The following is a 72,089-nucleotide window of genomic DNA, read 5'->3' as shown; positions in this document are numbered from 1 at the left end:
TGGGCAGGGCAATGTTGCCCCCATGCCGAGTGGTTCACTTCCTGAATGAGGGTTGATTGGGTGCCTGGTGCATCCTTTGCTCACCCACCTTCAGGTGCAATTTTCTTCCTGGTGAGTTGGCTTTCTGGTTCTCCCCATTCTGCCACTAGCCCAGGTATGCCACTGCTTCATGGTGGTCCCCACCATGCTTGTATGAGGCTTGTAGATCCTCCAGTTCCCCATAGGCACATTCTAAGCTCACAGATGCTCTGGCAGGTCATGCGGAGTCAGTGGGGCTCTGCTGGGGTTTTCCTTCATCTGGTGATTGCAGCGCCTACTGGGCTGCTCTCTCCCAGTCTCACCTGACCTGCGGGTTTCTGTGTTTGCTAGTGGGTCCTACAATGACTAAAAGGCTTCCTGGATATCTTAACTTTGTTGTTTAAAACCTCCAAATCAATTGTATTTAAGTTCCCTAGACCTGTTCCAGCAGCACCCAAGCTGACATCCATCAAATCTCTCTTTTTCTTTGATTTTGACATGAAGACTGAATCTTTAAGTCATCTGTTCCGACCAACTTGTAGCAGTGGGTAAAATCATGACCTTTAGGTTCCTGCACTATTATAAATTCCATTTCATAGTATCATAGTAGCTAGGGTCAGAAGGGAACTAAACAGATCATCAAATCATATGACCCCAGCCAGATGTCCATCCAGCCTCCTCTTAAAGACCCCCAAGGTAGGAGCGAGCACCACTTTCCTTGGAAGTTGGTTCCAGGTCCTAGCCACTGTAACCGTAAAGTAATTCCTCCTGATGTGTAGCGTGAACCTGCTCTCTATCAACTTGTGGCCATTATTCCTAGTTACCCCATGTGGTGCCTGGGGGAACAGGGCATCTCCTATTCCCTGCTGATCCCCCCTGGTAAATTTGTAGATGCCCACCAGATCCCCCTCAGCCTTCTCTTGTGGAGGCTGAGTAGGTTCAGGCCCTCTAGTCTCTCTTTGTAAGGCCTGCCCCACCGCCCCCTGATCATGCAAGTGGCCCTCCTCTGGACCCTCTCAATGCTATCCACATCTCTCTTGAAGTGCGGCACCCAAAACTGGATGCAGTACTCCAACTGTGGCCTGACCAATGCTGCATAGAGAGGGAGGATCACCTCCCTCGACCTGCTTGTGATGCATCTGTGGGTGCATGACAAGGTGCAGTTAGCCTTACTGACAGCTTCCTCACATTGGCAGCTCATGTTCAACCTGGAGTCAACAATGACTCCAAGGTCCCTTTCCGTCTCTGTGCTGATGAGGAGGGTGTTCCCCAGCCTATAGGTATGCTGCTGGTTCCTTCTCCCTAGATGCAGCACCTTGCACTTGTCTGCATTGAATTCCAACCTATTCTCATCTTCCCATCTCTGTAACCTGTCCAGATCTAGCTGGATTCTGTCCCTCCCTTCTGGCGTGTCCACCTTGCCCCACATCTTGGTGTCAAGTGAACTTGGACAACGTACTTTCCACCCCCTTGTCCAAGTCACTGATAAAAATGTTGAACAGTACGGGCCCTAGGACTGAGCCCTGGGGAACCCCACTGCCCACATCCCTCCAGGTCAAAAACAACCAGTCCACCACTGTGTGTGCGACCATCCAGCCAATTAGCCACCCATTTGACTGTGTAGGCATCAATGCTGCAGTCACCTAGTTTTTTTATGAGAATGGGGTGAGACAGTGTCAAAGGCCGCCTTAAAGTCCAAGAAGATGACATCCACCCCCATGCCTTCGTCCAAGGACTTTGTGACCTGATTGTAAAAGGAAATAAGGTTTGTCTGACAGGATCTTCCCTTAATGAACCCATGTTAGTTCCCCCTGAGCATGATTTCCCCTGCTGGTCCCTTGCAGATGTGCTCCTTGATAATTTTCTCAGAGATCTTCCCCAGGACCGAGGTAAGATTAACGGGCCTATAGTTACCTGGGTCCTCCTTTCTAGTAAATGGGGACAACATTGGCCTTTTCCCAGTCATCCAGCACCTGACCAGAGCTCCACGAGCAGTCATATAACCATGCCAGGGGCCCTGCAATGACCCCCACCAATTCCCTCAGCACCCTTGGATGAAGAGCATCTGGGCCTGCTGATCTGATGTTACCAAATTTGCCCATTACTTTGGGGTGTGCTCATTTATTAGGGATAGTTTCTAGGGTCTTGGTGATTCTGTCAATGTGCTGCTTGTGTTACTATACGGAGCTGTATTTCTCCCTTCTGCAAGCCCTCACCCCCAGTGGAGCTATCTTGCAGGACTCAGTCTCAATGGGACTGGGTTCCTCCAGTCACCAAATCAGTCATACACACAAACACACACAAATTAATTTGACACGCCTGACCTGGCCGGGCTGATCAGCATGGACAGGATGACACCCTCATATGCCAAGAATCAGTTCATAAGAGCAACAATAAAATGCAGTCAAACACAAGCACACAGGTAAACAGAATCCCTCTGAATCCGGCTGGGTGTCCAGCTGACACCCTCATGGGCCAGCATTCAGTTCATAAGGGCACATCTGAGTCAAACTGGGTCAATCAGCCTGTACAAGCTGATCCCCTTATGTGTTTCAAACTCAGCACGTCCCAATCTTTGGCCTCTTTATGAGCAGACCCCACAATAATTTAGGCTTCACAGGGATCTTTAGCATAGGTAAAAGAAGCGGTGCTGCAGAGCACAGGAGGAAAGAGAAGCAGAGAAGGAAAAATATACCCAATTACTACCAGTTTGACTATAAAAGTTATTTATTGCTAAGCATATGAAATATATAATAGTACTAGTAGTAATAGACATGCAAAAGAAAAACAAACACAAACAATGACAATACTACCCTGGTTTCACTAAGTATTTGGGGAAACTTAGCTCAAGCTTAACTAATACAGTTCAGGTTCAGAAGTTTATGCCTAGACAGAAGAGAGAGAACGATGGGAATCTCACCTAGTCCACGGTACTCAGGCTGCAAAGCTGACAGGCACAGTCCGTAGCACAATAGAGAGATGATCTGTTCTTCTAGTGTCCCAAGAATGACAGGGGATGGTGTCAGTACAGGAGTTTTCTTCTTCTTTTCTTTTCCTCTTCTTTCCTCCTGCTTCTTCTTTCTTTCTTTTTTTTTTTAAGCATACACACTTACATATTTTTATACCCTCAGTTCAGCTGCTTTGAAGCACCCTCAGTAGTGTAAATCATTGTCTTTTCTATTGACAAGGGGTTATCTGGTTTGGACCATCTCAGGAAACTGATTGATAATCAGGAAACACAAGATTAGGGAGTAACCCAAATACTTGGGAGCCAGCTTGAGATTCCTATGGATGGCAGATATACTGATGGGATATCTCATGGTTTCTTCAGGGACAATAGATAGCTTGCAGCATCAGGATTTTGGATTTGTACTTGTTGTGCACAAGCCTCAGCTTAGCATGACTTTTCCAGATTTAAAGCAATTATTGGGGTGCTCATAACCTTTTGTGGAGAGGACTTCCACCAGTCGTCTCGGGAAAGATACGACAACACCTGGGATTAGGGCTCCAGCAGGCTGGATGCTGTGATGAACCCTTAACCATTGTTCAAATGTTGCCCATACCCCCTCTGACTCGGTCTCTTGCCTCAGCATTCCCTAACCCGGCAACCAAGTTTTAGTCAATCAAGTTTAAATAGGCTTCCCATAGTGGGACCGGGGAATGTACGGCCCGAGATGCCTATTAAACTTAGAGCTGTGTGTGTGTGTCTGGGGGGGAGAAAAGTCCTTAGCAAATCCAGATTAGAACTGGTCTGATAAATGCTGAGCTGGGTGTGTGTGAACATGGGTTGATTAACACTGGAAGCACAGATTCCCCATCATGCAGCGCTCTCCTGCTTCTCTGGTCCCAGAATTCACTGCAGTCTCTGCTTCAGGCTTTCTGTTTTCCATCTCTCATGTAAATGAATGGTCATCTGGTTCCATCTCGGATGTAAATGAGACCTAGGGCAGTTGTTTCACTCTTATCACCCTTATCTGGAGAGTTTTAGGTGCGTCTCTCACTGCATCTTAATCAGTTTCATTTAGGTAGAGGAGGGGAGGGAGGGGGGGGGTGAGTCCTTTGTGAGTCAGACAGACTGCATCCTGTGCCAGGGTTGCCCAAGAATACAGAGCTGAGGCGTAACACTGAACACATCCAGCCCCTCCAGAAGTTTCCTAACTACGTCATCCCTAACCTTGGGCCTGGCAGTGCCTCCCCTCCGTCCTTCTGTACTTCCGGTGGGGGAGATGTCCCAGTCCCTGCTCAGAAAAATGGATGCAAAGAATTTGTTAAAGAGGTCTGCTTTTTTGTTTGCTGCAATCACCAGATTGCCAAGTGCGTCCTGCAGGGGCCCTATGTTACCCAGTGCCTTCTTCTTGCTCCCTATGTATTTGAAAAAGGACTTTTTGTTATCCTTGATCCTGGTTGCCAGCCCCAGTTCCATCTCAGCCTTGGCCTTCCTAACAGCCATGCTACAGCCTCGAGAAATGGAGGTGTGATCCTCTTTGGTAATAGTCCCTTGCTTCCATCAGATGTATGCCTCCTTTTTAGCTCTCAGGCATTCCTGAATGCCCCTGCTGAGCCATGGGGGCTTTTTAGCACTCTTACCCACCTTGGTATGCATTGGGACTGACTCCCTTTGTTCTCGGAGGATCGTCTCCTTGAGGAACAACCACCCATCTTGGACTCCCACATCCCCAAAACTTTGGGATCCCAAAGCCTCTCGTACTAGTCTTCTTAACTCACTGAAGTTGGCCCTCCTGAAGTCAAGGACGTCTGCCTTACTGCTAGCCCATGACACCCTGTGTTGGATAGCGAATTCCAGGAGGCAATGATTGCTATCACCCAGGTGGCTGAGAACCTGCAACTCCCTCACCAGGTCATTGCCTGTGGCAAGGACCAGGTCCAGCAGGACATTTTCCCTGGTGGGACTGTGTACCTCCCGAGTTAGGTGGAGGTCCTGTATCTTGGCTAGGAACCTACATGAGCGGTCAGACCTAGCTGATTGCTCTTCCCAGCAGATGTCTGGGTATTTCAGGTCACCCATAACTACCACATCTCTCAACTTGACAGCCTCCGCGAGCTATCCTAAAAATTCCCGGTCCAGCTCTTCCCCTTGGTTGGGCTGTCTGTAATAGACACCCGCTGTTAAGTCCCTTTCCCCATGACCCCCTTGTATTCTTACCCAAAGCACCTCAGTGAGCCCCTCTTCTGACCCCACCTTGCTCACTGAGGATGTGTATTGTTCCTTGATGTAAAGCACTACACCCTGTCCTTTTCTCTCTGCTCTGTCACACCTGTACAGCCCATAGCCCTTAATATATACTGCCCAATCATGGGTAGAATCCCACCAGGTTTCTGTGAGCCCTGCTATGTCTGGATTTATGATAGCTAGCAGGGGGGTGAGCTCCTCCTGCTTATTCCCCATACTTCTAGCATTAGTGTAGAGGCATTTAAGACCTCCTGTGGGCGTTTGTGCCGCCCCCAAGTCTCTTGTGGCCCGTCACTTACCTGGGTACTTCCTGTGCTTGACACCTGGCTTGATGGTGAAGTGTCCTCCTGTGCCTCTGTGGTCCTGCCCCTCAGCGGGACTAGTTTAAAGCCCACCGTACAAGGTCAGCCAACCTGGAAGAAGAGACACATTTCCTTTTGGGGAAAGATGAACCCCTCCCACCCGAGCATTCCCTCTGCGCAGAAATGTGGGTCATTGTCAAAGAACCCGAAGCCCGCCTCGTAACACCAGCTCCAAAGCTGCCGGTTGACCTCACCGATGCAGGCCTTGTGGCGCCATTCGCGTCTACTCACTGGGAGAATGTCAATGGAAATGTTCAATATTCATACTGGAGGCTGGAAACTTATTTGCATGCCTTCCATCAGCTTTACAATGATAGGACCAGCTGGTGTATCCAGGGGTGGCTGAGAAACCTTTATTACTTATTCATGGTAAAACTGAGGCCCTTGAATTTTCCATGGGCCGCTATCTGTTAGAGTGATATTGAATCTGTTGCTCATGCTGCCATTTAGATTTCTGTGCAAAATAACTGTCTTATGGCTGCATGTGGGAGTGTGTACTTCCCAGGGCCAGTCAAATGAGGTTGAGTTAGTTTGATGCGTTAATACAACAGAGTACATTCTGGGGTTAATCCAATCAGGAATGCCAGCACCCGAAGTTACATTCCATACTTCAGGCCACACCTGGTGCGAAGCAGGGAAATCCTCATCAGAAAACTGAAAACGAACGGCAGGGTTATACCGTGTCAGATTGGTTGCATTGTTGAGTGCACACCTGTCAAATCCTTGGTTAACAATCCTGGCAGGGGAAATTAAAATTGTTCCATTGGAGGGCCTAACAGTACCCACAATGAGGGACTGCATGAATACCAAGGTGGGAGCACATAGGAGTTCACTTGTTGTTACTTCTTGACATGCAGCCTTATATCCCACACACACTGGAATTAACAGTAAATAGGTACGGGCCACTTTTGATGTCAGCCTTTTGAATTTCTCTAACCTTTTCATGGGGTAGGGGTACAGAGCCCCCACACAATTGCTATTTTTGGAGTGACTCATATTGTTCATAGTGCTTTGCTTGAACACAGTTTGCTAAATCTGCATCCTTCCAGCACATATTACCCAATCTGAATCAGAGAAAATGCAAATCTAACCGGTGGTGCCTCTGGAATTTTCCAGTGCCTCCGCAACAGCCACCACTTCTGTGGCTTGAGCAGAATGAGGTGAACAAGGTTCACACAGATTCACAGAGATCCTTTATAAACCATTAAGTGTTCCTGCCGAGTCTGTCCAGGCTGGTGCTGGAATTGTTTTCAGCCAATTTAATTGCTGTAAGCCCACTATGGGGTTTCCCTTCCTGATATTAATTAGGCCCATCAACAAACCACATTAAACCACCCTCCTCACTCTCTAGAGCTGGATTGTAAGTGCAAGATGTAAATGGCCTTGGTTTTTCTGGTGTAATTTCTGGTAGCAAGCACTCATGGGTGTCTCCACTAGGTGTCTCCCCTCCTTCCACTGGCCCTGCTGTTAGGGCATAAGGAAATAAGCATGGGTGGGGGACCTTTTGTGCCACACTTTGGTTTAATAAGGCCAGGGTCCACCTTGCTGGTTGAGGGTTAGAAATCTTGCCTTAATTAATTTTGCCTGACAGAACATATTTGACAGGAGTGTGACTTGTTTGTAAGACCACTGAGCTGTTGCCAATTAAATATTCCCAGTGTTGAGGGCCCAGACCAGGGCAGACTTCTTTTTCACAGGGAATAAATACCTGTTCTACTGGGCTCAGTATTTGTGATGCATAGGCTACAGGTCTTAGCCCCGAGCCATGATCCTGTAAAAGCACAGCCCTTAAGCTCTTGTCTGACCTGGCTAAATGCAACTCAAAATGTAATTCTGGTCTAGGATAGGGCAATGCAGGAGCCTTCATTAGTGCATGCTGCAACTCATTAAAGGCATTATGATGTGCAGGGCCTCACTACCATAGCTGACCCTTCTTTAGTAGCTGATATAGTGGACCAGCTTTTTCAGCATAAAACTCAATAAATTCATGTGAGAAGGATGAGTGGAGGGTTGTTAGGTCAATAGGAGCTGGAAGTTTGCACAGAAGTTCAATCCTTTGCTTATCAGGGGCATGGCCCTCTGTTCCTAGCTCAGCCCCCAGATACTTAACCCATTTTGCACCAGCTGTGCCTTGTGCAGGATGATCTTGAATCCAAAGGCACATATAATGGCCAAAACTGTTTGAGTGCGTTCCAAACATTGTTCTCTGATGACAGCAGTAATCAAAATACCATCTACATACGAGATAACACGATCTCGGTCAGCAACAGGAAGCAAGTCCCACATTTTGATTGCATGTGAATGGCAGATGGCTGGTGTGTTATAAAACCCTTGAGTGACTCAGGTAAATGTGTACGGCCAACCCTTAAAGGTGAAGGCAAATTTACACCCCAAGTCACGGTGCAAAAGGATAGCAAAAAAGGATTTGACAAATCTCAGACAGAAAAATCATTTAGCACCCCCTGCTATGGAGGCTATAACCTCTGGATACTTAGCAACCACCGTGGCTTATGAAGGGTTACATTGATTAAACTGAAATAACTTGCATCTCTGGATTGATGGTTGGACAGTCATATCCTAACTGAACAAAGCTGCTGTAAGGCATCTGCCCCTAAGATTGTCTACCCTCCTAATGGTGTGAGAGCAAAGACACATTGGGCCTCAGACAAATATGCAGGTTTTCCCACCCAAAATCACAGGCGATTGGTTAAAGGTGCCACAGTAACCTTGCCATTAAATCTTTCTAAAATTTGCGTTTCAGGGCCTTTCAGCCAAGATGTTTGGAGGCCCTCACAACAAATAATAGAGATGGAAACACCTATGTCCAATAATGTGGTTTGTTGCCTCAGTGTCCCCCGAGGCAGTGGTTCTTCCCAGAACACCTTAAACTCTGGCCTACCCCACTGATCAAAAGTTACAGATGCCAATTCCTTCAGGGGTTGGACCAGGGAAACTGGGCAGACCTAACATGACTGGTCACTATGGCTACTTGCTTCAGTCTCAGGAGACATGTGGCTCTTCTCCTCTTCCTGATGGCGTGCCAGCCTGTTAAGCAGCTCTGATGTGGGAAGCCCATCAATTGCTTCCCAGGGCTCATATTTCAACAACTGCCGCCATACCTTGGATCGCCACAGAGACTGATCAGAGGAACCTCTTGCCCCTCCAGGGGGTCCGTACCCTTGGCCTCTGCCTCTAGGTGTTCCTGTACAAGCTGCAGCCTTTTCCTTTTGGTGTGGAAGTGAAAACAAAATGTTAGTGGCCAAAAACACATCTCCCAACCTTGCTTCAATTCTAGCCAATGGGCTATCTTCAGTTAAAGCCCTTGCTGCTACCTTTGTTTTTCTATTAAGGGACTCAGTGATGGAACTTTGAAATCTGGGACGTCCCAGTTTGCATATCCCTGCTGTGGGATCAGCACCACTCCAGACAACAAGGCCAAAACCTTTTTTTTTTTTTTTTTTTGCCACAAATGCATTTAGGTATAGTCCCGATAAAACAAACCCAACACATTCTCTCTGGGTAACATAAAATGCAGAATGCATTGCAAGGTCTGTCTCTGCCCTCTGGCATACCCATACTTAAGGTCAGGTGGGAGAGCTAAAAACTTCTGAGAGCTTAGTGCACACTGCAACAATGTAGGAGTGTCTTGCTGTTAGTGAAATGAGAGCAAGTTATGGACCCCAGTAACCCAATTTAGATCCATCTCTCTGTTAAGAGGACCCAGAGTTTTAACTATAGCTTGGGTGGGTGAAAGGGGTGAGCTCTCCGTTCATGTGACAGTGCCAGTTAACCCTCCTCGGGCATTCATCCTTTGGGTAGACTGCACAGTCAGCAGTGCCATAGGAGCACTAGGCTCCAGAGCTGTCAGTCTATCTCCTTTTGGAAGGTAGGGTACAAAGCAGCTACCTTGCTTTTCCCCAGAGGGCATGTGTTTACACAGCAGTTATCCTCATACAGGGGTGGATATAAATCAGAATCATCCTCAGGAAAATCAGCAACCTGATGGTGAACAGCAGCCACAAGTCCATGACTTGCTTTTAGCTGAGCCTGCAGGCAGGCAATTTTCTGCTGACACTTTGATCTGATCAGCTTTTGACCTCCAGCTTTGACTACTCTAAAACAGCCCCCCCCCACCCCTTCCTTGCACATCTACGGTTGTATCTTTTCATCTCTTTGTTTCCTGAACAGACTCAACAAGTTCTTTTTCTGCTAGCTCTCTCTTTTCCTTCTCCTGACAAGAACTAACCAAACTTAAATTCTGAGTAGTAACAGTCTGTGCATTAGTTTTTCAATTCTCTACCTCTTAGCAAGGCTGTAAACTTAGATCTTTCCTTCTCTACAACCTTTTGCAATTTCTGAATCTTTTTATGCAAAACTTGGCTCACCAGAAGCAAACCCTGGACGAGTGCCACCTTTTTCTCTCAGATGGTTTTGGTTTAACTGCTGTAGCAAGCAACTCTCAAGACTTACAAAAGGTTAACCAGGCATCAGGGCCAGTGAATTTTGATGACTGCCAAGGCCTCTTTTTAAAAAATCAATTTTCAGCTCCTTCACAAAATGCTGCAGTGCTGTAGGCATCACCTGCAGGAGAATGGCAACAGAATCAGGCTGCTCAGCATGGGCAGGCAAGTCCCAGGCGCGGGACAAGCCAGGGTTGGGGCTGTGTGCATGGGTCCCCACCAGTACCACAGGGCTGGGGCCAGTGGCAGCAGCAGCTCAAAGGAGCTGCTGCTTCCTGGGCTGCCTAGAAAGGCAGTCCAGTTGCGGAGCTACCCCAGCCAGGGGGCAGTGAGACATGCCACAGATTGGATGGCGTCTTAGCCAGGTGGGACCAAGGGACCAGCCATGGGCCGGACAAAGTTCCTCCATGGTCTGGATCCAGTCCATGGGCTATATTTTGCCCACCCCTGGTCTAAGATTTGCCCCCCACCAAAGGGCGAATGTGTGTTCTGTTCATTACTGATCTAAACTACGCTGCTTACAGAAAACTGCATAACTTGAATCAGTTCTGCTTCAGGCTTTTAAAAATGTCTGTACCTAGTCCCACTAGGATGAAAAGTAGCAGGCTGTACCCTATTCTGTCCCTAAGTCTTTAACAACAATGCACAGGGTTCACCTTCATTTTTCTTTTCAGTCAGAAGGATATAATGTTTTTTAAATCAAAGCTTAAATTACTGAACCTAATGCATAGGTTTAGGAGTGTGAGGGAAAGTTGTCATTGCTAGTTTTGTGTCAGAGGTGGCTTTCTGTTGAGATACGTGAAATTCACTGTAATTTAAAGTGAAACCTCACCTTGATACAATGCAATCGAAAGAACGTACTTGCCACCTGGAAGAAATACATAATATTTTTATGCTGATTATCATGTCATTAGTATTTTGTGACCTAAGTTAAAATAAGTGCACACAAACATAGATCACATTATCTAACATATGCTGCCTTTCATTCTCAGGGTAGTCTTTGGTGATAAACTAGTAATTATCGTGTACAGGATATGCAATTGATGCTCAATTTACTAAGTATTACCTAACACCAGAATGCAAGTGAAAAAGCAACTGTGGCTTTTAATGCCCACAATGTAACAGAAACATATGTCAGATCACTTATCAGACCCTGTCAGCTATTTTAAAACCTTCATCCTCAATTGCACTTAAGGAAATAAGAAACACAGTGAGTGCTGAGCTGCTCGGAAAACTGTAATCAAAATAGTTTTCATAAAAAAATAGGAGAAGGAGTTTGAGATGTCATCTAGTCCATTATCCTGGTCCTAACTCATTCCTGAAGTTTGTTTAATCTATTTTTAAAAGCATTCTGTGTCAGAGTCCATAACCTCACTACATTTGCATCAAGCTTAAATATTTTGAGTTAGAATTTTTTCCCTAATGCCTAATCTAAATTCTCTTTTTTGCTATTTAAATATATTGCTTCTTGTCCTTTCCCCAATGCTAGATGCCGTGCTCCAGCTGAGGCCTTATTGGGGCTGAGTAGACTGGGAAGTGTTGCATTAGATGTTTTACATATGATATGAAAAATAAGTTCCAGCTGATTAGTTCTTGTTCACCATTGCTATGACAATGCTGTGAAACAACGCTGTGAAGCATATGTCAATACCACCTTACACTTCCTTACTGGAAATAAACAGCTGCGTTCAGATCATAAAGAATATCTAGTAAAAACACCAGAGTACCTTGCCCTTTTAAAAGAATACCAATGTGAATAGCCTATGGTCACACTAGGGTTAACTTAGTACTGTACTGACAGGCAAGGGCTTTTTGTGGTAACTTTTATTGGACCAACCATATAGTTGGGAGAGAACAGGTACAATAATTCCCCTACCCACTACTGTATAAGATTGCAGGGATACCTTTCCTTGCATATGATTAGCCTTAAATAGTGCACCTTAAATAGCTTCATCTACACCATGTTTTATGAGCTTACTTCTGATAATGTCACATGAGACTATTGAAAACCCTATTAAAGAACTAGTGTGCCACACCTGTTGCTTCTCCCTATCTACAAGTCTTGTTAACCAGTCACAGGAGGAAGCAAGGTTGGCATGATATCATTTGTCCTTGAAAAATCCAGTGCAGCTGACACTTATCACCTTGTTATCTTTTAGGTGCTTAAAATAGATGATTTGTTTTAGTAATTTTCTGAGAATTAAGTTAGATTAATTGGTCAATAATTTTCCCCCTATCCCCTACTTTCTTCCCCCCATTTTTAAAAGGGAGGCTTTGTTTGCCCTTTTGCAGTCTGTTCTGGAGTCTCATCCCTCCTGCATAAGGTCTCAAAGATAATTACTTCAACTTCTAAGATTGTCTCAGCCAGTTCCCTAAATACTTTAAGGTGAGCTTTATTAGGCTTACCTATTTGAAAACATTTTACTTAGCAAAGCAGTCTCTAACCTGTTGTCCCTATTATAGGCCAGCATCTTGCCTCTTCCATTTGTCATTGATGCTAATTGTGTCAGCCATCTGAGCAACATGCATTTTTTTTTAGTAGAAAGAAGCATTAAATATCATGGTCTCCTTGTTGTTAGCTTTTTCTAGTCATTGAGTTATCTTTTTTGGGCTCTCTCTCTTTAAACTTCCTCTAACTGTTGATATATACTTAGAAAATATTTGCTTATTACCCTTTATGGCGCTTTCTAGTTATGTATGATTATGGACCTTGGTCAACACTTTTGATCTTTCCTTTAAATATAATTTATTTCAGAAAAGTGTCCAGAAAAGTGATGGACATCAGAATTTAGCATTTTTTTAAAACCCATTTTATAATATAGATATGCTTGAAGGGGATAATGCTGTACTGTGAATCAATACCTGAGCTACCCACATTAGCACAGCAATCTGCTTGGATTAATACCCTGTTTCTCAGCAGGGTTAATATTAGCACTGTAGTAAGGCGGCTCTGCTGCTTCCAGTTTTTGAGCAGGTTTAAGTGCTTATATGATCAGATACGATAATATCTGAATGCCTGACTCTTTTAAATGTATTTATACTGGTAACCTCTGATGTTAGGAAGCATTATTATTATCACCACCCCCATTTTACAGATGCAGAAATGAGTTACTATGAAGTGACAATGGAAATATATGGCAAAGTAGGTCCTTGGACTGTGGTTTCCCCAGTTCTAGGCTGACATCCTCATTACCAACCTAACTTAACACAACTAATCTTGTCTTATTTTGGGGGCTAGAAAAAGAGGGATGTTCACAATATTGGTTTTAAGCTTGCTGTCTGCAGTCTGAGACACATCACTGCATCAGCTGTATTTGGAGGTTTTATTAGAGTCCTCCAGTTGAATATCTTTCAGAAACGGACTAGTAATAAGCCTGCTATTGACTGCTACTAATTGGTGAATGCAAGTGTCAAACTGTATTAAAGATTTGTAGTACTTTGCAGGAAGGTGGAAGACTCAAAAATAGGAAAGTGTTTTGATTTGATGTCATCACCTACCATTGAGATGTGGTGAGAATGATACGCTGTTAATTCAGTTGTACTGGTAAATTTTTTTGTCAGTCTTGCCAACTTCAGGAAAACTTGAATATTCTTTACTAAAATTAAGGCTGTCAGTCCAAAAGTTTGGGATTTGTGCAGATTTTTATAAGGATTTGGCAAGGAAATTAATCTTTCTCCTTCCTTTTATTCTCAGCAGAATGCTGGGAGCTCTGGTCTCCAAGCAGTTCTTGGATTATCATCCCTACTATATGTTATTGGAATAGCATATATCCCAATAATTGCTAGGAGACAGGATATGAGATACTTGAGACCTTACTGACTTTTGCTGAACAGTGGACATTAATAATTTATTTTCGTTGTGTTATTCTTATGGAAAGTATCAGAATTATGAATCTGTATTTTTAAAACTTGGTAAAGTTTTAAAAGTAAAGTTTGGCAAAGTTTGACCTGGCTTCTCTTTAGCATTTATTAGATTTTTTGTTTCTTGTGCTGAAAGAAGAGCTCTCTCCACAAAGGTGGTTGTAGGGTCAGCTGTCTGGTTAAGCTAGAGAAATACTACCGGTATATTTAGCAACATGCTATTGGTTATGTGGTATTGGTTAAAACTGCTTTAAAGTAGAGCGGTGTCATATATAATTGTCTCTTTCACTGCATGAGGCACATAGCATGCCACATATAGCCACCTCAAATTGAGTTTGTAAAGTTAGCAACAAAGTATTATAGATTTATCACTTATTTATTTTTTCATATTTGTATTTGATGTTATTTGATACTAATACTTTTGTCTGCCTTTTTGGGGAGATGTTCCTATACATGATTGTATTGTAAATGCCATTAATCACTAGAAGTGCACTGATATATTATTCACATATTGGATTGGCACCGATAATAGGAAAATTAACATTTTTGGCAGTCATCTTTTTTTTGGCCAATAATGTCACCAATAAATGCCATGTGCATGTGTGCAGCTGCAGCATGCACATGACCAGGAATGAAGCCTGGCAGCTTGGAGAACAGTGTCCTGCCAGTAAGTCTGTGGGAAGGGGAATAGGGGAGGGAAAGGGCATGGGGGTGCAGATTGAGGCCCCCATGGTGAGGATGGCAGGGGCAGGCACTGCCTAGCCAGGGTGGGGTGCAGGATGGAGCTCTGGGCAGCTTGTCTGAGGTTGTGGGGGGTAGGGGGTGGCTCTCCACTGCTGCTTGGCCCCCTGGGGAGGCATTGATGAAAATGGGTCACATGCTGTGGGCTTGGGGCTAGGGGCTGTGCCAGCCTCTTTTCAGCAGGGTGGCTGGGCCAGTTCCGTGCTTCGGGGGGACAGGGACAGGGAGGGCTCAGCTGTAAAGTGCGGGTGGTGACAGTGGTGCTGGGAGGGGTGGCTATAGGGAATTTTGGGGTAGCCATAGCCCCCCAACCACCCCTCAGCCCCACCCCTGCTTGGGGCACTGCACTCTGCTGCACCTGAGCCCACTCTGCCTCTGCTCACCCCGATTGCAGCCTCAGCCCAGCGCCCCAACCAAGAAGAGGCTGGCACAGGCCCTGGCCCTGAGCCCACAGCAGGCAGCCCCCCCTCACCTTGAGCACAAATCTGGGGAGGCATATGCCCCCATGTAAGTTTTGGGGGTGCGCACAGTGGCAAGGAGCCACCTCCCCCTTCCCACCCCTCCACACTCTCCAGATTATCCACCCGCAGCTCCATGCTGTGCCCTGCCCTGGGATCACATTCACTGCCCCGACTGGGCAGTGCCTGCCCCTGCCACTGTCCCTTCCCCACCCCCTCCCTCACTGTGGGGGCCTCGATCTGCAACCTCATGCCCCTTCTGTTACCTGTCAGCATTGTATTCCTGAGGGAGCCCTGGCACCCAGCTTGCTGGACTTAAAGGACTTTTTCTATTCCCCTCCCCTGCCCCCCCAATCCACCCAGAACCAAACCAAAAAAAAATGTTTAGTACATTCCCTGGTCCCAGTATGGGAGGCCTATTTAAAATTGATCAACTAAAACTCGGTTGCCAGGTTAGAGAATGCTGAGGCAGGAGACCAAGTCAGAGGGGGTATGGGCGACATTTGAACAATGAGTAAGGGTTCATCACAGTGTCCAGCCCGTTGGAGCCCTGGCCACAAATGATGTCATACTGTTCCTGGAATGACTGGTGGAAGTCATAGAATCATAGAAGTAGGGTCGGAAGGGACCTTGTAGATCTTCAAGTCCGACCCCCTGCCTGGGCAGGAGGAAAATTGGGCTCAAATGACCCCAGCCAGGTAGGCATCAAGCTGCTTCTTAAAGACCCCCAGGGTAGGAGCCAGCACCACTTCCCTTGAAAGTTGGTTCCAGATCCTAGCTGCCCTGACTGTGAAGTAGTTCTTACGGATGCCTAATCTAAACCTACTCTCCAACAACTTGTGGCCATTATTCCTTGTTATCCCGGGGGGGCACTAGGGGAAACAAGGTCTCCCCCAAACCCTTCTGGTCCCCCCTAGTGAGTTTATAGATGGTCACCAGGTCCCCCCTCAGCCTTCTCTTGTGAAGGTTGAACAGGTTCAGGTCCCGTAGCCTGTCATTGTAGGGTCTGCCCTGCTGTCCCCAGATCATGCGGGTGGCCCTCCTCTAGACCCTCTCAATGTTGTCCACATCCCTCTTGAAGTGGGGTGCCCAGAACTGGACACAGTACTCCAGCTGTGGCCTAACCAGTGTCGCATAGAGGGGGAGGATCACCTCCTTGGCCCTACTTGAGATGCACCTGTGGATGCACGATAGGGTCCAGTCGGCCCTGCTGACCGTGACCTTGCATTGTTGGCCCATGTTCATCTTGGAGTCAATGATGACTCCAAGATCCCTTTCTGCCTCCGTGCTCTCAAGAAGGGAACTTCCCATCTTATAAGTGTGCTGCTGGTTACTACTGCCCAAGTGCAGCACCCTGCACTTGTCAATATTGAAATGCATCCTGTTTTTGTTAGCCCACCCCTGCAACCTATCCAGGTCTTGCTGCAGTCTTTCCCTCCCTACTAGCGTGCCCACCTCACCCCAAATTTTGGTATCATCAGCAAATTTAAACAGGTTGCTTTTCACCCTGCCGTCCAAATCGCTGATAAAGAAATTGAACAGTCCTCCCCACAAAGTTTATGAACACTCCAAGTAATCCCTTTAAGTCTGTTAAAAGACTGCTGTAAAATCTGAAGGTCATGCTAAGCTGAGGCTTATTCACAGCAGGTAAAATACAAAACACTGATGCTAACTTCACAGTGCAAGCATAGCTAGGCCACCTGAGAAGAAAAAATGTAGTATCCCTTCCAGTATATCTTTTATATTCATAATAATTTCAAGCTGGCTCCTAGGTGTCTGGTTACTCCTTAAAACTTAATGTTTTTCCTGGTTGTTAATCAGTTTCTTGAGATGTTCCAAACCAGATAACCCCTTGTCACTGAAAAAGGCAATTCATTTAAATGTAAACTGTTTATAACAAGATTTTCCCTGTCAATTATGGCTCAGGACCCTCTTGATTTACACAATTAAAAGAATGCTTTAAAGAGACTGGACTAAGGGTATAATATAGCTGTAAAGCAACAAACAGGGTGCTTCAAGACAGAGAAATCTCTCTGAGACCATCCGCTGTTGTTCTCAAGAAGTTGGGAGAAACAGATTGTCTGCCTTCAAAAATCATGTTGGGAACTTTGCTTGTCAACAAATCACCTGAGTGCCTTGGACCAGTAAGATCCCAGCTCTCATTCTCTCTCTCTCTTTTTCTCTCTAGGCATAGCTTGCTGAACCTGGATTTTATTAGTTAAGCTTGAGCTAGGTTTCCCCAAATACTCAATTAAACCAGGATAATATCGTAATTGTTTTGTTTATTTTTCCTTGAATGTCTATTACTATTAGTACCATTATAAATTTCATATACTTAGCAATAAATAACTTTTATAGTCAAACTGGTGGTAACTGGATGTATTTTTCCTTCTCTACTTCCCCTTCCCCACTTGCTCTGCAGCAACGCTTCTTTTACCTAAGCCAAAGATCCCTGTGAAGCCCAGAAATGCTGTGGGGTCCACTCATCAAGAGGCGACCACTACTAGGACAGTTAGGGCAAGAGATTCGGATGTGCTGAGTTTGAAACACATAAGGGGATCAGCTTGTACAGGCTGATTGACCCAGTTTGGCTCAGACTTGCCCTAATGAACTAAATGCTGGCCCATGAGGGTGTCAACTGTCCACCTGCCGGATTCATAGGTATTCTGTTCACCTGTGTGCTTGTGTCTGACGGCATTTTGTTGTTACCTTAATGAACTGATTCCTGGCATATGAGGGTGTCAGACTGTACATGCTGATCAACCCAGCCAGGTCAGGCGTGTCATGTTAATCTGTGTGTATTTGACTGATTTGGTGGCTGGAGAAACCCAGCCCCATTGAAACTGAGTCCTGCAAGATAGCTGCACTGGGAGTGAGGACTTGCAGAAGAGAGAGAGACAGCTCCATGTAAAAACACAAGTAACACAAGCAGCACATTGATGGAATTACAAAGACCCTAGAAACGTATCCCTAATAAATGAGCACACCCCAAAGTGATGGGCAAATCTGGTAACACTTCCCCCTCACTGACATAGCGGCAGGATACTGCTCTCCACGCTGCCCGGCTGCATTCCTGTAAATTTGCTGTTGGATCAGTATCAGCTAATAGGGCTGGTTACTAATTGGGCTTCGCTATTGGCCAAGAACATCTTTATTGGTACCTTTACTAATTACAATAAGTCCGTACTAATAAGTAAAAGAAAGCTAAGGGAAGAATTTTTTTTTTCTTCTTGCTTTATTCGCTTGTTTTAAATGTTATGCAAGCCCTCAAGCCTTCTTTCATTAAAATTCAAGATGTCTGGAAAATCCTAAAAATGTTGGTCAGGCCCAGAGAGAGATTTTGGGAAGTAAAGTGAAAAATTCACATTTTCTTCCCTTTTCCCAGCCAGCCCCCATTAAAACAGAATTTGTTTCCCTACCTTTTCTCTCTCCTCTGAAGAAATATGGCCTAAAACAAAGATTGTGACCCAAGGACTCCTGAGTTCTAGTCATGATTCTAGTATTAACTTCCTTTGAGGCCTTAGTATTGATGTTTCTCGAGACAAAGGGATAATATTTACTTAAGTAAATGTGAGGCAATCCCTATATGAGGTATTGTATGTGAGGCACTATATAAGGACTGGGTATTATCATATTGTCATATCATTCCCAGAAAGGCATTTGATATATTATATTAAGAATGTAATTTGATAGACAACAATTTATTGTTAAAAAGAGAACATGGGATGTGTTACATCAATGAAGGCAGCTGTATTCTTCTTCTGAAGCACATGGTATTGGCTACTCTTGGAGACAACCTCCAGAATTGCTGTAATGCAGGGGTGGGCAATTATTTGTGCCTGAGGGCCACATAGAGAGTTTTTATACTCTGTCACGGGCTGGGTCAGCACCCCATCCTCCTCCCCCACAACTGCTCACCAAAACTCCCTATGAGGTTTTGGGTGGGCACGCAGCAGCGTTTGGGAGTGGGATGGGTAGCCGAGGAAATCGTCTCCTTGCACACCTTGTCCTGTGGGGAGGGTAGGAGGCGTGCATGTGTGCGGGGGGACATTGCCTGGGCAGTTGGTCCCAGGAGCCAGTCAGGAGTGACAGGAGGGAGGAGAAGGCAGGGGGCACATGCAGCAGAGCTTGTCCAGGCAGTGCGATTCATGGATGCCCCTGTGGTACTCTGTACAGGCTGAGACCCGCCCAGGGCAGCCTGCACCATGCTGCATTTCCCCTGTGCTCACCAGCCTGGCCCCAGCTCCGGCCAGCATACAGCTTCTGGCAGAGCTGTTTTCAGTGCAGCTACAGCTAGCCAGGTGCTGCTCTGCTCCCCCACATCTCCAGTGGGAGCTGCCTGTCTTAAGCTTCCCCCCCACCTACCCACCCACCCACCCAGAGTGGTGCAGAAGGGGCAGGGGCAGGAGCAGAGCAGCACCCAGCTGGCTGTAGCTGTACCAGGACCAGTCCTGCTGGAAGCTGTATGCACTGGCTGGGCCTGGGATGGTGGGTGGGAGTGGGTGGAGCTGGCTCCATGTGGAGTACCACAGGGGTAGCCGTGGGCTGGATCTAGTCAGTAGTAAATCCAGTCAGATCCATTAAGATTTTTTGGCGTCCTGGGCAAACAGAAAGTGAGAGGCTCTGCACCCTATTATAAACACAAACACATTCATGAAGATATCATGCCACTCCTCCCCCAAAGATAAGCCCTCCACCCATGGGGGGGGGGGGTGTAGTGGCAAGGAGCAGCCCCCTCCCCATACCCCTGGACAAGCTGTTTGTGGCTCCAATCTGCTCCCTGCTCCAGCCCCGCATCCCATGTACCACCCTGGCTGGGTAGCAATCCTAGCCCCTGCTTCTGCCCCACACCCTCCCTCACTGTGTGGGCCTTGATCTGCACCCCCATGTCCCTTCCTCTCCATAGACTTAATTGCAGGGAGCTTCTCTCCAGGCTGCAGGGCTGTGTGGTGCCCACTGCACCACACAGCCCTGTTCGGCAGCTGGCAGCTCTGAACAGGACCCCTTGCAGGCTAGAATGCTGTTGCCTGCAAAGGGAAACCCACCATTTCTTTAGGAAGCCCAGGCACCCAGGGGGCCCCTGGGCCTGGGTCCTGCAGGCCCATGCGTTAATCCATCTGTGGATACAGTCAGTTGGTGGGCAAGATCCAGCCCACAGGCCATATTTTTCCCACCCCTTCTCTAATGAGTGTCTATAAAAAGGGCCTAGTTTAAAATCACAGATCACTACTATTGTAGCCCCGCTGTGGTGGAGGTTGCCATTTTCACAGCCAGATCATATTGCCCTTTCCCCACACCCCTTGATTAGCTGAAGGGGCATGATGGCTTCTGAAGGCTGGGAAGCCTGGCAGCCCAAGGGAGGGAGTCTGCAGTCACAGCAGGCAGATGTTGGCTACAGTCACCAGCAGGTTCCTGCGCATGATCAGCAGCACCATTATGCTCAATGCAACACCCGGTACTCATTGTATGCCCAGCCTGCCCCACATGCCATTGACAGCACCACCTCCTCTCACGAGCTCGCATTTCCATGGGGCATGGAGCTATCCCAGCAGCCAGCACAATGCACTGTTTTTGGCCCTGGCTTCTGGGCCCACAGGCTCAATTTCCTGTGAGGCAGGATGGGGCACCCAAATGGGACTGAAGCAGCTGTGGGTAGCCTAGGCTTGGCCCCCTGTCCCTGCTCAGAGGAAGAACCTGTAAAGGCTGCACTGTCCTGTTCCCCACCATGGCCACATGTGGAGGCAGGCAGAGTCTGCTCCCTGCCCACCCACCATTGGTCCCTCTTCATCTGAGTCTGGACTGAGGGACCCTGCTGATTCAACTCTGGGGAGCCCAAAATGCCTCTGCCACTGGCCTGTGGAGTGACCCTCTCTGCACACTTTCTTTCCCCCTGCTCCTATGTTGCTCCTGACCCACCTGTCTGGCTTCTGGAGCAGACAGCACTAAGAGAGGCACAACCCCCACCTACACTCCCTAAAGAAGAAGTGGTGTCCCTCCCCAGGGTGCCCCTATGTGTACACACCCAGCATAGAGTCACTTCTCCCATGATTTTCTGCTATTTCCCACAAACTGGGCAGCAGCAGAATCCAGGTCCTAGAGCCCTGCAGGCAGTCTCACTTAACTCCTGTTGAAACAAAATGCTATGATACAGCCACTTGCTTTGGAATTCCCCAGCAAGCTGCCATATGGCATTTCTTTGCAAATTGCATTTCTCATGAAAATCACTTAATTTTGTGGTTTTTCACAAAAAAACAAAACAAAAACAAAACAACAATGCAAAAATCATGATTTAAACTAGGCCCCAACTATAAAGTATCCTGCCTATAGGACGAATTCCTCCTAACACCAAATACTTAGTGGTTTACAGGCCCTGAAACATAAGTCTGTGTACTTTCCAGTTGCATCCGGGGAGCTGGGAAGGTATGCAGTACAGGCTGCTAGGGGTGGGTGGCTCACTGAGGAACCCTTCAGCCCTCTGTGGTTCCCTCTTGGGACTTGCCAGCTGCTGTAAAGATCAGGAGGGTGGTAACTTTGGAGCAGGAGAGTTGGAAAGGCTGGGCATGATGCATCCTGGAATGCTGGAGGACTCCAAGTTGGTTGTTTTATGTCGGTGGAATGCTCTGAAGTTTGTTTAAAACTAGCTAGTTAACACCAACCAATAAGATACCTAAAGGGCATTTAAGCACTGGTAAATGAGCCTGAATGTGCAATTATTCAAGTTTTAAGCATTCTTAACAAGAGTTAATTGCAATGTGTAATCTCACCCTGTGACTACATTGGGCCTTTATCCTAATCCTGAGAAGATGACTTAATATAGAGCCAGAGGCAGGGATCCAAATAGCACTGCTACCTCAACCAGTTTCAGCTTTTTATTAAAATGAGTCCACTTCAAATTTAAGGGATGTTGTTCCTTTAGTCAGACAACATCTTCCGTAACGCTGTGACCAGAAGGGTAGCCAGAAAAAATATCTGGAAAAGCCAAACACTAGCACATATTTGCCAGATCTTGTAGTAACTGATAGGATGGTGTGCTATACTTGTCTCTCTCTAATTTGGGCAATACCAGAAGCAGAATATGGTGTTTTTTTTTGTTTTTTTTTTTTGTGTTTGTTTTTTATGTTTGTGGACATAGGGTCAGGTTTGAACAGGAGCAGCACCAGCCCAGCACAACTAATTTCTCTCTCCCTTTCCCCCAAAAGAACAATTGCTACCATCTTTAATACCATCTAAGGGGCTTTCCCCCTCCACCCCCTCTTAGGCCTTCTACAGCTAAAGTGAAGAACAGCAGGAAATGTTATTTATTGGCTTTTTGCTTTTCATTATTCTGTATCTTTAAATCAAAGATACAAAAGATTTTTAATGATGATATTTTTTTGCCATGGGTCTAAGCAGGCCGAATTTAATACTGAACCTTACTCAACTCTAAAATGCTGTATAGCAACAGCAAATCTGATCCTATTTATTCAAATGTAATTCAAATTGGTAGAACAATGTATTCTTTGTTGACACAACATGCCATATATCAGGCCACATCCTTTTCCTGTTATTTCCCTGACAAATACTTTTAAAATAATTAAAACTATTTAGCACAATTTTCCTCTTTTGTGGGGTTTTTAGTAGTAACCAAAACTACTGAACCATCAGTTACTGCTGTAATATTTACAGTTGAAGAAAAAAAAAAAAAAAAAGCAAGCTAAAGCACATATTTCCTGATCTTTTGGACTTTCTTTTTTTACATCCCCTTCATCATTTTTCCAGATTTTTCTAAATCTTCTTAGGTGCTAGAAATTTTCCTCCACCCCCCACCCCTTCTCCATCCTACTGCTATGCAAAGCATGCTACAGCTCAGTTCTGTGGTCATAGCAAAGTCAAGCTTCTACGGTAGAAATTGTGTTACAGAGAACCACAGCAACCTACACTTTGGTTAAATCTCCTCCTGCAACATAATATCAGGTTGCAGACCTTAAAGACTGCTTATGATTAAAAGGTTGATGCTTTTTCTCAATACATTCAGATGCCTAATTTCCTTTTAACTCGTTTGTTTCTCAAACTCAGACACGTTGCCAATTTAGTGTAGGAGGATTCTTGTTTGCTGTTCTAGCATCACAAAAAAATCATCTCAGCTTCTGAAGGAAACCAGCATGTCCTTTCTTTTAGCATAGATTCCTTACCTTCTGTAAGGGACACTTACAGAAGGTAAGCTCCACCCCGAGGCAAGGCGGAGGTGGGAGCCTGGTGCGGGCTCCGCCAGCTCCAGGGAACTCCTCTGCTCCCCCTGCTTCACCTCGGGGAGCGAGGAGGCACGTGGCATCAGGGCCAGGGACTGGAACACTTCCCCGGAGCCCGTAGAGCAGTTCCCTGGAGCTGGCAGAACCTCACTCAGGGCAGGCATCAGCTCCTCCCTGAGGTGAGGCAATGCAGGGATGGAGGCGGGGGCTGGGAGCTGTATTAATTTAATACAGAACCTGGGTGGGTCTCCCTCATTGCTTTTTTGTGACCTAATCTTAAGGAAAAGATGGCTGTGTATGAGATTCATTGACGGATTTTCAGGGATTTAAACAGAGTAGAATATAATGACACGTAGGTACCTAAGTCCATTTATGTGCCCAGTAGGTGGAATAGAATCTGCCCCATGCTCTTCATCCCACCCCAGCCAACGCAGCCAAACCCATCCAGGAAGTTTTTCAATTTGCTGCTGGCATTGTACAAGGAATAGAATCCCACTTGTGGCCTAATTCAAATTAATTGCCCAGTAGGCAGAATAGTATCTGGCCCTTAATCTTTAAAGAAGTGATAACTACATTAACATCTTTGGTGATGATATGGTGAAATCCAGATACTATGTAGGCTAGATTTATTATCTATGTGCAAAGATGAGGGTTGGCAAAATAACTGAAGCGTATACAAAGCTCCACCAAGCACTGTTGAGGAGCTCCAGCTGTTTGCTGAGGCCTTAATTTCAAAGAAGGCTGCTTCTCCAAGCTGTGGGGGACCTCTGAGCTCTGATCAGAGAAGCTTTACAGTAAAAACTTTACAGTAAAAACCTTTACAGTAAAAACTGCAGCAAAGAGTTGAGTGGCCTGTTCTTAATTTAGCAGCCTACTACAAATGAAGTGGACTGTGAACAACCTTGATATGACAAATCTGGATTCTACCCTTTGTAGAAAATAAAGCAGGCCTGATGCTTACTAGACTGAGGGACATGTTTCAACAGTTAGTTGGCTGACTAAAAGCAGACAGTGGTAATTTCAGTTGCAGGAGAAATGTGCTTTTCAGCTTAGACAGTTGTCACGCATGGTGCCAATGGGAAATGGATTTCTTGGTATGGGGCAAAACGAGTCTGGAAGTCTGTCTAAGGCTTCATTTAAAAGCAGTGAAGCTGTGACAAAAATAGGATGGTCAGTTTTGAGACTGGGGACATGTGTGTCATAGCTTCATTTTTCTACTACAGATCAGAATTTTCCAGCGCATGTCAGTAGTTATTATCAGGGATCCTGGCTTTCTCTGTTTAAAAATCCCAAATTCTCTGTTTAGAAAAGCCAAAATCTGCATTTTTTTCTGAGAATAAAATGAAACACCACTATATATCTATATCAGTAAAACACTGTGTTCAACTGATACATATATGGATATAAGTATGAGCTGAACACAATGTTTCACTGATTTATATTTATTATTTTAAAGCGATTTGGAAGGCCACCAGTGCCTCAATCATTAAAATAACCAAAATCAAATGCCAACATTTATATAGGTATTTTAGAATTTTTAGTTTATTATAATGTGGAAAATCAGAGCTCCCTAGGCCCCCTTTTACTCACCAGGACATGGGTCCAGCTGTACCCGTCTTCTGTTCCCCTCCCTTCCCCCCGGCTGCTGCTCTGTGGTGCTGAGCAGCCCTGATGCTGGTGCTCTGCCCGTGCCAGTGTCCCTCACTCTCAACTCTTCCCCGCCAGTCCTACAGGTGCCCCCTACACTCAGGTCTCTTCCCCGCAGTGTGTGGGGAAGGGGGAGTCTGGGGTGCAGGAGTGATTGCCTCCAGCTCCCCCCAAGACTTCTGTGCCCACAGCAGGGCTTGGGGCTGCAGCCTGGCTGGACTAGCTCCGGGTATGAGTTGCCTCCACAGCCCAGCAGGTGGGACCCAGCATGGGAGGGAGTGCCATGCTGCCATGGCCACCAAGGCAAGGCGCAGCCTTAATGCCCCTAAATGTCTAACCTCCCTCTAATGCCCCTGAATGGTTGTACATAGAAGTTGAGGTGGCCGAGTTGGCAGTTTATTTGCTGTGTAAACCAAGCACATGTGAAAGTTTCAATCACTGAAACACATGACTCAAACTGATAATGTAGTTCATTATTCAAGGCAACTGTATTCTTAGGACTCTGCAATACTCTCACTTCAAAGGCAATGCTTCAGCTGGTCTGAAAAAGACCAGTTATTACATTTAGAACTAATAGTAATTATTTCATTGTAGCTTGCACATCAGTGCTAGTGGCAGATAGAGTATTTATAAACCTGTCATTAAAATTGCACCAGTCTAAACTTTTGGTTTTAGCGTTTAATCAATTGAGCAGTTTCCTCCATTTTGCATTGAGCTATGTTTTTCTAGGCACACTTTCAAACAATTTTTTTTTCAGTAAAATTGGGGTGTTTTTTAATTGACTGAAATTGTAGTGCATGACATACATACCAAGGCACAGTTTAATTCAAACTAGGAAAAGAGAATGTGATGGAATTGTGTTGCTGAGTTATATTACTTAAGGGCGTTACTACAGTACTTCTGACAATAGTTTGCAGGTTCTGGGTTGTTTTTTCAAAGTATAAAGATAAATAGTATAGGTTGTTATCATAAAACAGATGCAGTACCCTGCATTCATTCATTTAGGTCTAAGTAATACTGATGAAGCTTTTCCAGACAATAAAAGCTTCAGTAAAGGTAAAAATCATAAACACAGATGCATTTATGTTAAATAATTGGGCGTGCATAAAAATGCACCGGAAACTTCAATTGTTCTATGTCTGCTTGGAAAGAGGTAGGTGTGAAGAAGTTATTTAACAGTGACCTTGTTTATAGTAATGAATTGCTAAGATTTCAATTTAGCTCTAGCTCAAATATTTCCAATGGTATAATGACCTCTGGCACAGTTGCTGGCTACATTTTCTTTTCTTTCCTGGTAGTCAGTTGGTCTGGTTGAAATACCTGTCTATGAGTATCTGTATGTACTGCATCTTGAAAATATGCATCTACTTTGCACCTGAATATATTGTATTCTTGGTGTCTAGTGACTTCAGTGTGCTAGCTCATGAGGACATCTCATTGGAAACTTTTACATGGGTGCACAGGGGAAGGGAGGAGCAGAAAGAGTCTCCCAGGCTTCAGACAGTTTTTCAGTTCCTTCATCTTGGGAGACTCCAGTGCCTTCAAGAAAAAGGGAGAATGCACTTATAGCTATGAACACCAGGGAATGCTGGGAAACAACCTACAGGCACAACACAGCCCTAGGTTGCTGTTAGAAGTAAAACTGGTCTTTGGCTGTAAGTGACCATATTATCCAGAGGACACAAAAATATAGATCACAGAAGTGGAAGAACCAACTCCCTTCCTGCCCTTCTCTTTCCACTTTTTTCAAACTGAAAAATCTGGCATTTGTGCATCCTATTTACCCCCCAGCCATACATCTATGTTCTAGTGAGAGAAAAATCTTATTGATCTGTAGCCTGTGCTTTAGCCAAGGCAATTGTGGGCTGTCATTTAAATGGCAGTCCACAAGTGGTTAACTCCTGGCCTGTAGGCCAGAAATTTTGTGGCAGAGCAAAAGGCAGCAATGGTAATCGCTGTGCATGCAGAATTGGCACAAAGGAGTTTAACGTTACTGTTGTTCACCCCACCTCAGAATTTCCAGGTGGAGATCCATTTTGGCAGCAGTGGACTGAACAGCAATAGTGTTAGCCCCATAGCACTGCTGAGGTACTCCAGGCCATAGGGGCTGGTTGCCCTGCTGCTGAATTTCCAGGTTGAGATCCCTGTTGTGGAAGGCTCATGGCAGTGGGGCAAGCAATGGCACCATGATCAGCTAATGGGTATTACCACTGCCAGAGGTAGGTTGTCTGGCCCAGAGAAGCCCCATGGTCTGGATACAGCCTGCCTACCCAAATGGATTGGATAGCCCTGCTTTAGCTTATTGGAAGGATTTTAAGAGTAGCAGCATTTTTTTTCTGCCTCCAGTGGTAGACCGTAACTGTCTAAATATAATTTTAGCCATGCAGTAATAGAAGTATAGTTTTGACATCCATGGCAATCTATTTAAAGATATTTTTAAAAGGGTGGAAATAAAAGTGAGCTTGGGGCAGGAAAAGAGAGAGAGAGTATCCTTTGATATTCCTAGATTTTTAAAATTCAAACACTACAATTAAATGAGTGATACCATGGGCTCCCAAAGTTCTTCTCTGCCAAAGTAAAGAGGAGGAGAGCAGTTTTAAAGAAAAAGGCCTCGGGGAGGCTTTTGCTTTAAATGAGCAAAACCACATTTGCCTCTGACTTTATGCTCTGAAATGATCTAACCATTTTGTCTGAAGTATCTGAACAAATGCAGTCTGAGGGGGAGCATGTGTTATGGAAAAGTTCAGTCCATTAGTTCTGTAAGTCTGTAAGCATAGCCTTATAATGGCAAGTGTTAGGAAAACAATTCATGGGGCTATCAGTCAAATCTTTTATAACAAGTTTCCTGCATATCTCTACTCTCATTCACTCTAGAGGAGGGCCACATGAATGATTAGAGACCTGGAGACGAAGATGTATGAGCAAAGGCTGAGGGACTTGGGATTGTTCATCCTGGAGAAGAAAAGACTCAGAGGGGACTTGGTTGAAGCCTATATCAGGGGCGTGCATCGGGGCTTGGGGGAGAATCTATTCCCCATGGCCCTTGGGGGAGGACAAAAAATAATGGGCACAAGCTGATTGAAGATTGCTTCAAGCTAGACATAAGGAGAAACTTCTTTACAAGCTGAGTGCCAAGCGTTTGGAACAAGCTCCCCGCAAAAGTGGTACAGCCATCCACCCTGGTGATTTTTTCAAAAAAATGTCTCGCCCATTTTGCTGGGATCATTTGACTATGAAACTCCAGTAATCTGCTCCGTTTGGGTCCTAATCTCCTTCTATTTGCATGTTTGGACACATTAACCTTCTGGCTTCCTTCTGAGCAATAAACTCCTGTTGCATTATGCACTAGAAATGATTACCCTTTACACTTACACTTGTGCTACCCCAGCTCCCTTCAACAGCTGAATAGTGGTAGAATCCTACCTCTGGGAAGAGAGGTGTTTTTGACTCCTGCCATTTGATTCATTTGTGCATGTGCCCATCTCCTCCTTGTGGCCCCATCACAGTTTCCCTTATCTCTGAAATCCTTTTTTGTCCTTGCTGTGGCACTCCTCATGGCTCCCTCTGGAGTCCTGTGCATCCTGTTGGCTGCCAACCAACCTTCTGCCACACTTGACTGGATGTGTATGCTCATTTCCCGTGAGTGTGTCTGAGGGGAGGGGAGGAGAGGGTATGGCAGGACAATGGGGAACATGCAGTGAAGTGTCTAGCAGGCACTTCCCATCATCTTGTTCTCTGTAGTTTCTCGTTCCTCTTCATTTGTTCAAGTCTAGACATGGTCACCCTCTCTTGTCATAGTGCAACGCATCACAGAGCCTAGATCTCTGCCTGCAGAAAACATTAGCTATCACCTCCCCACGTGTCTTCATGTGATGCCACCCCATTGTCTGCTAGCTCATCTCCTCACGCTTTCCATTATCTAGTGCCCCATGGTTTCTCTTGGCCACTTCACCACTGCAAAGGCAGCTTCACAGCCTATCGCTGCTTCATTTAACTGGCACTTCTACAACCTCACCCCAGCCAAACCCCTGAATTGAGTTCACAGCTTCCTTGCTCATCAGTGATTCTCTTGTTCTTAAGCTGCCTGCCCCTTCCCAGCCACCTTTGCACTCCCTACATCACTCTGGAGGCCTCTCTCCATACTGTTGTCTCAGTTGCAGAGGACCTCACTCCTTGGAACCTAGAGCTCCATCAGCTGAAAAAGGAATCGCCTCCCTATTCCTTGTACCTCCTTTTACATGGATCAGTCAGCCTCTTACACACATTTGGTGTTGTGTCTTTGTTTCCCATGTGAACCCGTGTTTGACACATGAGTTAGATATGTTGCCTACTTGTGCACAGGGGAGTGAAAGATGGGGTGCATATGGTACTAAGGGGAACTCAGAACATTGCGTACTAAGGGCATTTCGTACATGTGCTCTGGGAGTGGGGGTGGGGAGGGAGCTGCTCTAATTGTAAAGCACCCAAGAGCCGCACTAATTGAGGTGTCCAGACTGTCTCATGTATCGGTGTCCCTGCACTTAAAAATAGTGGCAGGAGTGTCTTATCTAAAGCTCATCAAACAAGCTTTAGATAAAGTGCTGCCACCATCATTTTGAAGTGTGGGGACGCTAATACACAAGATGCAAAAGGCTGTTGGAGTACGGTAACTGGCACACTCCTGCAGACTTGATTAATCGAGTCTACTTTGATGCACTGGAATTGTAGCTCATTGGAGCAGCCTCTCTGCTTGCGTATAGACACCCTAAAAGCCCTCCTCGGGCTTCCCTGACCACACGGGAAAGCTGCTTCATGGGTTAAGTGGGGCCCAATGTGAATCCTACTAATGCATATAATAGAGGTTACAGCACACAGGCAAACAACATGCCCAACAGAATAGGAAGCTTTCTAGTGGGGATACATACTTGGTTTTTGGATGGAGGAGCCTCTGTAGCACTTGGATGCTCCAACTGTGCTGGCTGTTGTGCTTCCTGTGCCAGGGAAGGCTTGGGTTGAAAAGGGATTTCTGCATCACCTTTTTCTTTACATTTTGAATGTAATATCTGAAATACATACAGGTGCTTACCATGCAAGGCTGGGACTCATGGAAAAACAAACAAACCCAGTCCTTCTAGCAAACTTAAGTCACTTTGCATCTCTGTATTAACTTCTTTTTACTGTGCTTTACTTTTCCCACTCCTGTCGGGTTCCTCAGCTGCTGGTAAGGCCAGATTGCCCACTAGGTGCACGAATGACTGCATGTATGTGGTTAAGTTAGTTTCCCTCTTAAATTGTGAACTATGTGGTAAAGCTCTCCATGTTCCATACTTCAAAAGCTTCCAAAAATGCAATTTTCTATGTAAGAGCAGCTTTCTGCTTCTCTTTGTAATGACAGTTTCCCCAGAGAACTTACCCTCACTCTGTCATGAAAGCCATCCTCTTCCAATTCTGTAGTGGCAGCTTTTTCTGCTATTTTCTAATGGCAAACACTCCATTCTTCCTATGCTGGTGACTTCTGTGCTCTGTAATGCTAGTGTCCCTTCTCCAATCATTTAAACAAGATATGAATCCAGTAATTCTTTTTTTGAATAAGAACTATTGAACTAAATCCATTTAGGTTTTTTCCATCTTTGCCAATTGACCCCCTACCCCTCCCTTTGGTTTGGGGGTGGGGGGAGGAAGGGGGAGAAGTGCCAAAATGCTGATGACTTTTGTGGTATGGATGGAAAGAAGTCCTGCACAGAGAATAATTTGGAATAATATGGGTGAGAGCATAGGATGTCAACATGCTGTTCAAATGACTCTAGCATCAGTGTCCTCTGAATTATTTGCATTAATTTTGGATGATGAGTTATATTTGTTGGGAATAAGGATTCTGTGTGCATGTGTGTGTGCATATGGCTCTTTGTAGGGAGATCCTAAGGAAGCTGTGGAGGAAGTCATTTTAAAATGTTAGTTTCCCATGATCTGTTGACTTGACACGCACCAGATCAACACTTAGGATCTCAATATTGCTCTGTTAGACAGGAGAACATGATACAAAAGTATATACACATACACAACCACACACTTCTGTGGCTATGTGTTAACACAAGGGGGCATTTGGGGTAGATGGTGCTCAGGGTTACTTGGGGTCAAGGTGTCCAGGGGTTACTTGGGGTTAATTGGGGTTACTTGAGGCTAATTGGGGAGAGCCAGGAGGAGCTGCGGAGCGGGGGCCGGAGTGGAAGCCGGGGAAAGCCGAGACATGAAAGCTAGGGTGGGGAGGCTGCGGGTGGAGCCGGGGAAGGTGGGAACAGAGGGAGAAGGCTGGGGCTGTGTAAGCAGCCAGCCAGGGACTGGAGGCAGCAGGTGGAGGACCAGGCCTGAAGCCGGGTAAGCTGGGGAGGAGAGGCTGCGGGTGGAGCCGGGGAAGCTGCGGGTGCCAGGGGAAATCCAGGAGCTGGTCAGGGAACAAGCCAGGGAGCCGGGGAAGCTGTGGGTGCTGGGGGGAAGCCGGAAGCCAACCAGGAGGCAGGGGGTAAGTGGGGAAGCTGTGGGTGGAGCTGGGGACAGCTGGGAACAGAGGCTGAGGGACTGGAAGCTAGCCAGGAGCTGGGTTGGGGAGGCTGTGAGTGTCATGGGTAAGTCAGGAGCAGGTCAGGGAACCAGCTGGGCACCAGGAGAAAGCGGGTGCCAGGGGAAGCCTGGGAAGGCTGTGGGAATACCTGGTGCCAAGAGGCTGCAGTGAAGCTGGGGAGAACCGGTGAAAGCCAGGGGACCAGGGGGCAGTGGGAGATCAAAGCTGGGGAGCTGGGATGCAGGCAGAAGCTGGGAGACAGTGGGGGCCTGGAAGAATGGGAAAAAGTGGTGGAACTGAGGTGGAAGTGCGGCGGAAGCTGGGGCTGGGAGAGAGCCAGGGCAGAAGCTAGGAACAGAGGGAGTGGCAGAGAGAGGTGAGCTGGGAGCCAGTGAAGGAAGGTAGCCGGGAGGTGGGGGAAACCAGGAGCTGGATTTGGAAGGCTGGAGGTGGCAGAAGCAGCCAGGAGATGGAGGGAACCAGGAGCCGGGAGAGTAAGTCGAGGCAGAAGCCACTTGAGAAGCAGTGGAGAGAGAAAGCAGAGGGGTGGCTGAAGAGGCAGGGCCAGGGAGCGAAAGCTGGCTGGGAAAGCAAGCCAGGAGGAGGCTGGGACTGGGGGAGATGGCCAGGAGAGACAGCTGGGGCCAGGAAAGCAGGCCAGCAGGAGGCTGGGACTGGGAAAGCAGGTAGCTAGAACATAAAAGGGCAGAAGCCGGGAGTGAGAGGCAGTGGAGCAGAGGTGAGGGGTGGTGAAAGCTGGGGTTTAAGCTGGGATGGAGGTCAGAGAGACAGGGGTGTTGGAGAACAGAGGTGGCAGAGAGCCAAGACGGGGATTAGAGGCAACAGAACAGATGGGGTCAAAGGCAGCAGGAAGAAAGAAGTGGCAGAGAGAAATGGAGGTCGGGGGGGCGGGGGGGGGTTTGGAGGCAACAGAGAGAGAGAGCCAAGATGAGAGAGAGAGGGAGATGGAATGAAGGTAAGAGAGCTGGAGAACAGAGATTTGGAGAAGGGCCAAAAGGTCAATAAGACAAAAACCCAACTTAGGGTTCCAAAATAACAAGTTTATTAGACGGGCAACACACTAGACAGCCCCACAAAGTTATTGGTACACACACATACACACACACACACACACACACACACACAGCGGTAGCAGGAAAGGAAAGAAAAGGCTTGGTGGAGGGATTGAAGTTGGGGTGTGTGGGAACTGAGTCCAGATCCTTTGCTTGGAGAAGGAAGGTGGGTGATAGCTACCTATCCCAGGCTGAGAATTGATCCTTGATGGCTAGTCAGGGGTCTTCTCCAGCAAGGTGTTGTCCAGAGGGGGTCACCAGCAGGGCCTCTGGGTGGATAGGTGATGTGGTGTAGTGCTGGTCCAGATGGAGAGGGTGCCCCAAGGAGGTCACACTCCTGGCACAGGACCTACCTGTGTCTCCTATGGGAAGGACATACCCAGGCAAGGGCCAGTCCTGCTCAGATGCATATGTGCAGATCCAGGTGTCCTCATTGTTTGGTGGGACACAATGGTGGGGTTGCGGGTTTCTGTAGGGTCTTTATCGCCCAAATGCTGGGTTTTGTCTCTGTTCCTGGGTGAGTTCTGTGGTTCCTGGGTGAGTCAATGCAAGGCAATGGTTGGGTCATTGAATTGATGGTCCGGTCGTTATTTGTCAGTTAGTAGAGGCCTGCTACCATTATGCCTCAAGCATCCTCATTCATTCCCATTCATTCAGGAACCAATTTACATAGGAGGGGTAGGTATGAGTCACAGTTGCAACACACTATACAATAGGGTATGCCCAGGCAGGGGACACAAGATGGAGGCTTGACATTACAAAATGGATACTTGACATTACTTGATATTACTTTCGGTAACTTTGCAGACGCAGGCCTAAACCATACAATATTAATATGAAACAATAAAAGTCAATGCAAAAATGATAGGAATACAATATAAAACACTAAAAATCAATCAAACGTAACAGAACACTATTTACAATATAAAAATGAGCTTATTACAATAACAGCATACAAGAACTTAGCTTGCATATGACTACTTATAATTATTTATAAGGTTTAGAGAGGGTAGAAAGCAAGTCAGAAATAGTTGAGGAAGGGAATGTATTTTTAAATAAAAAGAAACTGGGGGTTCTGTTACAGACCCAAACTTTTAAAGCGGGTGTTGCAGAGCAAGGCATTCACCTTTATGGATAGGCCCCTTTTGCATGGGAAGTTGAAAGCTGGGGGCTTCTTTCAACTATCCAGTGCAGGGGAAGCCCTACACTTGATCCCAAGCTTCCCCCTCACTGGCAAGTAGAAAGAGTGTGATTGTGTGAGGTTTGACCTAGAAACTACTATGCAAAGCCTAAGCAAAAGTGAACGTTATGTGATGAATGCCCATCTGTAATGATAAGGAGGAGACAGTCTTAGATAAAGGAGGTTTGAAAACAAAAGCAGAATCAGAGTACTAGGTTAAAGAGCTCATTAAAATACTAAAAATCACACCCCTAGGTGGGCAAAAGATATGCTAATGAAACATGCATGTATGTTAATGAGATACATGGCTAAAACACAGGTATAGAGACATGCTCAGTAAAGAACTCCTTGCGTCACTCCTTTATAGCCAATTAGCAAACAAGGATGCTTATGAAGGTTTAAAACTCCTATATAAAAGGGGCTTAGAATTGAAATGTAGGGTGCTTGTTCTGTGAAATTATTCCACTTGCACCTTTTATTGCTAGCAATAAATCTTCTTTATACTTTCACCCCTGGTATCTTTATTGGCCTTTGCATACCGGGCACGCACCCAGACTTGAGCTGGGGCCTAACAATTGCACATGTGGCATGGTGAGAAGTGCTATTGTTGGGATCGGGGATATGATCCTGTTGAACCATTAAATGAGCACGTGCTGTGGGTCTAAAAGGCATGCTCAAGCCAAGGGTTGAATTGCATGCAGAAGTTTTTGTGATGATGTCTGGGCTGTTATGCAAGCTATCAAACTGTACAGAAATCTATAGTGAATTACTTTAACCAGGTGTTTTGTTAATAGTTTTTATCAGCATCATGACTAGACAGTGAAGAAGTGATCTTTTATAAAAATAATTAATATCATATACAGAATGCTATTAAAATATGTGGTTATTTGAATCAACTTTTTCTTCAAGGCTAGAAGAAAACAGTCTATTTGATTTCCTACCCCCCCCAAGTGGGTAGTTATTCATTATCAGAATGCCACTAGTCTCTCCAGTAGTTGTGTAGAAGAAATTTGGATTCAGGCACTTAGTATGACTAAATATGGCAGGAAGAGGAAGAAAATAGAAACAAAAAAGGTCTTGTTTTTTCTGAGAACCATGGTCTAAAAGTTGAAATGAAGAAACATAATGAGTTAGACCTGTGGTGTTTTGTTGTTGTTGTTTAAAATGTCAAACATGTTTCGGTTTTACTCATCATGAGTGCTATATCATTTTGAGACTGCTCTACTATATTTTCCAGCAGACATGAACTCTAAAACCATTCAACTTCACAAAGCTTTAACAATTTACATTCTTAAAATTCTTACAAGCTGCAGGGGTTAGTTTTTATTTATTTTTTTAGATAACAACATGTTACAATATTGACATTAAAGGAAGCTTTATACTAATATATATATCTATATATATCTATATATATATAGATATATATATTAAGGAAACAGCTATAGGTCAAAGTTTGGGGTTTTCTTGTTTGGGGTTTTTTTTTTAATGCTATTCATCTTTGAGAAGGAATTTAAACAAATTGCAGTCAATACACTAAAAAAGGGAAAACTCATGATTGAAAAACTTGCCTTTCTTACATCCTGATAGTCCTATTAAGCTGACACACAGTTATGGGAGGCTGAGCTGGATTCCCTTCTCTCTGTGCCATTGCCAGGCACTTAAAATATGTTCAGGCTACACTCTATTTTTCTGTATAAGAGAAGACCTCACTTTCACATAGTGATCCCTGGTACTGTCTCCAATGGCCAAGAGCTCCCAAATGAACAAAAATGCCAAAGCGTACAATGATAAAGCTACAGACACTGCTTTTGTCATATGAAAGAAAAACAGAAGACATAATTTTAAACATTAATTGGGTCAGGAAAATTACTCATAGGTAATAATAAACAAAAAGGAAATAACCCAAGCTGGTTTTCAAATCCTGCCATTGGTTTGTTCATATAGCACACAGGGGGGAAAAATTATCTTTATAGCCTGAACAAATTTTATCTGCAGAACACTGATACCACAGACTGAAAATGCCATGGCATCCCATCCTATGGCTATTTTTTCATAGCAGGACAGCATTTCTTTAAGCTTAAAAATTATGATGTTTTCTTTTCACTGGAGTCAGAGCTCCAGTCTTTGCAGATGTCCACATCAAGGAGTGCCCTTCTCTCCACAAGAGGAAGTTTTCCATCTGATGCTCAGGGACAGAGGGCAAACTGTTTCTGTGCCAATGTGGTGTGCACAGCATCCCGATTTGGGCTTTACAGACTTGGGGAATTAAATTTCTCCATGAGCCTGTGGTACTACCACAACTTCTTGCCTACTTGGGTCTTGCAGCACCCATCCTGCTTGAGCCTAAAAGGTGCTGCCGCTTAGTTAATGAATGAGTTAATGACCAAGATCCTTTTACAATAGTCTTGACTTCAGATATAATAGCTCTGTTCAGTGTCTTGGGCTAAGTATAGACAGTAAAAAAGCTTGAGGCAGAATCAATTCAATCTAGGCAGCTTGCCTCTCAGCTGCATAGGTTGAACCAACAACCAATTGTAAACTGAAATGTGAGTTCAGTTGGGAAAGGCAGGGGGAGGCCTGTGCTGACCCAGGCCAGTGGGCAGGGACCACGAGCACATTTCCCAGTTGGCTGGCCACTGATTTTTCCCAGTCGGCTGGCCAAGTGTCCCTGATTTTTGTCTCATTAGTACGTGCCCCTAACCCCTTGCTGTCCCTGCACAAGGGGTTAAGGAGCCCCTTGTCTGGGGCTGGTCCACAGATTTACAGTAGTTTAGAGCTGGAAGGGACCTTGTGAGATCACTGGGTCCAGCCCCCCTGCTCTGAGCAGGAAAGACTGCTGGGGACAATTAACCCCAGCAAGGTATGTGTCTAGTCTGCTTTTGAAGATCTCCAGGGTAGGTGCCTGTACCACCCCCACTGGGAGTCTATTCCAGAGTCTGGTCACATGAACTGTGAAGTTTTTTTCCTTATATCCAGTCTGAAACCGTCTTCTAGGAGTTGAGGACTGTTCCTCCTGGTTTTCCTCTGGGGTGCTTTGGTGAATAGCTGTTTGCCTAGCACCTGATGCTCATCCTTGATATATCTGTAAGCTACCACCAAATCCTCCCAAAGCCTTCTCTTTTCTAGGCTGAACAGTCCCATATCTGTCAGCCTTTCCTCATATGGTTTCCTCTTCAGGTCTTTAATCATACAAGTGGCCCTTCTCTGGACTCTCTCAAGCTTTTCCACATCCTTCTTGAAGTATGGTGCCCAGAACTGGATGCAGTATTCCAGATGCAGCCTTGCCAAGTAAAACGGGAGAATAACTTCCTTAGTTTTTGCTTGAGATACATCAGTCGATGCATATTTAATGTATTGTTTGCTTTGCTAACTGTAGCATCATACTGGTGGCTCATTCATTTTATGGTCAATTATGACCCCCAGGTCTCTTTCAGATGTGGTGCTAGCTAGTGTAGGCCACCTTGGGGGAGCCTTCCCCCCAGCCTGGGTTCCCCAGCCCGGGTTCCCCAGCCCAGGCAGCCCTGGGGAACTGAAAGGAATTTCCCCCTCACCCGTCCCAGCTGCTGACTTTTTGTTTCAGTCTCTGCCATAGGAGGGAAGGAGAAGTCCTCCTGCTGGGTGCCTGCCCATGCAGCCCAAGGGAGCTGAAGGGAAGTCTTCCCCTCCTGAACCCCAGGGCTGCTTGCCTTAGCTTTGCAGTTCTCAGGGATAGCTTGGGGACGCCTCGGGGAGTTGAAGGAAATTCTTTCACTCCCCTGCAACTAGTTTTGCTTCAGACTTGCAGTAGCTGTGGGAAAATCAACTGCAGAGGAGCAGGAGAACTTCTCTCGGCTGCCTGAGACACACGGGACTAAGGCAAGCAGCTCTGGGGTTTGAGAAGGGAAGAATTCCCCCCCAGCTGCCTGAGGCTGGGGTGGAGGGAAGTCCCTCAAGGCGGGGGCTGCCCAGTGCCTCCGTGCTGGGCTGCGCAGGAAGGCACCCAGCCCAGAAGGCTCCTTCTCCATCCCTCCTGGAGCAGCTGCTGAAGCAATTGGCAGCTGGGGATGGGGAAGGGCTGCTGAGGGTCAAAAAGCCCCCACCTAAGGGGCTTTCTCTCCCTGCACATGCTATGTAGACCCTTGTTGGGGGGGATGGGGGTCTGTTTCCCTGTTTCCCTCATCCCCAAGGGCTGACGGAAGCAGGCTAAGGAGCAGAGGGGCAAGTCAGCCCTTGCTCCACTGGAACAGACAGCATAACCCAGGGTTGCAAAGCATCCTGGGATGCTGGGGGACTAAGTTAAACTTGAATCAGGAAGGGATCTGGGACAGACATTGCATAAACTGGTTTGATGCAAATCAGTTAAACCTGGTTGGATGTAGCATCAGACTTATCTTAAACCAGTTTTGGCCGTTTTGAAAGTGATTTATGTGCACTGAGCTTCTGTTCTGTCACAGGTTTAAACCAGTTTCTGATCTTAAACTGGTTTGTGTGCAACTTCTGTCCCTAGCCCTAGATCACAGACTGTCAGTCCTGGCTGCCTAGTACATTTTTAGGTTAAGACACTGGATTTGCTGTAGATAGTTACCACCAAACCTCTGACACAGAGTTGATGATGCATACATCAGCAGCACTGAGGGAAGAATCCACTTGAAGCAGATAAATAAAACTCTAATGAGTTTTTAATAAATGAAATGTTAATGTAATGTAACTCTTCAAAATGAAAGGAACTCCTTTTTGTTAAAAGGAAAGATCACCTTTTTTGCCTGTTGTTTTAAAAATTATAATGATTTTTTAGTCCTACATCTTGGGAAGTGAGATTATTTTTAAAGCATCAGTAACTGATTATTTAGTAGAAGGGTAGTTTGGATTTAGTGGTATTTCTGAGGGCACGAGGAGAAGGGACTGAAGTTTTTATAAATTATTTTCTTGGTATTTTTTTTCTAATTGTCTGGATATTTTGGGGTAAATGGCCTTTCCTTGTCCTCTTGTATGTTTATTCACAAGTGAGTCATTCACTTTCCTTTGCAATAGTATGAACCAAAGCTTTCTTCCTGGAAAGCTCAGTCTCTGACTACCATTTGTAATGGGCTATAAAACCACAAACCCTAACCCTGTGTAGAAATCTATAATAGTAGCAGTATAGCATTGTCTATGCAAATGAACATGCTAGAGTTGCATTATTGTAGTCACCCCAAGAAATTCAAAGAAGATATGTTTTCAAATGCTGCATGTAGCTGAAATTACACGTATCACTGGGCAGTTGTGTCCTGAGTAGTTGCAGCAGAAGTGTGAGGTCTACCAGTGATGGCAGCAGCTGCTATTTTTCTTTTTTTAAATCTGCCCCCAACTTCCTTTTGAGTCGGTCTTTGGGGCGGGTGCCTTCCTAGCCCCTGCCATCCTCCCCTTAGTTATGCTACTAGTTAAAAATGTGTTTTTAAGTTTAATATTTGTGAGGGTAAGAGGGGATTTTATTAAGTTAACAACACACTAATTAACACAAATAATATAGAAATTGCTTTTATATATATATATATCTATATATATATATAGATATATATATAACAATTTCTATATCATATATATAATGATTTCTATATCATATATATATCTATATATATATATATAGATATATATATATATAAAACAAAAAAAAGTGAGCTTCTGAAGGGCATAACTAGTACTACTGAGGTAGTTGGGTTGTTTCAGAAATCTTTGTAGAGGAACTTGCTTTTGTCCTAGTTCAGGCTTTCACACAAAATGATAATTGAAACCCTTTCATGCAACAGAACTCTTTATAGGCCTTATTTATTGCTGTGTTTCTAAGAACAGGTTTTGTAACAAACATATGTACTTCTAGAAATGGAAATATGCACAGAGTCCTGTAATGGCATGAGCTAACTTTTTTTTAAAAATACAAACATTTGCCACAGTCAAAAAAAATATTAAAAAAAAATATATAAAATTGAATTTCTCCAGAACCTTGCTATAAGACATTTAAAGAGAAGCAAATGGTCACAATAGATTCAAATGACACTGCAAAATAAATTTTATAATAAGAAAGCTGAATCTCCGTGTGACTATAGCAGCTTGTATCATCCTTGTCAAAGAAAGGCAGTGCAAAATCAGTCAGCAGATGTCACGTATGTATACTATTGATTTGCTTACATGTAAATAGATTATGTTTTCTTCACAGTTCCTCTTACATGGTGTTTCCACGAGTGCACTATTGCTTTTGCACATGAATAATCTATTTTAAAATTGCACTGATGTATTATGCCAATTACAAAATTCAGTTGAGAAATTCACAAGTCTCAAACTCTGGTAGCTCTAGCTGAAAACCCTCGCAGGGCTTCAAAAAAATCGAAGTGGTCATGGTTACCAAATTTTGAGTGGAATCTGAGATTAAATAAAGCTAGGTATGCAGAGGTAGTTTCAATGTGCCTGTCACACTTTTGCTTGCAACTTTCTCCAAAGTTGGACAATTTCTAGTAATTCTTTTTGGTTCAACTCTACCCAAACAGTTAATCTCCTGAAAGAGATTTGCAATGAAATAAGTGCTATAAATAAGCATTGTTGTACCTGTGAACTTGCCTATAATGCCTCCATGTTGTACCTGTGAACTCTGCCAAGCAGTATACCATGTCCAGCGGGTCTTGCTCAGCGAACACCAAATCCTGCAGCCAACTCTGAGCAGACCTGAGAATGTGCTTTAGTGCTGCCTTCAGCCCATTTCAATTTAGCTCGCATTGTCAGAGGAATGAGCTAGCATCTCAGTGGTGGTGCTGGGTGCAGCATGAAGGGGGTATAGACGTCATTAGACAACATGGATACTTTTGCTTAGGCAGGTTATTCCAGATATTGAGCAGACTTTAAAGAGTTAGTTTTCATATGTTTTAGGGCCATTTCTTTATTTTTGGATTTTCTATGATTTTATAGGAAAGAAAGATGTTTTACGAAAATTAGACGTGCATGCATACAAATGAATAGCTCCTCTTCCTCCCCAAACACTGCTTTAGGATCCTCTTATCTGACCAGGTTTAGCTGGGGAAACTTGTATTCTTCTAAAGCAGGTAGTTTAGTCATTCAGAATGAGCCTCAGCAGAAGAAAATGTTTTCCTTAAGTTCTTTAAATTTTTCTCACGAAATTCTTTTGTAATGAAGTAGTAACCGATGGCATCCAGGCAGCAGTTGATGTTGGCTAACATCATTGATACCTGAATGAAGAGGCTAATTTTTTGTTTCATGCTGCAATCCACAATGATGTGCTGCCTTACAAGGAACTGAAGTAAGATCCCCAGGTGTGCTGGAGTGAAAGAGATAAGGAACACTATGAGGTTGACTGCAATAACTCGCATGCAGGCAACTTGCTCAGCCCAATTCTCCTCTCCTTGTGTCCGGTTCTGCAACGTCAAGATGATTTGAGCAGAGCAATAAACCATCACAGTCATGGGGATGAGAAATCCAAAGACTTCAACAGAAACAATGATGGGAGTGCTCCACACGTTGTCTGACAAGTTGTGGAAGCACTTGACTTTGTCAGATGGGTGGGAAACAAAGACAGGGAGGCTGCAAAGCCAAACTGTAACCCAAATGATGCCGCATACCATTAATGCTTTCCTGCGGGATCGGAAAACCTTAGCTTTGAATGGGTGCTTTATAGCAATATATCTGTCCACACTAATGCAGACAATGGTGAAAATACTCCCATAAATATTGACAAAGTAGAGAGAGTCTATGAATGCACACCAGGGCCCCTTCTGCTCTTGCCCTCTGTCTTGTGTGGAGTAGTACATCTTGAAAGGGAGAGAAATAAGCAGCAGTAGATCTATGAGAGCAAGGTTTACCATGTAGATTGAGGATTCTGTCCACTTCTTCCAACAGCAGCAGAACACCCAGAGCCCCAGTGAATTGAGAATCAAACCAAGAATGAAGGTAGGTATGGAGACTGCAAACTGGAAAGACATCATAAAGGTATCAACCTGGGTGAAGAGGCATTCTTGGCTGTAGTTGCTGGAATTCATTTTTATTCTAAAACGCAGAGAATAGGTTTAAACTAAGCCAGATTATTCTATTTAAGATACATAATACAAACTATTAACAGATAACATTTTCAAGAGCCCCAAAATTCCAATTTAAAGAAGTGCCTTAAACATTTAAGAGCTTAAGACTCATTGGCTGCCTATATACGTGCTTATTGGTGTTTGAATTAGAATCTGCAGCATTTGCTGAAACATTACATGGCCAAGATTTTCAGATGTGATTTAGTTTTTTCAATTCATTCTGTTTCAGTTCCAAATGATCAATTTGGAGGTGCTGGAAGAGGTGTTTTGAAGAGGTGAATAATCAGCACTTCATGAAAATCAGGAATGATGGTATAGATACGGCAACTTCCACAGCTGAGGCAGCAGTAAAGCTCAGAATGCTTAACTGCATTCAACCTCATAACATGAAGTGTGGTCCTTTTCTTGGGATCCTTTCTTTTGAGCATATATTAACAAAATGCTTCTATGTCATAGCAGCGATTTAATGAGCTGGGAGTGTCCTTGTCTCCCCTGCTTTTAGATATGGCACATTGTAGGGTGCTCGTGGTGCTTCTGTTTTTGTGCCTGATAGTTGTGTGTGAGGGTTTGAAGTGGTGATTTTGGGGATGCTGTGGGTAAATGATTTCCTGTGAGCAGAGAGAGCCGGACTTGTTAGCTCAGGTGGGCTCCTGTACATGTGTGGAAACCTCTATGGGCTCCTATGCACGTGTAGGAAGCCTGCTCTGTCATGCTGTAATTCCAGTGCTGGAATTAATTGAATCTGCTGGAGCCTGGAAATTAACATCCTCCAGCATCACGTGTATAAGAGTCTCCACACAGAAACATGGTGGCAGGGCACTTTAAAATAAAGTTCATTTGCCACCTCCATTTTTCAGTGTGGGGACGCTGTTGCACGTGACACTCTCCGGGTATTCTTAATAATCATGGCTCTCAGAGCTGCGCCAATTAAAGCACCCATCTACACTTCCTGGAGCATGTGTATAAATGCCCTGTGTTCCTAATTGGGGGAGGGTGGGATTTGGATTATCTCTGCCCTAGGGTTCTGAAAGAACTGGCACCAGGATCTCCAGCAGCAAGGATCTGTAGCAAAATGGAAATAATACCGTATGACTGAAGACTGGCAAATATTGTACTTCAGTTTAAAAAATGAGAAAAAGGATCTGAATAATTGCATACCCTCTAGTCTGACATGAATAGTACACCAGCCTTGAAACTTGAAGGAACGTATGTTTAAAGACCTGGACGTATATGGAAAATGGGATAAAATGAAACAACAGTTTTTATAAAAGGTAGCTCATGCCAAACTCGCCTCGTCTTTCTTTCATGAAATAACTTATTTATTTATTTTTTATAAATAAGGAAAGGCAGTGGACCTAATCTGCATGGTTATTTTAAAATCACTTGATATAGTACTGTGGGTAAAAGTACTAATTGAGCAGTAGAAGAAAATCAGTGCAAGAACTGTTGGGTGGGTAATAAACTAGCTAAAGGAGTTTGTGCCAAAGGACACACTTTGGGCTAGAAGAGGTGTTTAACTTTTTGTGCATTGGTCACCAATAAAAATATTAAACAATCAGTTCCAGGACTGCTTCCTGAGAACCTCTGGAAGTATGAGTGTAGAGGTAAATGTGCTCTCCTTTCTTTCATGTGAAGCTTTGCATGGACTACTTGAATATTCACTGTGAAAGAGAGATTGTGCAACAGTAAGTATGACTAGTGTCATGCTTTTAGGTTGCTGATTTGGAAAGGTGATACCTTTTGGTTTCTGTCCTCACCCTTCTGAGTAATTTGCAGTAGAGTGCACTGTCAGTGTTTCCCTTTTGTGAAACTAAAATTGGAGCTGCTTTAGTGAAACTGTGGACTCATAAGTCCATATGCTATCAGTAGTTTCCATTTATTGATTCAAAATCTGTTCCCACAAGAAAACATTTGTACCTATTAAACTTCCTTATATAATCTATATCTTAATGTAGAGTATAAGCAGGGACTGACTCAATTCTCAGTTTTGCAGATTTTGCATAAATCATGAAATTGGGCATTGTCCTCACAATCTGCAAGAAAAAATCTTACTAGAAATAAAATTCTGCTGCTGTGGTCCAGCTGCAGAGCCTGCTGGGGGGAAGAGGAGGTGTGATGGCAGCCACTGGCATGAAGGGGAGCAGCCAGGATGGTGGTTGTTACCCCTCACCACTAGCCAAGGGCTGCTGGTCATGCAGCCCACCCCTCGGCCAATCAGTGGCAAGGGGCAGAGCCACATGACAGAGCCTACGTGGCCAGTCAGAGGCATGAGGAGGACCCCTGTGCTAAACCCATGGAAACCACAGCTGGTCCCATGATCGACCTGTGATGTCCGCTGCCTGCCTCCTTGATATCAGTGGTAGGTTGCTAAATAATAGGTGGTGTTTATAATAGTAGGATCATAGGAAAGTAGGGCTGGAAGGGACCTGACAAGGTTCTCTCCTCCAGGGAGGATTGTCCCTGACCAAACCATCACAGCGAAGGAAGGAAAACTAAAAGTCAAGAAAGAAAGGTGAAAAGGGGCCATGTCTGTACAGCTTCCTGCCTGACCCTCAGCAAAGTAAGTGACATTGAGTTGTTTCTGCTTTGGTATATTAAGGACTATTTATTAGGCCAGTAATTTTCAACCAGAGTGTCTTGAGATCCTTTCAAGGATGTCTCGGGGTGTCACACAATGTTAGCAGAGTGTATGCACCACAACTTTTGTCCTTTCATGCGCTGCAACTGTGTGTCTGTTTACACAAGCTGAGTTTCCCAACACTTTTAAAGTCTTTCTTGTGCATTAAACTAAAACGCCTCGGACGTAGTTTAGTTTAACTTGCCAGGAATTAACGTTGCATTCATGGATTCATTGCATGCAAACACAAAGGCATTCAGACATGTAATGAGCCTCTTTGTCCACCAGATGCCGCTGCGACTTTTTTGTAGTTAACCCCTCTGAATTCCTTCCACTTTTTTTTTTTTTTTAATTTCTTGTATGGTTTGCTGGCTCCCTGCTTCTACAGCTGCATGGCCGGGCATGGGCATGGGGTGGCTGGGGGCCCCAGGCTGGAGGTGCAGCACTGGACTGTCCTGCTCTCCTGCAGTGCTGGCCAGGGACCCGACTTCATTTGTTTTAAAACCTAGTGCATGTAAACACAGATGCAGTGCTCCAAAATAAACAAGTTAAAATTTTATAAACCTGTTTAATTTAATGAGGATTAAAAACCATGGTGCATACAGGCTCCCAAAGTGTGCCAACATGGTTCTCAAGATAAACCTAGAGATTTCAAATATCAGTCCATACAACTACAAAAACATTCTGACCGGTGGTGGTATTTCCTAGGTCTTTGCAAAAGAATTGTTTTGTACTTTTTGTGTAGTCAGAAAATGAGTGAAAACTAAGATCTGGCATTTTCCAAGGTGTTCCTTGAATCTATTAAGGAGTATCTTGAGATTAAAAGGTTGAGAGCCACTGAATCGCATGAAGATGGCTCAGAAGTGACCCTGAGTGGATATGAATTCTCTTCCTGCTTTCTCCCCCCCTCCACCTTCCCAAGCACTTTTTCGAGGCTCTTCTGAGACCGAGAACCATTGAGTACAGTCTTGGGGTCCACTTTCAGGACTGGTCTGTGCCATTTACTCTGCCTATTTGCTGGCCTTTAGTATGCCCATACAAGAGTAGGTGAGTGGGGCTTATTTGTCAGCAGTGAACCTGGGGTCAGGAGGGAGGTTGTGTAGACTTGCCCGTAAGCCCATACAGTCAGTCATTATCAACTGAATTTTAACTTCCTTTCTTTGCAGTACAGGAATGGAGATAGATTAATAACTAAACTAGAAAGGAAATGCTGTAGTTGTCCTCATAAATTCCTCTCATAGTCAATAATAATTCAGAACTGTTTCTTCCGTTAAGCAGACCTTGTTTATTTCAGTATTCTGCATCATTATCCATGTTAACTGCCAATTACTTTTGGATGTATAACAGCAGAGTGGAGCTATTAAGTACAGTAATTAACCATGGATTTAACTTAACTGGAGATGCATGATAGTTTGTTTTAGTTTTTTCTCCCCATTACATTGTAATGCTAAAAATCTCAGTCATTTTTTCCTCATCACACTCATTGCTAAAATCCTAGAAGTGTGTCTTCTGCTGTAAGATGCATACTTTTGATGTTCTCTTTTGATCTTTATTAGAAATCATCCAGCAAGTCTGAGCTAGTGCTTTGAAGTTAATGTTTCTGTTAAGTTCTTTGAAACTATAATGTAAATGAAAATATGAGTTACTTTACCTTAATCTTTTGGCAGCCAGGCCAGTAGAGACCGCTTCAGGCAAGCTTCATCTGTAGAATGAATTTGTTTCCTATACTGTACAAGGCATCATAAAAGAGAATGGCATTAGTTGTTACCACATCCTTTCTTTTCTTTTCCCCTTCTGAAAAGTAGCATATTTTCATGTTTTAGTGAACAAAAGTGAAAATGAAAAAAATGTTGTAAACAGCATTTGCTTTTGCGGTTGGTAATAGCAGCAATTGAAATGGGGGATCTGTTTGAGTCTTCAGTCCAGTTCTATGCTAGCCATGATTGGAGCTGCATCAGCTCATAATGAGCACTGGTAGAGAGGTCACTACATTGCAATATATTCTATAGTGGGGTTGCCAGAGGTCAAAATTAGTGGAGGGGGATTTGTACTTCTTGGGGTTCCTTCCTCCTTGAGGTTGCACTAGATTTCTGGCTAATTTGCATGCTGGAGACCAATACCCTGGGTGGCTAAGATGGCGGCTAAAAATTAAAATGCTTGTATGCATGAAGCTATTACACTATTTAAAGGGCATGACTAAATTTTAGACAGTTCAGGGGTCTCCTTTGGCAGACTGTGGCTGCAATTAGGTACATGCTAAGAAAGGCAGACCGCTTACACTTAGGTGCTGTGGAGAGGCACATTTACTGTATTTATCCCTGAGCATTGATTTGCATGGTGATTCGATGACTTGTAACTTTCCTGAGCTGATAATTTCTGCAAATACTAAACTTCATATCTCATGTAACTCCTGTCCCCCACCCTCTCCTCCCGACAAATAGTCATTTTTCCAATGGATCCAGAATGCTCTATATTTAACAAGTACTTGGTTTTTGTGCGAAGTACTGAATATCATTTTGGAAAGATAATGATGATTTTTTTTTTCCAAAAGAAGACCAATGAGAGTGCCTTTGCATGCTCCTTCCTGCAAGCTGGTTTTAAAAATGAATCTTGCAAATTCTAGTGTGGCAGCTCAACAAGATTTTTCATATGCATGATACAGCGTAGCACAGCAAAATCTGAGGACTTTCAGGTCCTCTTTTAGAATACAAACAGGCAGCCCCAGCTTGTTATGGATTCACCTAAAGAGATATACAGCTGTGTTAAATCATGAATTTCAAATAAAGTATATAAAATATAATTTGGCTATAGTTTAACTGATGCTCTATTACAGCAGGTTTCACTTAATCACATATTGGTTATTTATATATTTTGTTGCAGACTTTTGCATTGAACAAAAACATTTTGCTGTTATTTCCAATTACCTAGTTATGATAAAAACCAATATGAAAATATTTTATTTTATTGTATAAGCTGCATTTAGAAACAGAAAACCTTGGATCCATTAATGGAATAGTACAAAAATTGAGCAATGTGCAGAGACTTCTGCTTTCATCAGACAATTTTAGCATAATGGTTCAAATTTATGCAATGATTTTGTAATGGTGAATGAATGCATATGGCCTTGTTAATTAAAAAAAAGACATCTCCAGATTTTTTTTTCAGGTATACTTCATATGTTACCTCTCATTAATCACTGTATTAGCTTTATTCAAGCATGTCAGGTCAAAGGGAGAGAGATCTGACTTATTCCATGTGGAGTTTTCTTTTTGTTATTTACGTACTTATGGTTATGTGAGGATGCAATGGTGCATAATGTGATTGAACAGTAATTGCCATTGTTTTTTATTCATTTCCCAACAAGTCTTACACAGCTAAGACACAAAAAACAACTTTCAGTACAATGGTATGTTATGGCTGTGAATTACACTTCCCATTTCTGGTCCATTCTCATGCTGCTCATTAGCATGGTCTCTTACATACATAATTTGGGGGTGGGGTATGCAAATAAAAGGAATTTATTATATTGCTTTTCAAAACTGCAAACTTACATTTATTTAAGGAAGAAAAAAATGAACATGGCTCAATTCTGTTAGTAATGTGTGTAACCAATATCTTGCTGCAGAATAGTAGATCTGTGTTAAAATTGTCTGTTATGCAACTACTTGCAAAATATATTACTTCAATTGGGGCAGAAGCTGTCTTTTATAAATGTGAAAGCAATGGTTTCCATTTAGTACATTTTGCAGTACTGAAGTAACTCTAGGAGTGGGGAATGCCCGTCGAGACATCTTGATCTTGAGAGATTCTAATTTTTTTCTGCAGAATGAGGTAAAAAATGATAGTACATCATTTGAATGGAGCTTCAGAAATCAAGGGTTACCACATATACATATGTAAATATTACTTGACAAGCCTTACTGTTTCCAGTTATTTGGATGTGAGGTTTCAAAGAAGAAAAGCAGAACAGATCTGAACTGTCTAGTCACATCAATACATTTTGCAACAAAATCTTGAAGCACTCGGAGGAAAAAGCACTTTGACTCAATTCTCATTCTTTGACAGACTGCCTAGGTGCAGCATTTCAGACCCAAAAGTGGGTTGCAAGAATATATGAAAGGGTTACAAGCAAACTTTAAAAATGTATTCTCCTCTTAAAGGAGGGAAAAAAAGTGGGAAACCATGCATTTTCCCTTGCAGACTAATAGAGTTCCAGCTTCCAAGGGGCTGCTTGGGGTCCCCCCTGCCCCACACACTGGGAGGCTGGGGCCTGGGGGTGGGGAGCAGCAGGTTGGGAGTGAGGGGCACTGGGTCAGGACTGGCTATCAATGTTTACAAATGGATACTGATACAAAAAAGGTTGAGAGCCACTGGACTAGGAAACTTGGAGGAGCCAGAGGATTTTCAGTCCATTTTCTCATCTTGTATTGAAAGGTAGAAAAGCTCAATAGATTCTAACTACTCTGCAGTTGTGACAGGATCTTGGAAGTGTGATTTCAATATTAGTGGAGGGAGGGAAGGGGAAGAAAATCTCCAAATACCTGTAACTAGAGCTGTCCGTGATCTTTTTGAATATCTATCTGTTATCAAGATGAATAAAAGCAGGGCTACTTCTTTTGTCTTTTCTGAGACCCTTTTCCAAAATGAAAGACTCAGGCAGAAATGTGGCATTTAATGTTCATAAGCGCCTACTACCAATGAACTGTATCAAATGGAAACAAGCAACAATGATTCAAGGTAAATAGTTGATTGCAGCGGCATGTCACTACAGAACTAAATACTGACACTTGATGCATGCACCATAGTGTTTTTGCTAAGTCATCAGCAATAAGCTTTTGTTTTATGTAGGTTCATCATTTATGCATAAATGGCACATTGTTGAAATTAAGTACTTGTTGAGAAGCTAGATATTGGTGGTCTTCCCTAGGGGTTAAGGCCCAGCTCAGGAAACAGCCAGGAGTCTAAAGTAAAACCATAGGCAACAACCAGAACTAAGAAGGAACGACTGCACAACTATAACTCTTTGACCAGAGCAGTGACTTTTTTTAAAAGTAGTTTTGCCCCAGTAACTGTACTTTAGACAGCATAAACTTCAGTGATCTTGTCAGTAGATTCTAGTATTGTTTGTTTGTTAAATCATACATTTTTAGCTCACAAATATACCAAATGCTAGAAGCGAAAAACCTGAGACCGAGCCTTCAGTACCTAAAAGGAAGTTGAAGAGCGAAAATAACAAACTTGCAACAGTGAAGCAAAGGAAGAAAAGCTCTTTCTGGTAGGTCCATCTGGCTTCCCAGTTTCTAAACCAGAACGTGTGGTAAATGCAGGTGTAAGTTAAGATAGGCGGCAGAAAAGAGTTATTTTCCGAGTGAGCAAATATCTATATAAGAAAATAGATTTATAGAGGAAATAGTCACACAGTAATACACCACATTCATTTGCATTGCAGTTTTATCAATTCTGCTTGCCTTTATTACTGGAAATACATTGGAGTAGTTTTTGGTTTAGTCTTCAGAAATGTCTGGAAGCTGTTGCTTTGGTTTTATTTAATAGCCCATATGAAGTAGGTTGGAATAAAAAAATCACATTTTTTTTTTATGAACCAGGTTCTAAGCTGTGTAACTTGTCATATGTTAGTCACAAGCAATACACTATTATATGGTTGCTGAGAATGTGGGTTCATGTCTTACAAACTTCAGCAGTTATGTATTTTCTGATGAAAGATGCCACATGAGCATGATGTGTTAGGCATGCAAAGATGTAGTACTGTACTACCTTGCTGTTGAACCATATTGCAGTTAGTTGTTAATTTACTTGATTTTTAAATCTTTCTCTTTTTAAAGTTGGGAATGTACAGGATGGTACCTTGGAGACTAGTTAGTTCAGAGAGGCATGAACTTTCATAAGCAGCAACCTACTTGGGCAGGTGGTATCGGGAACAAGAATATGAATGGGTGTGGATAACATCTGATGAAGAAGGTTGTTGCTTATGGAAGCTCATGCCTTTCTGAACCAGTTAAGCACCTTACTGACTGCTTTCTTGCTCCCTTCTGGGTTTTTTTGTGAGGTACAGATGGCCAAAACTTGTGTTTAACTTTCTCATTAACAATGGAAGAACCAGCAGTGTTCACTTTCCTCCAGGCAGTCCTCGGACTTGCAACACAATTGGTTTCTGAAAACCAGGTCTTAAGTCGAAACGTTGTAACTTGGAACGAATTTTCTCATAAGAAAGAATGTTATAAATGGGGGATTGGTTCCTGAACCAAGGCCCAATACCCTATTTTCACCAAAAATACCCCAGAATTTTGTACTCAGTCAATTTATAGATGAGTAGTATAGCTACATTAATATATTTTATATTGTGAATATCAATCATATTGATTTGGAAGGACTTCTTTGAGGAGACTTTGCTGGACTTTTTGAAGGGTTCTTGGCTAGAGTCTTCTTAGGAGTCTTGGCTACAGGTTTTTCTTTAAGAAAGCAGACAAGACTCTAGAAAGCGTCCAAGGAATTTTGGACAGATGTTCTCCAGGGAGATGAGTGATCCAGTGAACTTGTTCGCTGGCATGGCATTGCATCGGATCAAGCATGTTAAGTTAAAATGGGCGTTGTAAAGTTGAAACGGTGTCAATTTATAAATTGTAAGTGCGAAATGTTGTAACTCAAAACCTTGTAAGTCAAGGACTGCCTGTAGTTGTAAGAGTCGATTTACTGGTACATCTCACTTGCTCTGCACTGCTTACTTGGCTTTGCAGCTTGCTTTGTATCTCTAATGGCACAGGGTTGTCGGAATATACTGATAAAACATAGTCCATAACATTTGTATCCATCCCAACACTCATACAGTTTTTGTAGACTGTTTTGGGGAATGTATCAATTAAAAAATTTTCAGTTGCTATCTGGAAAGGCAAAATGTGGATTCCATCATGTATATTTTTTCCTGTTTATCTAACAAATAATGACTGTTATGTGATAAGACTGGTAAATGAAATCACAGTTCAGTAATAGGATCATCAGTTTACTACAATTTTGCACAAAAACTACCAGCTAATTTCACAGCTATTAGATGGTAAGAATTTATCTTCTATCCATGTAGACTGGCTGGAAAGCCAGGGACCTAAAGGGGGAAAATGGTGTATCTCATTCATAGTTTTCTGAGCCCTCTGGTTTCTTGTTGCTAACATGTCACATTGCAAATGCAATATGATGGATATGATTCTCTCTTCTCTTACATCACACTTTGAGCAACATAATATAATTACAGGAATTTTGTTGACCTTTAATGCCATTGATTTAAATGGAATGGCTGGTCAGATTCAATATATGCTAAACATTCTCTGGAATACACTATATAGCAAACCAAAGTGAGGAATTATGCCTTGGGACAGTTTCCTTGTGAAAATTCCATTCCAATTCTCAGAAATTGGAACCATTATCATCCTTTATTCATTGCAATTGTATAATTAAACAGAATTATTCCCTTCTATATGCAATATTCCTTCAAAACTAATGGCTGAGCACGATGAGCTAGATCCCTATCTGGTGTTTAACCAGAACAGTAGTCTGTGGAGCTAACTTGATTTACTTGAGCTGAGAATCAAGTCCTACATGTCATTTAATTTTGCATTGTAATTTTTCCTTGAGGTTTTAATGATTACTCTTCTGGCCAAATTTTGTCTTTCTTTTGCAGAAGCAGAACATGAGGATACATCTGTTTTTACCAGTGCGCTTGCTCACTCTTGCGCTCTCATTCTGTGTGTTTCTGGGCATAGGCAAATCATCTTTTCATCTGTGACTTGCACAAAGGAAAAGATAAGGAAAATGAAATAAAGTTCATTGGCCCTTGTCCTCTTTTCTTTTGCTACAATCAGATCCCTCCATTGGCTTCTCTTTCCCTTTCATAGAACATCTAAGGACACTAAAAGGAATATGCCTATAGGTTTCTGTTCTACAAGAGAAGGCTCAAGGAAACTATAAGGCACCTGGGTCATCTCTAAAGCTCAGGCAGTCCTGTCCTCCAGACCTTAAGTGCACTGACCTAGCTGCTACTAATCGAGGCCAGCTGACCTCCAGCCCCTTTCCTCTGATTCTGAAGCTGCATTTTTTTTTTTTGGGGGGGGGGAGGGGGGTGTCTATACACGTGCTTTAGGGTGGAGGGGAGAAAGCTGTAATTAGAGTGGCTCCAAGAGGGGAGTGGGGTGGTGGGTGCTAGAACTAAAGCTCATGCAACATTCAATGAGCTTTAGTTCAAGTGCCTTCACCACCATTTTGAAGTGGGGGAATGCTGAATACATGTGACACAAAGACTTCTGGAGTGTGTTTAATTAGCATACTCCAGCAGATTCAGTTAATTGGGTCTGCTCTGTGTGCTAATTGTCACACACTGGAGGAGACCTCTGGCACATGCATAGGTGCCCTAAAGAACTCCTAGCACCTGAGCCTTGCTGCACAACATACTGGTCTTGAATCTCTGATCACCCCCTGTTCCAGCAACATCTCTAGCTTCCCTGGTTCCTGACTTTGCATTCAACTTGCTTCTGGATGTCAGTCTTTGGATTCTCCCTGCTGACCTGTTTCCTGACTCCTGACCATGGCTTGGCTTACTCTTGGACTTTGCCCTGTGGATAATCCTTTGGACCTGGTAATTAGGTTTTGATTCCTGACTTGTGGCTTCTGATCCATACCCCTGCAGTCCCCAGCTCTATGCCTGCCTCTACCCACTACGCTGGCTGGCCTAGTGGACTGCAACAGAGACAGTCTGCAGATCACTTTATGTTGGCATTTCCATGTGTTTTGCTACTGGTCCTGTCTTAATCTTGAGCAAATCCAGGGTCAAACATATTTTTTTTTTTTTTAAGATTCTAAGGAAAAATACTTTTTGCATCAGAACTCTAGTTGCTGGGGCAGCAGGTTGCCAAATATTATACTATTGTGATGAGGCCCCTGCACAGAGCAGCTCAGTGATCCTTGTCGCAGGGCACCTCAGTGCGCCTGCTCCTAGAGAGGGGAAAGCTGCCAGAGGAGAAGCTCTGGCAGTGCATAAGGAGCCCCAGAGGAGGCAACAAGCGCAGCTGCGGGTTGCTGGAGCAACTAAGGGGAGCCAGCTGACCAGAAGGGGGCAGGGCCTGGCCTTTATAAAGCCCAGGGCCGAAGCCAGGCTGGCAGTTCTCTGTCAGCAGCTGGAGAGGCAGGAGCTCCCTCAGCCGAGATATGGAAAGGAGCATGACTTGCAAGTACAGCTCATGATAGCCCTGAGAGGATGGGCACTAGGGTTTAGTCAGGGGGCTTTAGGTTTGTCTTACAGCCAGGAGGCTTGAGTTTGTTTGACTCTGTTATTACACCCGGAGGCTTGGGTGAGGCTGTAGGGGTTGGAGGAGGCCTCATAGAGGGCCCCACGCTGGTGTGGGGTGCTCTAGTGCCAGGAGGGTGCAGTGTCCTCATTGGGGACTCACAGGGGAGTGTGAGACCCCGGCGCCAGTGAGGGCGCGCTAGGCCCTGAGATTTACAGGGCGGAGTTGTGGGCTCAGTTGAGCTCAGAGAGGAGCGTTGACCTCAGTCATAGGGGCCCCAGAGAGTGTGGGGTGCCCTAGCGCCAGTGAGGGCGCTGGCTAGCGCCAAGAGGGTGCATTAATTTTACAGCGCCGGTGAAGGCGCAGCTCGCATGCCAGTGCTGGAGCGACTGGCGGCGAGGAGCGCGACCAGTAGGTTGCGGGCGCAACCGGTAGGTTGCAGGCGGGGGACATAGACCCCGGATCACGTGTGGGGGACATAGACCCCGGCCCCAGGGAAAGAGGCGGTTTTATTGAGAAGCCCAGTGCGGGCACGGTGAGCCCCGAAGAGGGGGAGCGCCATACTGAGGAGCCCTAGAGAGAGGGGCAATTACTGAGGAACCCGGCGACAGGCTAGCACCGCAGGAAACCCAGAAAAGGGCAAGGTGCTGCGGTTGCCCCCGAGAGGACGGGGAGTAGTAGCGCGGTGAGCCCATATCATTAAGGGTGGTAGCGCGGTGGGCCCAAGAGGCCGATGGTCAGAGAGAGTCCCAGAGTGGACGAGAGTCCCAGTGAGAGGCTGGGTATGGGAGAGAGAGCCCAGAGTGGGCTACACTTTAAAGAAGGCCCAGGAAGCGGCCATGCAGACCTAAAAATGTCTATTACATCTGCGAGGCTTGGGGCGTGGTATTGGGGGCTGGTAGGAGCCACGCATAGCCCATAAGGCTAGGGTGTCCGAGGAACACCCACCGTATCGGGAGACCCCCAGGGGTCCCAGAACATACGGGGACAGAGGTCCTGAGTAGCCGTGCCCAGGGAGTCATAGGCAGCCTCCCAATCATATTCCAGCAAGACGTGGCGGGCGAGAACTAGAGGGTGCCTTGGGCCAACCTGACACGGAGCGAAGGACCTTGAGGAGATCACGGCCCTCCACGAGGACCCCGCCGTGACGATCCTTCTTCACTGTTTTGAGAGCTACGGAATGTGAAGGGTCTGCTCGGTTGTACTGTTATCACAAGGTCACTTCATCCTCTTCAGTGGAGTTGCACTGGGTTAACCAAGTGATCGATTAGGGACCAAGCAGTAATTCAAGCTTAAATTTGGGGGGGAAAACCTGGAAACGAATCAGAAGGCAGATGGGGATAAATAGGATGGCATCCAGGCAAATTAAGATTTATGGAATGGTCCCAGATTAGAAAAGCTCATAGTTCAGGTGTGTAGAGGTGGCTGAAGTAAATATCAGTCAACACGATGGTGCCCCTAGGAAAACTGTTTCCTTTATTTAATGCAGGCCTTCACTTTCTGTATGTCAGGAGCTAAGGCAGCAGGTGCCCTCAGCTAGCCCTGAGTGGGCCTGGCTAGCGGTGGCCTGACTACCCTCACTGCATAGGTGGCTGCCTGATAATAAGCAGCAGTTCTTCCAGTGTCTAGTAGGCTACTCAGCAAGACAGGTGCCCCTCTGTCTAGCCTTGTGTTTTTGATCCCTTTTTCCTTAGTCCCCTGGATCCTACCTTTTGATTCTGAGTTTCCCAGTCTCTGGGTCTTGCTTATTTTCTCTTGGTTTCCTGTTCCCTGGGTCCTGCTTGGTGGCTTCCCAGCTTCATTCTTATTCCTGGTTCCTGCCTGCTGACTCTTTGTTCCAGACTCTGGCTCTGATCCCTGTGCTCCAGACTGCTTTATTGGTTCCTGATCCCCTGACTCTAGTTGGGACCCTTGCTTTCTTAACCTTGTCTGTTCTTGATCCTCTAAGGGGTGACCCTCTATAGGCAAGCCCATACCACCATCATCCTGGTTGAACCCATGACAGTACAGATGTTTCTGATGGACTTCTTTCTCTAAATTTCACATGGCTTCAGGTACATAATTGCAACTAGAAAGTAAATGTATTTTGGCTTTTCTTGTCTTCTGAATCAGCACTTCAAGTGGAAATGGTGTTTTGATTATTGCTGCAGAGAGAGAACCATAGTTTTAAACAGGTGTGAATTTTAGTGAATAGTATGTGGGATCAGTCTCACTCCTTGAAGGAAGTGTCTTTATTTTACCAAGAGTACTCTGACCCAATATAACTCTCACATTGCTTGGACAGTCTAAAACTGCCATCTCTTCTTGGTTGTTATCCTGTGGGATGGGGCGTCTTTCAGGGCAATGCATCCTGTTCCGCTGCAGCCTTTGACAAAGAGCTGGCCTCAAGGAGATAGCCACAGACCTTCTCTCATTCCAGCTGGCAGAACTGACTTCGCCCAAAACAATGCATACTATGTGTAGGCATAGACTATTGAACTGACCATTAGGGGTATACAAAGCTTCAGATCATGATTTGGATTCAGGGATGATTTGGAGGCTGAATCTGCAAATCCGAATTGAATCGCTGGAAGCTTTAGGCTTTCCAAATCATTTCGGAAAAGATTCAGAGATTTGACCATAGGGTATAATGGGGAATTAATGAAATATCTATAACTGTTATTGTCTTTTGGCTGATTCAGATGAAATTTGCAGGGATGGTAGCCTCTACTGGGAGCATGATGTGTGTCAAGCTTCAAGAAAATTGAGGTGCATGCAGTTTCCCAGAAACCCTTGCACCTAAGTCCTGAAAGCAAAACTCATGTCACATCTGTGTGTTTTCACTCTACTGTGGCTTAACTGCAGGGATGCTAGCCCCTGCTGAGGCCATGAAGCCTGCCAAGTTTCAAGGAGATTGGTGCAGGGGTTTGGGGGAAACTGCACCTCAAACTGCACACAAGCAAAACTCATGACATGGGTGACACTGTGTATGTGTTAAGGAGCAGCAGGGTGAAAGCTGCAGGCCTGCTAGCCCTTGCTGAGGCCACAAAGCCTGCCAGCTGTCAAGAAGATGGGTACAGGGGCTTCTAGGTTCTGGGGCCCTGCAGCTCTGGCTGCTGACAGGCATAACTCATGACGTGTGCTTGTGCAAGTGTCTCTCTTGGGGCATGGGGGGTGGGGAGAACTACTGGAGGCCTGGCTGCTAAGTTATTGTGTTACCAATCAATCATGATTCACTCAAGGACCAGCTCAATACACAGTATCTAGCTACAAGATAACGAGTTAATGAGCAAGGGTTAACACCTACAAAACCACAGACTAAGGAAAGGAAAGAATCAATACAGAGCTGAGAACTGCTTCTGCCGGAAGACCGAGATAGACAGTTGCACAAGCACCCATATCATGAGTTTTGCCTGTCAGCAGCTAGAAGTGCAGGGCCCCAGAACCCAGAAGCCCTGCACCTGTCTCCCCAACAGCTGGCAGACTTCATGACTTCAGCAGGGGCTAGCAGGCCTGCAGCTTTCACCCTGCTGCACCATAACACACACACAGTATCACCCATGTCATGAATTTTACTTGTCTACAGCTTGAGGTACAGTTTCTCCCAAACCCCTGTACCTATCTCCTTGAAACTTGGCAGGCTTTGTGGCCTCACCAGGGGCTACCATCCCTGCAGTTTCACCCCCCTGTGCCTTAATGCACACAGTGTCACCCATGTCATGAGTTTTGCTTGTCAGCAGTTTGAGGTGCAGTTTCCCAGAAAGCCCTGCATCTATCACCTTGAACCTTGGCACGTGTTATGCTTTCAGCAGTGGCTACCATACCTGCAAGGTTTTTCATCTCAATAAGCCAAAAGAAAACAAAGTTATAGATATTTCATTGGTTCCCCATTATATTCTATGGCCAAATCTCTGAATCGGCTCCAAATCTTCTGAAGTGATTTGGCCGAATCAAATTGGGAAAACAGTTAGGAACTCCAAATCGAATCTATGGCATCTGAATCGGCTGAATCCAAATCAAATCGTTCCCTATTGGCACAGGCCTACTGACCATACTATACTTACTTTTTAGGAAACATTACGCTTACTTTTAGTACATTGTCTCTTAGTTCCCACTGTGTCTATGTGCCGCACCTTGCTGTGCTGTAAAGACCTGTTTTATCTTTGCAACTTCGAATGCGGGGGGGGGGGGGGAAGCAGGACCAGATGAATATTATATGTAAATGTGTACAGTATTCTTTCAATTCTCAAAATAAAAGCAAAAACTCAGAAGGTAGTAATGGGAAACCAATGGCATAAACACAATTTTCTCCACTATTTCAGTGATTCTTAAAGGGAATATGTTCTGGGACTGTGGTAAGGTTAACACTACAGCTACACTGTCCTCCCCTTCAAACTGTAACATATTTCAATTGTGTATTAATAAACTGAGGTGGGAAGGGCCTGTTTGATTTGGGGAAGGATACTGACAGCCATTCCTGTGATCTATTCCAGATGCTGGCACTGACTTACTGTGTAGCTATTGTTTTCAAATTTGAGTGCTAAAACCTCGGCCTGGTTTTTCAAACCAAACTCCCCATAAATTCACACTGCTTAGTGTCTCTTGAAATTGAGCCTGTAACAAGCAATGGGAAAATAATTAGTCCCAATTACTGAGTAGAACAGGATGAGATGGAACAAAGATCCCAAAGTTTGGATACTTGGGACATTGTCACACCGCTGAGAACCTGGCATTTATTTGAAGTCTAAGTCTCAATCTTCATATAAAAAACAAGAGACACTTCATAGGCACAGCTGGCCACTCTCCCTGTACCTCCTCTGGTAACAGAGGCTCAAGCAGTAGCTGGAGTTCACTGCTGCTGAGAGAAGTCACCTCACTTTCTTTTTAACTACAGATGCCCACGTTGAGCTCCCCCAAAACCTGTCTTTGGCAGCATAAAGGTGATATCTACCCCAGCAGCAATGAACTGCCACTGCTCTCAGAGCACTCTTCGCTTGCTGATGCACGTGATGCTGCTTTTGTTTACTGCCAGGGCTGGAGCTGGACAGTGCAGGGAAAGGGGGTGATAGGAGTGTGAGGCACCCCCCAAGCCACTTTGACACCCCAACCCCAAGCTTGCACAAGTTGGATTACAACAGTAGTCACTGTGGGCCCTTTTACACATGACTGGGGTTTAGTCCTTCAGGGTTGCATTCTGTGATCCCTAAACTGAAACGGTGGATTTTATTTTTCCATCACTCAGTCTTGTGCGGGCCGGGCCCCGCTCCTGCCGCCACGCGCGAGTCGGGAGGGGCGATCCGCGGCCTGTCTTTTGTGCACGCGGGCTGTGGCCAGCAGCCCGGGCACGCAGGGTCGGAGAGAACCGGTGGCGAGCTAGAATTAGTCACAAATGCGTAGTGGTTGATTGAAAAGATTGTTTACTTACACCCAAAGATGGTAGTGGTGTAGGCTGGACAGGTTTCCAGGCACAGCTCCTGCTTAGATCCTCGCTAGAGGACCACGACAAATTCGATTGCTCCCACGGAGTTGTTCAGGCTCCGTGGGTCCGGTTCAGTTTCTTGGTTCCCCGGAGTTGTTTAGGCTCCGCGGGTTCAAAGATTAGGTTTACAGGAAAGGGATACGTCTGGGATTGCGATCGCCGATGGGGAGAGGCTAGAAGCAAAAGCTCCGTAGGTTCTTAGGGGAGGCGCATTGGGTCCGCGAGGGTCCGCAGCGCTTGGAGATCTTCACACAGAGTTTGTCTGTCTGTCTGTCTGTCTCTCTCTCTCTCCCTCCTCCGACTTGGGCGGAAGCTACCCAAGCCTTTTGTACGGCTAGCAAGCCAATAGCTAGCCACCACGTGTGCCTACATTTGGAACTGGCCAATAATGTGGTGCGAATCCAAATACAGCTTCTTTGCAGGGTGCATTTCTTTTGCATACTGGTGATGCACGTTGCAAAGGAGTTCCCGCCATTTGTAATTTGGCGGGAAATCCCCCGTTGCACCAGAGTTCTCTCCCGCAGCAGAGAACTCTATTATGCAAAGAAAGCTACAATCGGCGGGAAAATAATTTAGCGGTGCCGAAGCACACACACAAACAAAAGCCACAACTTTGGGTTGTGACATCCCCCCCCTTGCTGAGAGCATAGCTAAATTATGCCATACTTTTTAGCAATCTAGAATTTTGTCGTAGTTATCAAACGAGTAAATAAGCAAACAAACAAATAAACAAACATAAAATTCACTGTCCTGGGATTAAGTTACATAACAATCAAGAAATAATAATCAACATAAACACATAATCTGATTCATAACAAAATTGCACGATCAGGGCTTCAGTGGGCGTCATGGCGAGGTCATACATCAGGCCCTCACTTTTCTCGGTGATGTCGTCCCTCTTAGGGCTTCTCTTTGCCACGCACTCTGAATTCCGGATCTGTAAACAGAAAACTCTCAAAACAGATTAATGACCTTATTCAACAAACTTAAACAGTTTTAAACAATTTTCATGGCTCAATTAGACGAAATCGTCGAAGATTCATCATCTGGTTCTTCCAAATAACGGAAACCTAACTCATAAGCTAACTGCCATTGGCCTGCATCCCCTAAAATCTGAAGCTGTCGTTTGTTAAGCCCGGGACGCTGTAGGAGAAGTCCAAACATGTATCGCTCCTCTAGGGTTCTCGGTGGCAGTGGTGGGAGATCGGATCCACGTCGTCTGGTGCCTTGAGGCCTGGTCGGGTGTTGACAGTCCCGATCAAAAGACAATCTTGGCTCCATCAGGACACGCAGTCTTGGCAACTGACAAAGAAGATTACTCACGGGTTGATTTACCATTGGACTGAGCAGAATCTGAAGGACGACGATGTTCTTTTGCCTGTAAATCTCGAGGCAACTGTCTAGGCTGTGAGAGGTTAGTGGAACGGTTCCAGGATCTCGCAAATGACGGTGAGGCCATGGTCTTATTCGCTGGAGTGATGTCAGTCCCAGCTCACATGCTCTCGGGTTCCAAGCACAGTACGAGACACCAATAATTGCCAGCATAAGATGATCTGCGCCGGTATATTCTGGCCGTCCTGCATGCCACACGTGGGCCTTTTGACTAATCAGTCCTGCAACAAGCGCTGGCAGTGGAATAGGCCAGTGAGTATTACATGTTATCATGTCGATGTTGGTGACATGTCCTCTACTCCACGAAGCTTGTCTGACTAAGAAGCTTGCTTCTTCTTGGTTCAGCAGGTCAGATCCAAGTTCTATGACTAAACGTCCTAACCATACAGCTAGTCTCTTCAGGTTGAATTTTTGATGCTCTACACAAATCCTGCAACTCAGTTCTGGTGCGAGCATAATAAGTAGTAGCAACTCGGTTAGTTGTTGTTATAGAACAAGCTGCTCCTTCGGGAGTTGATGTTGTTATAGGCTAAACTGCTGCTGCGGGAGTCACTGATGCTGTTACTGCTTCAGGCAGGAGGGGCGAATGCACTCCTCCGCTTGACTCTCTCCTTCGTCGGCAGGAAGGCCTGGTCAGCAGAGAGGTCGCTAGGCAGGGTTGCCGGTGACGACGCTGCATCGATGGGCAGAGTCACTGACCGAACTCTCGCGGGTTCCTCAGAAGCTCCACCCTTCTTTTCCGGTTCTTCCACGTGGTCTCCCTCTTGCTCGGCGCCATCTTGGACTGGCGTTTCAGGCTCCTTTTTCTCAGCCGCTTCTTTGACCGATCGGATCGCCATCTGCAGCTGGGCTTTCAAACTTAAGTTTTTCTGCATTAAATCCATCACAGTACGAAAAGTTGCACTACATTCTCCCCACTTGTTGTACCGCAAGGCCACTCTTTCATCCGCGGCGCGTTCCTCCGTCTCCAGATCTTCGCGGAGCTCGGATGGAAGCTCGTGACCCCGTAATCTAGCCATTACCATACATGGGGAGAACCGGCCGATTGGCTCCGGTTCTTCACTCTCCCGAGCATATCGTAGGCATCGGGCACACTTCCGGGTGAAAGTCGGGTTCATTTCGCCTGCCGGGTTGGGTCCGGCAAGGGACACAGTATCGAGGGGCCTAAACAGGACCCGCTCATCTCTCATTATACACCCGAACGCCGCAGGGAACAAGTACACTTCTTGGGGCTCCGTCTTCGGAGATTCCCTCTTCTCCCTTTTAGCAACAGACGTCCGCTCACAAATCTTTCGCCCGTTCCGCCCGCCTGGTGGTAAGCGATATGCACCTCCAGATCCTCAAAGCTTTTCACTTGGCGCTGGCCATCGCACCAGGGGCAGTTCTGAACCAACTCTAGCTCTAGCGTATTCTCTCCTGATCCCATCCTCGTCACCATGTGCGGGCCGGGCCCCGCTCCCGCCACCACGCGCGAGTCGGGAGGGGCGATCTGCGGCCCGTCTTTTGTGCACGCGGGCTGTGGCCAGCAGCCTGGGCACGCGGGGTCGGAGAGAACCGGCGGCGAGCTAGAATTAGTCACAAACGTGTAGTGGTTGATTGAAAAGATTGTTTACTTACACCCAAAGATGGTAGTGGTGTAGGCTGGACAGGTTTCCAGGCACAGCTCCCGCTTAGATCCTTGCTAGAGGACCACGACAAATTCGATTGCTCCCACGGAGTTGTTCAGGCTCCGTGGGTCCGGTTCAGTTTCTTGGTTCCCCAGAGTTGTTTAGGCTCCGCGGGTTCAAAGATTAGGTTTACAGGAAAGGGATACGTCTGGGATTGTGATCGGCGACGGGGAGAGGCTAGAAGCAAAAGCTCCGTAGGTTCTTAGGGGAGGCGCATTGGGTCCGCGAGGGTCCACAGCGCTTGGAGATCTTCACACAGAGTCTCTCTCTCTCTCCCTCCCTCCTCCGACTTGGGCGGAAGCTACCCAAGCCTTTTGTACGGCTAGCAAGCCAATAGCTAGCCACCACGTGTGCCTACATTTGGAACTGGCCAATAATGTGGTGCGAATCCAAATACAAATGGCGGGAACTCCTTTGCAACGTGCATCACCAGTATGCAAAAGAAATGCACCCTGCAAAGAAGCTGTAATTTGGCGGGAAATCCCCCGTTGCACCAGAGTTCTCTCTCGCAGCAGAGAACTCTATCGTGCAAAGAAAGCTACAATCGGCGGGAAAATAATTTAGCGGTGCCGAAGCACACACAAACAAAAACCACAACTTTGGGTTGTGACAAGTCTTAAATCTAATGAAATGCTCAGTGCACTCTTCACAGTAAACTACTGCAGGGGACACTGCATAACAACCCACCTCGTTGATCTCTTTGTATTAAATTACAGCAGGGGGCGCCACACACCGCTGATCCATGCTACAGACCAGTCATGTCTATAGCTTGCAGCTTGCTGTCCCCTGCTTGCTTGTGCCTGCCCAGATGACTGGAAGTGGTGAGATTTCATTTATTTAGTTAAGTATAATTTAATTAAGTAAATTTTACACATTTTAAAATTGTTTTGGATTTTACACCAATATTTTTTTAATTAATTTTAATTTTATGCTTATTCTTTTCATTCCTCTCTCTCTTATTCTTATCTTATTTTTTATTTTCCTCTGTCATAAAGTAAACTTTATTGTGTGTGTAAATCTACTTCTTTTACATTATTATTATTTCACTCAAACAACCACCCTACCACCAGGGTGCTGAAATTCTCTGAGCACATATAATATGTGCATAAATTTGCACCCTGGGCATTTCTTATGTACATCTTTGCATGCATTTTGGAGTGTTGTGGTGTGCTAATTGGAACTCCAACATGTGTTCCCTGCATTATCTCACAGGGGGTCCCACTCCCAGAAGCTGCCTGTATAACTGCTCTCACCTGGGGGCAGAAACCATCTCACGACTCTGGTTGGGGCATAGTGAACTCTCTCAGTGACTCATTCTGGCCCTGAAAATATACTCAATAAGGAGCTGAAGAACAAGCCATGTCTGCTGGGCTTGGAGCAGCAGCCAGATGCATCCCCAAGCTATTGTCCCAACTGGACCTGGGAAGAACTGGAATATTTGATTGATATTTGGGGGGAATAAAAGGTTCTTGAGCAGCTGGAAAATCAATGAAATAAGCTAGTCTGTCCAGCCATTGTCCAGGAAATGAAGGTGCATGGCCACAGCTGAGACTGGGCTCAGTGCTGCAGTAAAATGAAGGCCCTGAAATGTTTTCCATTGGGCCAAGGACCAAAATTATTGTTTGGGGGCAGGACATGCAGTAGCCACATCCTATGAGCAGCTATCCTGCTTCTCAAGAAAGGCACAGGTGACAGCTTGCCCAATCCTTCAGGACAATGGGGGTGCAGGAGGCCACAGCATCACCTAGCCCACAAGAGTCCACAGACTGTCCTGCCACTGCAGTGGGCAGTGCGATATGCACTGCATAGCCTTCAGACCACCAGCTGGAGGCAGGGGGCGAGTGCTCACAGTAGCTGGAGGATGGGGCCAGCCGAGAAAAGGTTGCCTTGACCATGCCCCCCCTCCCATTCTGTTGCTGGCCAAAGTTTGACATTGGGCATGCTGGTGCCTTGTAGGGTCAAGGCAGGGAGGGTCCTCTGTCCTTACCAGTGGCAACTTTGTATCTTTATTGGCATACTTGTTCTGGATGTCTTTTAGCTCTGCTAGAGATTGGCCCTCACACTGTTGTAAGTTTTGGCACCAGTCTGCAGTGCTTACCAGGGACATGCTGGCACCAAGCAGGGTCAAGGCAGGGAGGGCTCTGTACCAGTGCCAGAGAGCAAATGAAGCCAGACAGAACTCGCCTGCTATTCATAAAGTGGGTGCACTTAAGGCTCACGTGGCTCACAGAACTCTGCTTGGTGGGTTTACGTGAACCTGGCGAGTGACTTAATGGTGTTGGGGGACAATTATGTTGTAGCCATCTGAAAAGGGATGTTTAAGAGGCGCAGGGGTTTCTCATGGTTGTGCCAGGGCAAAATCTGGGGATTTTTGCTGGGCACGCAAGAGCTAGGCTCTGCGGCTTTTGCAAGTTTTGGTGCCAGTTGGCAGTGTTCACCAGGGCTCCCCCTTGGCGTCCTAAAATATTCATTACACACACATACCTGCAAGTTACAGTGACACTTGGTGGACAAGGGGGCTTACTACACAAAAATTGTAGCTACACACAATGGATAAAAGTGCTCACCACACGTAATTCAATTAATTACCATGTACATGTGACAGATTAAAGGCTGCACTGTTCCAAGTTGTCATCGCAAACTAAACTACACTGGGATGGGGATTAATTTGTGATGATACAACTCATTTAAATCACCAAAAACTCACGTATGTATAAAGTGTAATGCCATTAAACCACACAAAAGGCACTTTTTTTGTCACATGTACAAGCACCCTGCTGTGTTAGTTCCCCTAGTGCATGTGTATTTTGAATCTTTACAATCTGAAAAATTTCCTCAACTTTCCTAAGTGTATGCAAACCAAAATAATAGGTAAGCAAAAGAAAGATGGCTTCTCTGAGAAGCTCTCCAATTTGTATTACATTTTTTGGTGTGGGTTGATACAGATCTGAAAGGAATATTTTTCAGTTCAATGCAATATATTTTTGATTGTCTGTTGATGCAGCTATATCTGCTGAGAAATTCTGATCTGTCAAATTTCAGCTTTTTCAATTGCTATGAGGTATTGACTGGTCTGGAGATGCAGTTACTGCAAATGAACAAAAAGAAACAAGAAGATAAAAATGAATGGCATGATAAGAAAGGGGATGTGGCTTAAGGAAATGCTCAGTAGTATATCTCAGTTAGGTTTAAAGACGATCTGGTTCCATATTTAAGTGGTGGACTGTTGTTAGAGAAAAAAGGTACACAACTTCGCCATCTTGTGGAGATTATATGTATGAAAGAGAATCAAAGATATCTAGGGGAGGAGTTTTTCATTTTTTATTATGATGATATTCTTATAATAATAAAGAATGATAAGAATATTTACTATGATAAGAATATTCTGCCATTCACTTGTTTGCTACTATTTTGATGTTTTGAGAATTTTGAATATACAGGTGGTAGCTGGGAATCTGTGATAACTACCTCTGTAAACAGATACTTCACTTATACATTTTCCAAAAAAAGGGGAACTTCAATTATTATTTTTACTAAAAATACTGCAGTTGAAAATGACTTCAGGCCCTTTGTACACTGTAGTTTTACTCTTGTATTGGGCTACCGAAGAGCTGCACTAAGTTAAACAATGGCAAATCCAATCTCTCTGGGAAAGCTGAGTGGATTAATGCAGGTGTGCTATCTCATACACCTCTTTGCAGGCTGCACTACATGTTTACACCTATACTGGACACAATACATAGGACCATAATTTCTGCTCTTATTTGTTTGAAGCTGCAGAAGGTGAGCTATTTGCCAAGCCCCTCTACAAAGAAGGCTCCTAGCATCTTTTTCCCCCTCTTTGTTTCCAGGAAGGTCTATGTTTTATGTAATCCCAGGACCAAAAACCCATGTGCTTGCCTTGTGTTTGTCAGTAGCATAATGTGGGGTGGGCTCATGGGGCACAGATCCCAGGTGTGGCCTAATGGGAGCTGTGCCAGAAGGATGGGACAGGGGTACCTCTCACTCCCATCCTATGTTCTGCCCCCACGAGGTGCGTCCACACGAGCATGCACGTACCTCCTGCCCACCTCAAACCCCTTTGAGGCAGGGCAATAGGCATGTGTGGGAACAAAAAAATGTTCCCTGTGCTGCAAGATTGCAATGCGGGGAGAAAATTAGACCCCTGGATATCCAGGGGTCTAAAAAAAACAAAGTTTAAAAAGGTGGAGCAGGGCACAGTCCTGCACCATGCCCTGAGGCAACTAGAGGCTGTCCTCTCCATGGAAACACTCTGGCTGCCAGAGCATCTCTGTGGTTGGCCCCTCCCCCTGGTGCTGAAACACGTGGCCAGCCATGCCGCATGTTTCAGCACCAGGGCTCCACAGTGCTGGTGAGTAAGGGGTTGGGGGGGGCTGGGGGAGGGGACCATGGGGGGGGACCCCCAACGGCTCCACGCACTCCCCTGACCCCTGCTCTGGCCAGCCTCATCCCCTCCCCACCCCCCCCATAGTTTTAAAAAGCAAAACAACCCCCCCACCCCGGCACTTACCTGCCGTCTGGCTGACTGGGGCCCAGCCTGCAAAGTGCAAGGCAGGGTGACAGCCCCAGCCCAGGTTCTCCTGCCCCCTTGCTGTCCTGTGCTGCCTGGGGGACTCTGCCAGGAGGCCCTGGAGCCCCCCACCCTTCTAAGGTAAGCAGAGGCTCTTTTTTTTTCCTGGATTTTTTTTTTTTTTTTAAGTGACAGTACCTGGGGTTGTGGGGGTAGCCATGGGGGCCTGGGGGTTCAAGTTGGGGGGTGAGGCTCCATGAGGCAGCCATTTGGGGCCTGGGGGAGCAGGGGTAGGGCTGGGTGGGGCAGCCATTGGGGGGGCTGCAGCAGCTGGTGGGGGATGGGGCCAGGTGGGGCAGCAATCAGGGGGCTGGGGTGGGGCATGTGGGCCTTGTGGTGGGGGGGTGGTAGCCCCTGCGGGGGTCACTTGGCCCCCTTGTGTGGGGGCTGAACCCCTTGTGTGGGGAACAAGCCCCTGTGGGAGGTCAGTAAAATATGTATTCATGAAACATTTATTTAGAGTTCACTTTATTATTATGATAAGAAACGTGCTTTAACACTGTAAGATATATCAATAAAACATTGTCCAACTGATCTCTCTCTCTCTCTCTCTCTCTCTCTCTCTCTCTGTATAGAGGTCTTTTGTTTTACTTGTGGAGGAACATGGATTTATGGGTATTTTAGAGAGTGTCTTTGGGATTTTTTTTATCAGGGATTTTTCAGTTTTCCAATAGGGAACACCAGAATTCCTGCTAGGGAGGCCAGTGGCAGGACCCTGCCTGCTCAGAGCTGGCACCTTGGACCTATCTAGCTGTGGCTGACCTCCTGGCCAAATGGGGCCAGGACGACATGCTTTGACAGTTCAAAGTAGGACACCACACTGGGAACATCTTCCAGGCAATAGCTGCCCAGATGGTCAGGCAGGGGGCACACATGGCAGTAGTGCCACACAGAGGCCAACTCTGCAACTAGAGTCCACTGGCAGCTGGCCCAGAGGGGCAGATGCCTTTACTGGCTGTGCAGTCCTCATCTGGGTCTGGCAGGTGTGCAGCAGGTCACAGCCAGGCAGCAGCGCCCACTGACAGACTGCTGCTGTTGGTAGAGGGGGCAGGGAACTCTCAGGGCTGCTTTAGCAGGCACAAGGGGTAGTGTCCCTAGGTACCAATTGGCTGGGCCCCAGAAGCTCCTGAGAGCAAGTAGTCCTGAGCTACTTGCCAGGGCGGCTTTTTATGCTGCTGGGTGTCATGACCCAATGATTGTGTGTGTGCTTCAGCACTGCAGAATTATTTCCCGCCATCTGGAGCTTTCTTTGCACGGTGCAATTCTCAGCTGCAGAGAGAGAACCCCGGTGCAAAGGAGTTCCCACCACCCGTATGTAAATTTGTTCCCCATTATTGGCTGTTTCTAAATTATTCCTACGTGGCGGCTAGCGATTGGCTTGCTAGCCGTATAAGAGGCTTGAGCAGTTTCCGCCCAAGTCGGAGATCTCCGAGAATCTCAGGAGGATCCTGAGAACCCCGATTCCGAGAATTCCGGGAGAAATCCGAGAGAATTCTGGCAAGGAGTCCACGATTACCTCGTAGATTTCTATGTAAATCTCGGACCGAATGGTGGTTTGATCAGCCATCAAGAGTCTCTCCCCATCACCAAACGATCCCGCGATGTACCCCTACTCTGCGCGCTTGTTGAGACTCACAGCTCAGACTCTCGTATCGGTTCAGAGAGCTCTCATCGTTCGAGCTTTCTTCTTTTCTTCTATCTACAACTGTAACCAAGCAATTTTTCCTGCCTGCACCGCGACCATCTACGGTGTAAGTAAAACAAACTTAAATCAACCTCCACGCGTCGGTGCCTAATTCTAGTCCGCTGTGCCGACTTCCCCGGCCCACATGCCCGGGCTGCTGGCCACAGCCCCTTGGCCCCGACATGGCGACGAGGATGGGATACGGGGAAAGCACGATAGAACTAGAATTAGTTGAGAACTGCCCTTGGCAAAGTGGGAAACGCGACGTAGCAAGGGTCATGGAACTGGAGGCGCATATCGCTTACCACCAGGCGTGCGGAACAGGTGAAAAGTTTATCAGCGGACGCCTTTCGCTGAAGGGAGAAGAGGGAGCTTCCGAAGACGGAGCCCCAAGAGAGAGGGAAGTGTATCTTCACCCCGCGGCATTCGGGTGTATAATGAATAATGAGCGGGTCCTGTTTAGGCCCCTCAACACTGTGTCCCTCGCCAGAGTCAACCCGGCCGGTGCAGTAAACCCGACCCTCACCCAGGAGTGTGCCCGTTGCTTGCGATGTGCTCGGGAGAGTGAAGAACCGGTGCCAATTGACCAGTTCGCCCCCTTTATGGTGGTTTCTAAATTGAGGGGTTGTGAGCGTCTATCCGAGCTCCACGAAGATCTGGAGATGGAGGGACGCGCCGCAGATGAGAGGGTGGCCCCGAAATGCGACAAAGGGAGAATGTTAACTGCAACATTTCATACTATAACTGATTTGATGCAGAAAAATGCAAATTTAAGAGCCCAGCTGCGTATGGCCATTCAAGCGGTCAAAGAAGTGGCTGCGAAAGAAAATCTTGAGACGCCACGCCAAGATGGTGCCGAGCAAGAGGGAGACTGCGTGGAAGAACTGGAAGAGAAGGGTGGAGCTTCGGAGGAACTCGTGAGAGTTCGACCGGCGACCCCGCCCACCGACGCAGCGTCGCTTCCGGCGACCACGCCTTCTTGCCAATGGAAGGGAGAATCGAGTGGAGGAGTGCATCCACCCCTCCTGCCAGAAGCAATAACAGCAATGACTCCCACAGCAGCAATGCCTCAACCTGTAGCAACAACCAGTCGAGTCATCAATCTGCAGGGTACAATTCGTGCTACTACCTATTACGCTCGCACTAGAACTGAACAACATAAGACGGCGAGTGGGTAAGGTAACTAGTAGGGTTAGACTTTAGGAAACTGATCTCAATGCACTCAGGCAATTAGTCAAGGAAGCACTGCAGAGTAGGAGTTTTGAAGGGATGGGAGCCCAAGAAGGGTGGCTGTGCCTAAAGGAAACGATCCTTCGGGCACAAAGCAAGACGATCCCCGAGCGAGGCAAAAAAGGGAAAGGGGCCAGGAGGCTTCCATGGCTGACCAGAGAAATCCAGGGCAGCCTAAGGGCCAAAAGGGGAGCACATAAAGTGGAAACAGGGTGAGATCACTAAAGATGAATATACCTCCTCTGCTTGTGCTTGTAGGGAGGCAGTTAGGCGGGCCAAAGCTACCATGGAGCTGAGGATGGCAACCCAATTAAAAGACAACAAGAAATTGTTTTTTAGATATATTGGGAGTAAAAGGAAGGCCCAAGGAGGAATAAGACCACTGCTAAATGGGCAGAAACAATTGGTGACAGATAGGGGGGACAAGGCTGAACTCCTCAACGAGTTCTTTGCCTCAGTGTTCCTAAGTGAGGGGCACGACAAGTCTCTCACTGGGGTTGTAGAGAGGCAGCAGCAAGGCGCCAGACTACCATACGTAGATCCTGAGGTGGTGCAGAGTCATTTGGAAGAACTGGATGCCTTTAAATCGGCAGGCCCGGATGGGCTCCATCCGAGGGTGCTGAAGGCACTGGCCGACATCATTGCAGAGCCACTGGCAGGAATATTTGAACGCTCGTGGTGCATGGGCCAAGTCCCAGAAGACTGGAAAAGGGCTAACGTGGTCCCCATTTTCAAAAAGGGGAGGAAGGAGGACCTGGGCAACTATAGGCCAGTCAGTCTCACCTCCATCCTTGGCAAAGTCTTTGAAAAAATTATCAAGGCTCACATTTGTGAGAGCCCGGCAGGGCAAATTATGCTGAGGGGAAACCAGCACAGGTTTGTGGCGGGTAGATCGTGCCTGACCAATCTAGTCTTTTTCTATGACCAGGTTACAAAACGCCTGGACACAGGAGGAGGGGGGGATGTCGTATACTTAGACTTCAGGAAGGCCTTTGATACGGTATCCCACCCCATACTGGTGAACAAGCTAAGAGGCTGTGATGTGGATGACTGCACAGTCCGGTGGGTGGCGAATTGGCTAGAGGGTCGCACCCAAAGAGTCGTGGTGGATGGGTCGGTCTCGACCTGGAAGGGTGTGGGCAGTGGGGTCCTGCAGGGCTCGGTCCTTGGACTGATACTCTTTAATGTCTTCATCAGTGACTTGGACGAGGGAGTCAAATGTACTCTGTCCAAGTTTGCAGATGACACAAAGCTATGGGGAGAAGTGGACACGCCGGAGGGCAGGGAACAGCTGCAGGCAGACCTGGATAGGTTGGACAAGTGGGCAGAAAACAACAGAATGCAGTTCAACAAGGAGAAATGCAAAGTGCTGCACCTAGGGAGGAAAAATGTCCAGCACACCTACAGCCTAGGGAATGACCTGCTGGATGGCACAGAGGTGGAAAGGGATCTTGGAGTCCTAGTGGACTCCAAGATGAACATGAGCCGGCAGTGTGACGAAGCCATCAGAAAAGCCAATGGCACTTTATCGTGCATCAGCAGATGCATGACGAATAGGTCCAGGGAGGTGATACTTCCCCTCTATAGGGCGCTGGTCAGACTGCAGTTGGAGTACTGCGTGCAATTCTGGGCACCACACTTCAAGAGGGATGTGGATAACCTGGAGAGGGTCCAGAGAAGGGCAACTTGTATGGTCAAGGGCCTGCAGACCAAGCCCTACGAGGAGAGACTAGAGAAACTGGACCTTTTCAGCCTCCGCAAGAGAAGGTTGAGAGGCGACCTTGTGGCTGCCTTTACGGGGGCACAGAAGGGATTTGGTGAGTATTTATTCACCAAGGCGCCCCCGGGGGTTACAAGAAACAATGGCCACAAGCTAGTAGAGAGCAGATTTAGATTGGACATTAGGAAGAACTTCTTCACAGTTCGAGTGGTCAAGGTCTGGAACGGGCTCCCAAGGGAGGTGGTGCTCTCCCCTACCCTGGGGGTCTTCAAGAGGAGGTTAGATGAGTATCTAGCTGGGGTCATCTAGACCCAGCACTCTTTCCTGCTTATGCAGGGGGTCGGACTCAATGATCTATTGAGGTCCCTTCCGACCCTAACATCTATGAATCTACAGGAGTTGTGTAGAGAATCAAGAATCCAACCCCAGGAAACTCTAGCTGTATGGTTGGGATGTCTGGTTGTGGAACTTGGGTCCGACCTGCTGAGCCTGGAAGAAGCAAGCTTCTTAATCAGACAAGCTTCGTGGAGTAGAGGGCATGTCACTGATATCAACATGGTGACGTTTAACATTCACTGGCCTATTCCACTTCCAGCACTTGTTGTAGGACAGATAAGCCAGAAATCCCACGCATGGCATGACGG

General features: G+C 45.6%; 1 protein-coding gene and 1 long non-coding RNA gene across 2 annotated transcripts; one reads left to right on the top strand and one right to left on the bottom strand.

The window, feature by feature from the left end:
* Nucleotides 1-40,815: 40,815 nt before the first annotated feature.
* Nucleotides 40,816-41,757, bottom strand: LOC102573342 (G-protein coupled receptor 55). The gene has a single exon (XM_006268569.1). The coding sequence runs from the start codon at nt 41,755-41,757 to the stop codon at nt 40,816-40,818; it is 942 nt and encodes a 313-aa protein (XP_006268631.1).
* A 2,315-nt stretch (nt 41,758-44,072) lies between these two features.
* LOC132251717 (uncharacterized) lies at nt 44,073-65,777 on the top strand. Its single transcript, XR_009463655.1, has 4 exons — nt 44,073-44,155; nt 44,245-44,356; nt 62,937-63,041; nt 63,433-65,777. It is a non-coding gene; the product is annotated as an uncharacterized LOC132251717 (long non-coding RNA).
* The last annotated feature ends 6,312 nt before the right edge of the window (nt 65,778-72,089 follow it).

Source organism: Alligator mississippiensis, chromosome 7 (genome assembly GCF_030867095.1).
Source record: "Alligator mississippiensis isolate rAllMis1 chromosome 7, rAllMis1, whole genome shotgun sequence".
NCBI lineage: Eukaryota > Metazoa > Chordata > Crocodylia > Alligatoridae > Alligator > Alligator mississippiensis.
This window is presented reverse-complemented; position numbering and strand designations above follow the sequence as displayed.

Coding starts and splice junctions, on each gene's coding strand:
- LOC102573342 (XM_006268569.1), bottom strand. CDS start 41,757: ATGAATTCCAGCAACTACAGCCAAGAATGCCTCTTCACCCAGGTTGAT.